Source organism: Oncorhynchus tshawytscha, unplaced genomic scaffold (genome assembly GCF_018296145.1).
Source record: "Oncorhynchus tshawytscha isolate Ot180627B unplaced genomic scaffold, Otsh_v2.0 Un_contig_1314_pilon_pilon, whole genome shotgun sequence".
In the NCBI taxonomy this organism is placed as follows: Eukaryota; Metazoa; Chordata; class Actinopteri; order Salmoniformes; family Salmonidae; genus Oncorhynchus; species Oncorhynchus tshawytscha.
The window spans coordinates 172,501-237,500 of NW_024609613.1; the positions used below are offsets into that span (position 1 = coordinate 172,501).

Genomic DNA, 65,000 nt, shown 5'->3' on the forward strand with positions numbered 1-65,000 from the left:
TACATTTATACAGTATATATACTGTCTAGTGCACTAAGCCTACATTTATACAGTATATATACTGTCTAGTGCACTAAGCCTACATTTATACAGTATATATACTGTCTAGTGCACTAAGCCAGATTACATTATATACAGATATATACTGTCTAGTGCACTAAGCCTACATTTATACAGTATATATACTGTCTAGTGCACTAAGCCTACATTTATACAGTATATATACTGTCTAGTGCACTAAGCCTACATTTATACAGTATATATACTGTCTAGTGCACTAAGCCTACATATTATACAGTGTTGCCTGGGATTTGTATATATACTGTCTAGTGCACTAAGCCTACATTTATACAGTATATATACTGTCAGTGCACTAAGCCTACATTTATACAGTATATATACTGTCTAGTGCACTAAGCCTACATTTATACAGTATATATACTGTCTAGTGCACTAAGCCTACATTTATACAGTATATATACTGTCTAGTGCACTAAGCCTACATTTATACAGTATATATCCTCACTGTAACTTCTAGTGCACTAAGCCTACATTTATACAGTATATATACTGTCTAGTGCACTAAGCCTACATTTATACAGTATATATACTGTCTAGTGCACTAAGCCTACATTTATACAGTATATATACTGTCTAGTGCACTAAGCCTACATTTATACAGTATATATACTGTCTAGTGCACTAAGCCTACATTTATACAGTATATATACTGTCTAGTCCACTAAGCCTAAATTTATACAGTATTGTGTATATATACTGTAGTGCACTAAGCCTACATTTATACAGTATATATACTGTCTAGTGCACTAAGCCTACATTTATACAGTATATATACTGTCTAGTGCACTAAGCCTACATTTATACAGTGTTGTGTGTGTGTATATATACTGTCTAGTCAAATCAAATGTATTTATATAGCCCTTCGTACATCAGCTGATATCTCAAAGTGCTGTACAGAAACCCAGCCTAAAACCCCAAACAGCAAGCAATGCAGGTGTAGAAGCACGGTGGCTAGGAAAAACTCCCTAGAAAGGCCGAAACCTAGAGAGGAACCAGGCTATGTGGGGTGGCCAGTCATCTTCTGGCTGTGCCGGGTGGAGATTATAACAGAACATGGCCAAGATGTTCAAATGTTCATAAATGACCCGCATGGTCGTATAATAAGGCAGAACAGTTGAAACTGGAGCAGCAGCACGGTCAGATGGACTGGGGACAGCAAGGAGTCATGTCAGGTAGTCCTGGGGCATGGTCCTAGGGCTCAGGTCCTCCGAGAGAGAGAAAAAAAGAGAGAATTAGAGAGCATATGTGGGGTGGCCAGTCCTCTTCTGGCTGTGCCGGGTGGAGATTATAACAGAACATGGCCAAGATGTTCAAATGTTCATAAATAATCAGCATGTTCGAATAATAAGAAGGCAGAACAGTTGAAACTGGAGCAGCAGCACGGCCAGGTGGACTGGGGACAGCAAGGAGTCATCATGTCAGGTAATCCTGGGGCATGGTCCTAGGGCTCAGGTCCTCCGAGAGAGAGAAGGAGAGAATTAGAGAACGCACACTTAGATTCACACAGGACACCGAATAGGACAGGAGAAGTACTCCAGATATAACAAACTGACCCTAGCCCCCCGACACATAAACTACTGCAGCATAAATACTGGAGGCTGAGACAGGAGGGGTCAGGAGACACTGTGGACCCATCCGAGGACACCCCCGGACAGGGCCAAATAGGAAGGATATAACCCCACCCACTTTGCCAAAGCAGAGCCCCCACACCACTAGAGGGATATCTCCAACCACCAACTTACCATCCTGAGACAGGGCCGAGTATAGCCCACAAAGATCTCCGCCATGGCACAACCCAAGGGGGGGCGCCAACCCAGACAGGATGACCACATCAGTGAATCAACCCACTCAGGTGACGCACCCCTTCCAGGGACGGCATGAGAGAGCCCCAGTAAGCCAGTGACTCAGCCCCTGTAATAGGGTTAGAGGCAGAGAATCCCAGTGGAAAGAGGGGAACCGGCCAGGCAGAGACAGCAAGGGCGGTTCGTTGCTCCAGAGCCTTTCCGTTCACCTTCCCACCCCTGGGCCAGACTACACTCAATCATATGACCCACTGAAGAGATGAGTCTTCAGTAAAGACTTAAAGGTTGAGACCGAGTTTGCGTCTCTGACATGGGTAGGCAGACCATTCCATAAAACTGGAGCTCTATAGGAGAAATCCCTGCCTCCAGCTGTTTGCTTAGAAATTCTAGGGACAATTAGGAGGCCTGCGTCTTGTGACCGTAGCGTACGTGTAGGTATGTACGACAGGACCAAATCAGAGAGATAGGTAGGAGCAAGCCCATGTAATGCTTTGTAGGTTAGCAGTAAAACCTTGAAATCAGCCCTTGCTTTGACAGGAAGCCAGTGTAGAGAGGCTAGCACTGGAGTAATATGATCAAATTTTTTGGTTCTAGTCAGGATTCTAGCAGCCGTATTTAGCACCAACTGAAGTTTATTTAGTGCTTTATCCGGGTCCCCCGGTCTAACCTAGAAGTGACAAAAGCATGGATTAATTTTTCTGCATCATTTTTGGACAGAAAGTTTCTGATTTTTGCAATGTTACGTAGATGGAAAAAAGCTGTCCTTGAAATGGTCTTGATATGTTCTTCAAAAGAGAGATCAGGGTCCAGAGTAATGCCGAGGTCCTTCACAGTTTTATTTGAGACGACTGTACAACCATTAAGATTAATTGTCAGATTCAACAGAAGATCTCTTTGTTTCTTGGGACCTAGAACAAGCATCTCTGTTTTGTCCGAGTAAAAGTCTAGTGCACTAAGCCTACATTTATACAGTATATATACTGTCTAGTCCACTAAGCCTACATTTATACAGTATTGTATATATACTGTCTAATGCACTAAGCCTACATTTTACCAGAGGCCATAGGGCTGAACACCATGAAGGGAAAAGGGTTCCATGTGGGACACCACCCTGTCTGTTATACAGTATTGGTTTGGTCCATCACAAAACTGTCTGTTATACAGTATTGGTTTGGTCCATCACCACCCTGTCTGTTATACAGTATTGGTTTGGTCCATCATCCCTGTTAGGTTATAAAACTGTCTGTTATACAGTATTGGTTTGGTCCATCACCACCCTGTCTGTTATACAGTATTGGTTTGGTCCATCACCACCCTGTCTGTTATACAGTATTGGTTTGGTCCATCCCCATCCTGTCTGTTATTATACAGTATTGGCTTGGTCCATCACCATCCTGTCTGTTATTATACAGTATTGGCTTGGTCCCTCCCCATCCTGTCTGTTATAATATACAGTATTGGCTTGGTCCCTCCCCATCCTGTCTGTTATAATATACAGTATTGGCTTGGTCCCTCCCCATCCTGTCTGTTATAATATACAGTATTGGCTTGGTCCCTCCCCATCCTGTCTGTTATAATATACAGTATTGGCTTGGTCCCTCCTGTCATCCTGTCTGTTATAATATACATTGGCTTGGTATTGTCTGCAGTATTGGCTTGGTCCCTCCCCATCCTGTCTGTTATAATATACAGTATTGGCTTGGTCCCTCCCCATCCTGTCTGTTATAATATACAGTTTTGGCTTGGTCCCTCCCCACCCAAACTCACATTTTTTTTCATCCAGCTGATAAATGAACTGCTGCAAAGCCTGAATTGATTGACGTCACACACACACACACTGTTACACTCCTACAGTAAGCCTACCTTGAGTTGTGAGAGGATGTGAGGATTCAGATGTTCCACTGCATTGCATTTTCCCAATTTGGCTTTAAACACAATTAGTAAATATTTGCTATAAATGTTTACTTATCATAATGTTTCACAGCGATATACCCCGCAGGTTTACAACATATTAACTGCGAAATATAAACCTTAAAATGATTTTTTTGAGAGTTTAAAGTGACATTGTATCTTCGACCAGTACCTCTACATTGTATCTTTGACCAGTACCTCTACATTGTATCTTCGACCAGTACCTCTACATTGTATCTTCGACCAGTACTTCTACATTGTATCTTTGACCAGTACTTCTACATTGTATCTTTGACCAGTACTTCTACATTGTATCTTCGACCAGTACTTCTACATTGTATCTTCGACCAGTACTTCTACATTGTATCTTTGACCAGTACTTCTACATTGTATCTTTGACCAGTACTTCTACATTGTATCTTCGACCAGTACTCACCACCGCAAGTTGTTTGTGGGCTGATGAGGAAAGCGTGCCGGTGGCATCTCTCCATCATATCCTTAAAAAGGTTTGCACCACACAAAATAGCTCAGTATTTGTCTTTTGTTCCTATTCAACAACTCAAGATATTACAAAAAACCCTCAACATGCTGAGTCAGTTCCAAAATGATTGACACCCTTTAGATGAGCTACAATATAAATACTGAGCTATATAGTAGGCTCAAAAAAATAAAATAATGTACATTTTTCCTGACACCCAAATGTACTCATTACATTTTTAAAGCTTAGCAGGACAGGAAGGCCCAATTCACACACTTATCAAGAGAACATCCCTGGTCATCTCTACTGGCTAGTGTTGGAGTGTGCCCCTGGCTATCAGTCAATGTCAAAATAAAAATGAAGTAAATGGTGCCTGAATTTGAAATGATTTATATTTACTTTTGATACTTAAGTATATTTAAAACCAAATACTTTTAGACTTTTACTCAAGTAGTATTTTACTGGGTGACTTTAACTTTTACTTGAGTCATTTTCTATTAAGGTGTCTATACTTTTACTCAAATATGACAGTTGGGTACTTTTTCCACCACTACTAATACAATTGCCCAGAGAAGAGATTTTTATTGGCACCCTTGTTTTCAATACTTCTGAGCACCCTACCCTTACATTGGGGATAAAGGTACTGAGACTTATTCTAGAATGTTTTCTATTCTAGAATATTTTCTGAATGTTTTCTGAGATTCTAGAACACATTGTGAGGATAAAGGTACTGAGACTTATTCTAGAATGTTTTTTCTGAGATTCTAGAACACCTTGTGAGGATAATGGTACTGAGACTTATTCTAGAATGTTTTCTGAGATTCTAGAACACCTTGTGAGGATAAAGGTACTGAGACTTATTCTAGAATGTTTTCTGAGATTCTAGAACACATTGTGAGGATAATGGTAGGTACTGAGACTTATTCTAGAATGTTTTCTGAGATTCTAGAACACCTTGTGAGGATAAAGGTACTGAGACTTATTCTAGAATGTTTTCTGAGATTCTAGAACACATTGTGAGGATAAAGGTACTGAGACTTATTCTAGAATGTTTTCTGAGATTCTAGAACACATTGTGAGGATAAAGGTACTGAGACTTATTCTAGAATGTTTTCTGAGATTCTAGAACACCTTGTGAGGATAAAGGTACTGAGACTTATTCTATTCTAAATGTTTTCTGAGATTCTAGAACACATTGTGAGGATAAAGGTACTGAGACTTATTCTAGAATGTTTTCTGAGATTCTAGAACACCTTGTGAGGACAAAAGGTACTGAGACTTATTCTAGAATGTTTTCTGAGATTCTAGAACACATTGTGAGGGATCTTAGAACAGTCCTCCATACAGAATCCTTTCAGATCCTTGATATCCTCTGTCTGTGCTTATGGACCGGCTCTCTTCAATTCACACCACAGATTTTCAATATGTTTAAAGTTCGGAGACTTGATTTTGTGGTCAATGAACCATTTCTTCGTGGATGTTGATGGGTGCTTGGGGTTATCGTCTTACTGGAAGATCCACTTGTGGCCAAGTTTCAGTCTCCTGGCAGAGACAACCAGGTTTTTATCTAAAATGTCCAAGTATTTGGTAAAGTTCATGATGCCGTTGACCTTAACAAGGATCCCAGGACCAGTGGAGGCTAAACAGCCCCATAACATCACAGATCCACCACCATGTTTTACAGTAGGTATGAGGTTATTTTCTACATCCTTCTTTCACACGCCAAAACATTGTGTGTTTGTTACCAAAGAGCTCTAGAGAGAGAGATAACTAGAGTCACCCATTACTAACAACCTCCACTACACCGTGATGAATAAACCAGAAACGTATGAAGACCCTCACAGACTCTGTGTTTATAACAATAAACCAGGAGTCAAATAGCTGGTCAGCAGCTTTTCAGGTTAAGAACAGAAAACATCAAGTAGACAGAACATTTCTGCCAGTGAAGCTGTTGAGACTGGTAGGATGTCGGTAGGAAGGAGGTAGGATGTCGGTAGGATATAGTGGAGTGTCATGCTTCATGGCCAAACCCAAGCTAATACTGTTATATACAGTTCATTATCCTGCACCATACTGCTATATACAGTACATTATCCTGTATTATACTGCTATATACAGCACATTATCCTGCTATATACAGTACATTATCCTACTCCATACTGCTACATACAGTACATTATCCTGCACCATACTGCTATATACAGTACATTATCCTGCTATATACACAATGCATTATCCTGCTCCATGCTGCTATATACAGTACATTATCCTGCACCATACTGCTATATACAGTACATTATCCTGCTATATACAGTACATTATCCTGCTATATACAGTACATTATCCTGCTATATACAGTACATTATCCTGCTATATACAGTACATTATCCTGCTATATACAGTACATTATCCTGCTATATACAGTACATTATCCTGCTATATACAGTACATTATCCTGCACCATACTGCTATATACAGTACATTATCCCTATATACAGTACATTATCCTGCTATATACATATTATCCTGCTATATACAGTACATTATCCTGCTGTACATTATATACAGTACATTATCCTGAGGCAATTAAGCAGTGATTGTCGCTGCACTACCGTGGTTTTCTTGTCTGATACCAACGTTTATTTCCTCCATTCGCTGACCGTTAAACACCATGAGGAACACAACATACAGCCGTGTTGCACTGGAACAACAACATACAGCCGTGTTGCACTGGAACAACAACATACAGCCGTGTTGCACTGGAACAACAACATACAGCCGTGTTGCACTGGAACAACAACATACAGCCGTGTTGCACTGGAACAACAACATACAGCCGTGTTGCACTGGAACAACAACATACAGCCGTGTTGCACTGGAACAACAACATACAGCCGTGTTGCACTGGAACAACAACATACAGCCGTGTTGCACTGGAACAACAACATACAGCCGTGTTGCACTGGAACAACAACATACAGCCGTGTTGCACTGGAACAACAACATACAGCCGTGTTGCACTGGAACAACAACATACAGCCGTGTTGCACTGGAACAACAACATACAGCCGTGTTGCACTGGAACAACAACATACAGCCGTGTTGCACTGGAACAACAACATACAGCCGTGTTGCACTGGAACAACAACATACAGCCGTGTTGCACTGGAACAACAACATACAGCCGTGTTGCACTGGAACAACAACATACAGCCGTGTTGCACTGGAACAACAACATACAGCCGTGTTGCACTGGAACAACAACATACAGCCGTGTTGCACTGGAACAACAACATACGATGACAACATGAGAATGAATGAACACAGAGAAAGATTTAACAAACGGGCCAAACAGGAAACACTGAGGTTGAAGGCTTCTTCATACTGCCAGTCACCACAATGTAGATTTTCTTCAAACAACGACCACAGTAAACAAATATTTTAGAAAAATATAACATTTCAAATAAATATCATACAATATAAAGCACTTTTAAGGGGAAAGGATTAACAGGTCTTGAAGAAAAACTATCTGGAAATATCTTGTTAAAAAAAAATAAAAAATCTCTTTATTTCTTGTTTCCTGCAGTCATCAGGTCCTCCAGACAGGTGGCGCTGTCAAACCTGAACCCTTCTATGATCAGAGTGTCTCCGTCCTCCTCGATGCCGGCATCCCACATCCGAATCCTCTGGTCCTGCTGTCACAACACCAATAACACACATAACATGTAGCGAAATACAACACATTGCAGCGTCATTTTATCTCATTGAAAATAGTCAAATCATTGGCTGTATGTGCAGTGTCACACATCCTAATAGCAGTGGATACTGGATACCCAGGAGATTGTTAGTAAAATACAGAAGTTACTAGAACCTAAAATGTCTCTACCTTGCCATGGTTGTCCTGCTGGTTGGAGTATTGTCTGAGCATCCTCTCAATAGCATGCATTAACCTCTGAGCCTGACTCAACACTGGAACACAGTCATAGGGGGGGGATCACATCATGCAACACAGAATCAACGCATTATCATCACAGAACTATTTGGACAACAGCACGGCACCATCTCCATATTTCTGAATGTATTTTATCTGCCTATTTCAAATATGGAACCGATTTCAAATATGGAACCGATTTCAAATATGAAACAGATTTCAAATATGGAACCGATTTCAAATATGGAACCGATTTCAAATATGGAACCGATTTCAAATATGGAACCGATTTCAAATATGGAACCGATTTCAAATATGGAACTGATTTCAAATATGAAACTGATTTCAAATATGGAACCGATTTCAAATATGAAACATTGGAATCCGATTCTGGAAACTTCCTGAATGTCGTTAAAAAACAAATGTACCATATTTTATTTATTTTTACCTTTATTTAACTAGGCAAGTCAGTTAAGAACAAATTCTTATTTTCAATGACGGTCTAGGAACAGTGGGTTAACTGCCTGTTCAGGGGCAGAACGACAGATTTGTACCTTGTCAGCTCGGGGGTTTGAACTTGCAACCTTTCGGTTACTAGTCCAACGCTCTAACCATGTTAAAAAAAGACAGTGGTCAGGTGACAGTATCTCAGAGACTCTTATCAATGCAGTTATTCCGATGTAAGTCTACTCACAATCCTGTGGCTGGAAGTGGCTGATCTGCAGTCTCTCCTCACAGCCCATCTCCCTGACCTTAGCCACCTCCTCCATCGCCACCTCATAAGACTTCCTCATAGCGCCTCGCAGGTTCCTGTATCTGGGCTATGCCGGATTTTTTTTAAAATGTATTTATTTTGTTTCTCAAACACAGATTAAGCCTAGTTTTGGAATTAAAAAAAAATAAAAAAATTTTTTATTAGAGATTCTCCATTGAGAGGTTTTATTCTAGTTTTAGGACCAGGCTAAATCTGTGTCTGGAAAAAAAACAGTGCAAAATGTTTAAAATGTTTTTAACTCCCTCCAAGATAAGAGTATGTGTAACACTCTTCGTCGGGCAAAAGAGAGGAGGACCAAAATGCAGCGTGACGATTATCCATTTTAATAGAATACTTGAACAACGAACAAAAAAAAAACAATAAACCTCCAAAATGAACGAAGACGAAACAGTCCTGTACCGTGACCACCAACACTGGAAACAGGAACAATCACTCACACCCCACAATACAAAAACAGGCCACCTAAATATGGTTCCCAATCAGAGACAACGACTAACACCTGCCTCTGACTGAGAACAATATCAGGCCAAACACATAGAAACAGACAAACTAGACATACAACATAGAATGCCCACTCATATCACACCTTGACCAACCAAAACATAGAAACAGACAAACTAGACATACAACATAGAATGCCCACTCATATCACACCCCGACCAACCAAAACATAGAAACAGACAAACTAGACATACAACATAGAATGCCCACTCATATCACACCCTGACCAACCAAAACATAGAAACAGACAAACTAGACATACAACATAGAATGCCCACTCATATCACACCCTGACCAACCAAAACATAGAAACAGACAAACTAGACATACAACATAGAATGCCCACTCATATCACACCCTGACCAACCAAAACATAGAAACAGACAAACTAGACATACAACATAGAATGCCCACTCATATCACACCTGACCAACCAAAACATAGAAACAGACAAACTAGACATACAACATAGAATGCCCACTCATATCACACCCCGACCAACTAAAACATAGAAACAGACAAACTAGACATACAACATAGAAGGCCCACTCATATCACACCCTGACCAACCAAAACATAGAAACAGACAAACTAGACATACAACATAGAATGCCCACTCATATCACACCCCGACCAACCAAAACATAGAAACAAACAAACTATGGTCAGAGTGTGACAGTATGTCTCGTCATATCACTGAATCTTTCATCTCTATTTCACTAACGAACATTAAACTGGCACAGAAATAAAAAGATACATACTTTAGTGGAGGAGTTGTGGTAGAGTTCTACATGTTTGGCAGCAGCCCAGAATCTGGTATGAGGTTTCCCCAGGAACTCAACATGGTAGTGCTCCACATAACCCTCGCTGTCCAGCCTCACATACTCCTCCACGTTGGGGTCTGGACATAGAATGGCTGGCCACCTGGAGAGAGCAGCAATGATTAGTTAACGCTTTATCTACGGTCTAACACTGGTATGGATGAATTCAATAGAACTAACTGTAGTAGCTAAGGGACGGTTTTCATGGAACTAGATGAAACCTATTTCTGGACTAAAAAGATATTTAGGCCTAGGTTTAGTGCCTGTTTTCATGGAACTATATTAAACCTACTTCTGGACTAAAAAGATATTTAGGCTTAGTGCCTGTTTTCATGGAACTAGATTAAACCTACTTCTGGACTAAAAAGATATTTAGGCCTAGGGTTCGTGCCTGTTTTCATGGAACTATATTAAACCTACTTCTGGACTAAAAAGATATTTAGGCCTAGGGTTAGTGCCTGTTTTCATGGAACTAGATTAAACCTACTTCTGGACTAAACAGATATTTAAGCCTAGGGTTCGTGCCTGTTTTCATGGAACTATATTAAACCTACTTCTGGACTAAACAGATATTTAGGCCTAGGGTTAGTGCCTGTTTTCATGGAACTAGATTAAACCTAGTTCTGGACTAAACAGATATTTAGGCCTAGGGTTCGTGCCTGTTTTCATGGAACTATATTAAACCTACTTCTGGACTAAAAAAGCCCTTTCAGGCCTAGGGTTCATGCCTTGTTTTCATGGAACTATATTAAACCTACTTCTGGACTAAAAAGCCCTTTCAGGCCTAGGGTTAGTGCCTGTTTTCATGGAACTAGATTAAACCTACTTCTGGACTAAACAGATATTTAGGCCTAGGGTTAGTGCCTGTTTTCATGGAACTAGATTAAACCTACTTCTGGACTAAACAGATATTTAGGCCTAGGGTTCGTGCCTGTTTTCATGGAACTAGATTAAACCTACTTCTGGACTAAAAAGCCCTTTCAGGCCTTGATCTGAGTCCTGGAAACGGGCACATAAGCACTGACTGCCAACCATCCCGTACCATGGCCAGTTACATGCTTTCACCAGCACCAGGCTCCCGACAGGCAGCCCGGAGTACACAACCTTCAGGCCATGTTCCTTGAACTGGGAGTTGTTGGGGAAAGGGCCCTGAGGGACGCTGCAGTGGCTGAACAGAGGGTCTGGGTTCATATGACAGTGCCAGGACTTGCCATGGTCCAGCTCAGCCACCGTTTCATCACTCTTTGGTACCAGTCTCCACTTCAGACATCTGGGAGACTTGCACTGGACCCAGGTCTTGTCTGCATAGTAGGATGTTTCATCCTCATTGGCATTCAGGTCTGGAAGAAGACTCATTTTTTGTTTTACAGCTGAACTGAGCGATCTTGGCTGACCTAAACAAGCAAACACAAACATATTGGCTAGCTAGCCCATCTGATATTGTCATAGAGAAAATAAATCAGTGTCAGCGATCTATAATGTATTTGCTAAGACTACTTGCTAGCAAATATTTTTGAATATACTGAGCTACTAGCTAGACAATGAATGAATGGCCTTTGCTAATGATCCACACATTTAGATCGTCATGATTGTAGCTAACGTTAGCCAGCTGGCTAACAACATTCTAGCTTTGGATGGAAAAATAATCATTCTTATTAGCGCCTAGCTAACGTCCCTCTTCGTTCAAGTCGTTTCAAAAATATATTAATAGGTAACTTACTGACTGGCTAGCTATCTCCGAATAAATGTATTTAACCTTACACAGATTGAATCGCTAAATGTGCATCACTACTACTAGCGAATTTAGCTAGCCAGCTCGCCAATTTAGCATTTTGCTAGCTACCCGGCAAAAGGCTAAAATAATCGATTGTCGAACTTTGCAGGGGAGCGGTCAGAAGAAACCCGAGACCAGAAATGCTGTTCATGTCATAAAAAAATAGTATGAATAAACACGATATTGTTTCTATAATCTCTAACCCATAGTTTGGAAGCTTTTCAAATATTATAGTGTTCATCCGAGTCGTATATCTAGCTACACAACCAGATTCATAGGTTTTTTTTTAATTTTTAAGTCGAGGATGACGTCGGGCCTTTTATTTTGAAAGTCACATCAACCCCGGAAGTGACATTTCACCAGACGTTGGACGTTTCCTGGTTCATGTTTAATCACAAATGTATTTGATATCGAAAACATATCAAATAACGATTTACAACAGAGAGATCAATTTTTTTGCCATCACAGTCGTCCCGTTAATTGGTACTAAAACCATGCTCGGTAGATACACAACGTGATATCGTCGAAAACAACATCAACAAAGGTAAAATAAGCTAACGCGGCTAGCTAGTATCAATTGGTCATCAGCTGGCTGCGTATTCTTGTATCGTTTAGCTGCCAGATAACTGCTATAAGACTGTCATAGAAAACTGTCTCACAGTTGTACGGTCTAGATTAGCAATTTAGCACGATAGATAACACATCAGTCTTTAGTTTGGGTTGATCCATATCGAATAATGGCCTGTCCAGAGTTGCTAACGGTAGCTAGGTATGCTAACGTCCTTCGAAATGCTGATGTTTTGATTTTTTTCCTGGTGTGGTGGAAAGGGACGTGTTTATTTTATGACAACCTGATATATTTACGAATTGTTTTTAACCGATAATAATTGATTATGGCTTTAACTAGTCGTTTCAGTAATAGATAGATTAATTTCAACAAGTGTCATGACATACAACGCTGGTTTTGGTTTCTCTTTGACGCAACAGTTCCTTAACTCTCACTTCCGTTATCGTGTAACATCGGGACACAACATCAGGAGTCTGTGTATTGGGAATCCAACCAATACACAGACTCACGATGTTGTGTCCCAGAGCTGGTTATCGTGGTGTCTTGCACACGCAGTCAAGCCCAATGCAGAGCAGGTTATCTTGGTGTCTTGCACACGCAGTCAAGCCCAATGCAGAGCTGGTTATCGTGGTGTCTTGCACACGCAGTCAAGCCCAATGCAGAGCAGGTTATCTTGGTGTCTTGCACACGCAGTCAAGCCCAATGCAGAGCAGGTTATCGTGGTGTCTTGCACACGCAGTCAAGCCCAATGCAGAGCAGGTTATCGTGGTGTCTTGCACACGCAGTCAAGCCCAATGCAGAGCAGGTTATCGTGGTGTCTTGCACACGCAGTCAAGCCCAATGCAGAGCAGGTTATCGTGGTGTCTTGCACACACAGCCAAGCCCAATGCAGAGCAGGTTATCGTGGTGTCTTGCACACACAGCCAAGCCCAATGCAGAGCTGGTTATCGTGGTGTCTTGCACACACAGCCAAGCCCAATGCAGAGCTGGTTATCGTGGTGTCTTGCACACGCAGTCAAGCCCAATGCAGAGCAGGTTATCGTGGTGTCTTGCACACGCAGTCAAGCCCAATGCAGAGCAGGTTATCGTGGTGACTTGCACACGCAGTCAAGCCCAATGCAGAGCAGGTTATCGTGGTGACTTGCACACGCAGTCAAGCCCAATGCAGAGCAGGTTATCGTGGTGACTTGCACACACAGCCAAGCCCAATGCAGAGCAGGTTATCTTGGTGTCTTGCACACACAGCCAAGCCCAATGCAGAGCAGGTTATCTTGGTGTCTTGCACACACAGCCAAGCCCAATGCAGAGCAGGTTATCTTGGTGTCTTGCACACGCAGTCAAGCCCAATGCAGAGCAGGTTATCGTGGTGTCTTGCACACACAGCCAAGCCCAACAGCTTGTTATGGCTCAGATAAGAAAGAGAGAGGTGTTCAACCTGCTCCTCCTATATATTTTTTATATTTTCTCTGCATTTTCAAACAGTGAGGTCAACTCATCGCTAGAATCTCAATCCTGGATTTGTAGCACGGCGCACAACGATTGTCATTCTAAAGTGTGCTGGAAATAAATACATTTGTTCCCAAATATATGCAACTCTATGTCACACTCATGACTATTGTTTTGTCTTAGTTATGTTACTACTGACTCCTCGGGTCTACCTCTGTTCTCTACTAGCTAGGCCTGGCATGGAGCTTGGCATTATTGTCTTAGTTGTGTATAATTGACTCCTCGGGTCTACCTCTGTTCTCTACTAGCTAGGCCTGGCATGGAGCTTGGCATTATTGTCTTAGTTGTGTATAATTGACTCCTCGGGTCTACCTCTGTTCTCTACTAGCTAGGCCTGGCATGGAGCTTGGCATTATTGTCTTAGTTGTGTATAATTGACTCCTCGGGTCTACCTCTGCTCTCTACTAGCTAGGCCTGGCATGGAGCTTGGCATTATTGTCTTAGTTGTGTATAATTGACTCCTCGGGTCTACCTCTGCTCTCTACTAGCTAGGCCTGGCATGGAGCTTGGCATTATTGTCTTAGTTGTGTATAATTGACTCCTCGGGTCTACCTCTGCTCTCTACTAGCTAGGCCTGGCATGGAGCTTGGCATTATTGTCTTAGTTGTGTATAATTGACTCCTCGGGTCTACCTCTGCTCTCTACTAGCTAGGCCTGGCATGGAGCTTGGCATTATTGTCTTAGTTGTGTATAATTGACTCCTCGGGTCTACCTCTGCTCTCTACTAGCTAGGCCTGGCATGGAGCTTGGCATTATTGTCTTAGTTGTGTATAATTGACTCCTCGGGTCTACCTCTGCTCTCTACTAGCTAGGCCTGGCATGGAGCTTGGCATTATTGTCTTAGTTGTGTATAATTGACTCCTCGGGTCTACCTCTGCTCTCTACTAGCTAGGCCTGGCATGGAGCTTGGCATTATTGTCTTAGTTGTGTATAATTGACTCCTCGGGTCTACCTCTGCTCTCTACTAGCTAGGCCTGGCATGGAGCTTGGCATTATTGTCTTAGTTGTGTATAATTGACTCCTCGGGTCTACCTCTGTTCTCTACTAGCTAGGCTTGGCATGGAGCTTGGCATGGAGGCAGTGGAGGATGATATCTGCATTCTGAAGCATGAGACGGCGTACGGTGGAGCAGGGGAGAGCCCCGTGTCCGTGTGTGCCGGGGATGAGTCCGTAGCCTCCCACTTTGCCTTGGTCACAGCATACGAGGACATCAAGAAGAGGCTGAGAGACACGGAGAGAGAGAACACACTGCTGAGGAAGAGAGTCAAACAACTGGAAGATAAGGTACAGGATGAGGGGTGGGGCTTCATTAAGACACAACAGTAACCACTTCATACATGCATATCTTGATACAGTAAGTTCTCAGCAGTAGCAGTAAAATACAACTTTATTATCCTGATAGGGACATTGATTTATTTTTTGGGGAACAGATAAAACCTCAAATGGTCAAAGTACATCTAGCTCAATTGTCATGGGTTGTTCGTACAGTAAAAAAACATTGTCACTTATCAATGTGTTGAGGTAATCCTGTTCATGGAGAGGCTTGCATCATGAGATTCAACAGCTGTGTGTTGTACCCTGTAGCTGTGTGTTGTACCCTGTAGCTGTGTGTTGTACCCTGTAGCTGTGCGTTTGACCCTGTAGCTGTGTGTTGTAGCTGTGCGTTGTACCCTGTAGCTGTGCGTTGTACCCTGTAGCTGTGCGTTGTACCCTGTAGCTGTGCGTTGTCTGTGGCTGTGTGTTGTACCCTGTGGCTGTGTGTTTTACCCTGTGGCTGTGTGTTTTACCCTGTGGCTGTGTGTTTTACCCTGTGGCTGTGTGTTTTACCCTGTGGCTGTGTGTTTTACCCTGTGGCTGTGTGTTTTACCCTGTGGCTGTGTGTTTTACCCTGTGGCTGTGTGTTTTACCCTGTGGCTGTGTGTTTTACCCTGTGGCTGTGTGTTTTACCCTGTGGCTGTGTGTTTTACCCTGTGGCTGTGTGTTTTACCCTGTGGCTGTGTGTTTTACCCTGTGGCTGTGTGTTTTACCCTGTGGCTGTGTGTTTTACCCTGTGGCTGTGTGTTGTACCCTGTGGCTGTGTGTTGTACCCTGTGGCTGTCTGTTGTACCCTGTGGCTGTCTGTTGTACCCTGTAGCTGTGTTTTGTAACCTGTAGCTGTCTGTTTTGTAACCTGTAGCTGTGTGTTGTAACCTGTAGCTGTGTGTTGTAACCTGTAGCTGTGTGTTGTACCCTGTAGCTGTGTGTTGTAACTGAGCTGTGTGTTTTAACCTGTAGCTGTGTGTTTTAACCTGTAGCTGTGTGTTTTAACCTGTAGCTGTGTGTTTTAACCTGTAGCTGTGTGTTTTAACCTGTAGCTGTGTGTTTTACCCTGTAGCTGTTGTAACTGATGTGTGTTTTAACCTGTAGCTGTGTGTTTTAACCTGTAGCTGTGTGTTTTAACCTGTAGCTGTGTGTTGTACCCTGTAGCTGTGTGTTGTAGCTGTGTGTTGTAGCTGTGTGTTGTAACCTGTAGCTGTGTGTTTGACCCTGTAGCTGTGTGTTTGACCCTGTGGCTGTGTGTTTGACCCTGTGGCTGTGCGTTTGACCCTGTGGCTGTGCGTTTGACCCTGTGGCTGTGCGTTTGACCCTGTGGCTGTGCGTTTGACCCTGTGGCTGTGCGTTTGACCCTGTGGCTGTGCGTTTTGACCCTGTGGCTGTGCGTTTTGACCCTGTGGCTGTGCGTTTTGACCCTGTGGCTGTGCGTTTTAACCTGTGGCTGTGCGTTTTAACCTGTGGCTGTGCGTTTTAACCTGTGGCTGTGGTTTTAACCTGTGGCTGTGCGTTTTAACCTGTGGCTGTGCGTTTTAACCTGTGGCTGTGTGTTGTACCCTGTAGCTGTGTGTTGTAACTGATGTGTGGTTGTAACCTGTAGCTGTGTGTTGTACCCTGTAGCTGTGTGTTGTACTCTGTAGCTGTGTGTTGTAACTGATGTGTGGTTGTAACCTGTAGCTGTTCAGGCCTGAAGCTCCTTCCCCTGAAGGACCCCAGTACGTCAACAAGGCCTTCAGTGCCTACCGTGGCATCTACATGGAGAAGGAGGACCTGCAGCTGGAGCTTAATAAACTGGTATGTACAGTCCACTAGGTCCAGCTGGTGTGGACGGTCCAGCTGGTGTGGACGGTCCAGCTGGTGTGGACGGTCCAGCTGGGTCCAGCTGGTGTGGACGGTCCAGCTGGGTCCAGCTGGTGTGGACAGTCCACTGGGTCCAGCTGGTGTGGACAGTCCACTGGGTCCAGCTGGTGTGGACAGTCCACTGTCCAGCTGGTTGGACAGTCCCAGCTGGTGTGGACAGTCCACTGGGTCCAGCTGGTGTGGACAGTCCACTGGGTCCAGCTGGTGTGGACAGTCCACTGGGTCCAGCTGGTGTGGACAGTCCACTGGGTCCAGCTGGTGTGGACAGTCCACTGGGTCCAGCTGGTGTGGACAGTCCACTGGGTCCAGCTGGTCAGTATCTCTTCCTGTCTTTATCCTGTCTCTTTGTAATTGTCTCTCCTTCACTGACTCTTCATCTTTTACTCTTCAACATATCTCTCTTTTCTTTAACTGTGTTTCTCTAGAAGAGGGAGAAGAGTGAGTCTGAGAGGAACTCCTGAACTTGATGCAGCTAACCTCAGCCAAAGAGATGGAGCTGCTGCAGGTTAAAGACTGAGATGGAGACCAGCCAAGGTACTTTAATGACCAGGGACTTAACCTCAGTCAAGGTACTTTAATGACCAGGGACTTAACCTCAGCCAAGGGACTACAATGACCAGGGACTTAACCTCAGCCAAGGGACTTTAATGACTTAACCTCAGCCCTTTAATGACCAGGGACTTAACCTCAGCCAAGGGACTCACAAGGACTTTAATGACCAGGGACTTAACCTCAGCCAAGGGACTTTAATGACCAGGGACTTAACCTCAGCCAAGGTACTTTAATGACCAGGGACTTAACCTCAGCCAAGGTACTTTAATGACCAGGGACTTAACCTCAGCCAAGGTACTTTAATGATCAGGGACTTAACCTCAGCCAAGGTACTTTAATGACCAGGGACTTAACTCAGCCAAGGTACTTTAATGATCAGGGACTTAACCTCAGCCAAGGTACTTTAATGACCAGGGGACTTATGATCAGGGACTTAACCTCAGCCAAGGGACAGTATCATTATCAGGTTTTCCCCTTAGTCTCACCAACAGACTGTCATGTGGTGTCATCCTGACCAGGCAGGGACTTTCCCTTTATGCTCAGCCAAGGTGTAATGACCAGGATTTTACCTAATGTCCAGCTAAGGGACAGTTAATGCCCATGACTTTTCACTGAGTCTAGACGCTCAAATCCCAATGTGCCCACTATCCCACAGACAAGCTAGAGTATTCATTGTTCAACCTTCTCTACCCTGATGTTCAATGTTTCTCCCAGACAAGCTAGAGTATTCATTGTTCAACCCTCTACCCTGGTGTTCAATGTTTCTAGAGTGTAACAGAAGTAGAAGGGGACTGATGTCACATGACCCAGAAGTGACAACGTTGTATTCTAACCGTGTGTGTTCTCTCTCTCTCCATAGTGATGAAGTCTCTAACCAGTACTCAGGACTACTGGCAGGTGGACAGGATCAACAGTGAACTGAAGATGCATACTCTGCAGGAGGAGTTGGAGAGGATGACTCTGGAGAAGAACCGACTGCAGGAACACTGTGGGGTAAGACTATGGGGATATAGAACTAGTGTGAAGGTCTGTTGACCCCAAAAACCCGGGTGAAGGTCTGTTGACCCCAAAAACCCGGGTGAAGGTCTGTTGACCCCAAAAACCCGGGTGAAGGTCTGTTGACCCCAAAAACCCGGGTGAAGGTCTGTTGATCCAGAAACCTTTGTTTGAGGTCCATGAACACACATTGTGGATCAACCAGAATGCCGTTGTAGTTTGCCGGGCTTTCTTTTCCAGACATGGTCTGTGAACTACGCTCTTATTCTAGGGTTTAATTTATAACTCTTTTGATGACCTCCTCTTCCTAGGATTCTTCTGGAACTGACTGTGACCAGAATCACGTGGAGTCCAACCCCAGGTATGTCCTTCATCTCATCAGAAATACTTCTTCAGGTTTGACACCGGGGGGGAGGAAAGATCTCACTAAATAAATTGAAGCAGAATTTAGCCCCATTTGAAACACCTGTCATAGTGTAGATGCCATACGTCAGCCACCAGGTGGAGACAAAGCATTGTTTACCTCAGAGCCGGGAAAATCTATGTCTGTAGTTTACCTAGCAACAGGGTTCACGTTCAACAAGAAACTTGTCTGAGTACTGGGACATGCCACTCAGATAGAAGGATCGTACTAGAATAGACTAGGATGCATGCCACTCAGATAGATGGATCATACTAGAATAGACTAGGATGCATGCCACTCAGATAGACTGATCATACTAGCTGGCTCTATATACACTCACTGGACTCACTGGCTCTATATACACTCACTGGCTCTATATACAATCACTGGCTCTATATACAATCACTGGCTCTATATACACTCACTGGACTCACTGGCTCTATATACACTCACTGGCTCTATATACACTCACTGGCTCTATATACACTCACTGGCTCTATATACACTCACTGGCTCTATATACACTCACTGGCTCTATATACACTCACTGGCTCTATATACACTCACTGGCTCTATATACACTCACTGGCTCTATATACACTCACTGGCTCTATATACACTCACTGGCTCTATATACAATCACTGGCTCTATATACACTCACTGGCTCTATATACACTCACTGGCTCTATATACACTCACTGGCTCTATATACAATCACTGGCTCTATATACTGGACTCACTGGCTCTATATACACTCACTGGCTCTATATACACTCACTGGCTCTATATACACTCACTGGCTCTATATACACTCACTGGACTCACTGGCTCTATATACACTCACTGGCTCTATATACACTCACTGGCTCTATATACACTCACTGGCTCTATATACACTCACTGGCTCTATATACAATCACTGGCTCTATATACACTCACTGGACTCACTGGCTCTATATACACTCACTGGCTCTATATACACTCACTGGCTCTATATACACTCACTGGCTCTATATACACTCACTGGCTCTATATACACTCACTGGCTCTATATACACTCACTGGCTCTATATACAATCACTGGCTCTATATACATTCACTGGCTCTATATACACTCACTGGCTCTATATACATCACTGGCTCTATATACACTCACTGGCTCTATATACAATCACTGGCTCTATATATACTGGACTCACTGGCTCTATATACACTCACTGGCTCTATATACACTCACTGGCTCTATATACACTCACTGGCTCTATATACACTCACTGGCTCTATATACACTCACTGGCTCTATATACACTCACTGGCTCTATATACAATCACTGGCTCTATATACACTCACTGGACTCACTGGCTCTATATACACTCACTGGCTCTATATACACTCACTGGCTCTATATACAATCACTGGCTCTATATACACTCACTGGACTCACTGGCTCTATATACACTCACTGGCTCTATATACACTCACTGGCTCTATATACACTCACTGGCTCTATATACACTCACTGGCTCTATATACACTCACTGGACTCACTGGCTCTATATACACTCACTGGCTCTATATACACTCACTGGACTCACTGGCTCTATATACACTCACTGGCTCTATATACACTCACTGGCTCTATATACACTCACTGGCTCTATATACACTCACTGGCTCTATATACAATCACTGGCTCTATATACACTCACTGGACTCACTGGCTCTATATACACTCACTGGCTCTATATACACTCACTGGCTCTATATACAATCACTGGCTCTATATACACTCACTGGACTCACTGGCTCTATATACACTCACTGGCTCTATATACACTCACTGGCTCTATATACACTCACTGGCTCTATATACACTCACTGGCTCTATATACACTCACTGGACTCACTGGCTCTATATACACTCACTGGCTCTATATACACTCACTGGACTCACTGGCTCTATATACACTCACTGGCTCTATATACACTCACTGGCTCTATATACACTCACTGGCTCTATATACACTCACTGGCTCTATATACAATCACTGGCTCTATATATATACACACACACACCATACGCTCACACACATATTGACGCCACACACAGACACCATACGCTCACACACACATATTGACGCCACACACACACACCATACGCTCACACACATATTGACGCCACACACACATATTGACGCCACACACACACCATACGCTCACACACACATATTGACGCCACACACACACACCATACGCTCACACACACATATTGACGCCACACACACACACCATACGCTCACACACACATATTGACGCCACACACAGACACCATACGCTCACACACACATATTGACGCCACACACACACACCATACGCTCACACACACATATTGACGCCACACACACACACCATACGCTCACACACACATATTGACGCCACACACACACACCATACGCTCACACACATATTGACGCCACACACACACACCATACGCTCACACACACATATTGACGCCACACACACACACCATACGCTCACACACACATATTGACCCTGACACACACACACACCATACGCTCACACACACATATTGACGCCACACACACACACCATACGCTACACACACATTGACGCCACACACACACACCATACGCTCACACACACACCATACGCTCACACACACATATTGACGCCACACACACACACCATACGCTCACACACACACACCATACGCTCACACACACACACACCATACGCTCACACACACATATTGACGCCACACACACACACCATACGCTCCCTACCCCTGACTCTGTACTGGTTCTCACACACACATATTGACGCCACACACACACACCATACGCTCACACACACATATTGACGCCACACACACACACCATACGCTCACACACATATTGACATTACACACACACACACCATACGCTCACACACACACCATACGCTCACACACACACCATACGCTCACACACACACCATACGCTCACACACACCACACCATACACCGCTCACACACACACCATACGCTCACACACACACCATACGCTCACACACACCATACGCTCACACACACACCATACGCTCACACACACACCATACGCTCACACACACACCATACGCTCACACACACACCATACGCTCACACACACACCATACGCTCACACACACCATACGCTCACACACACACCATACGCTCACACACACACCATACGCTCACACACACACCATACGCTCACACACACACCATACGCTCACACACACCATACGCTCACACACACACCATACGCTACACCACACACACACCATACGCTCACACACACACCATACGCTCACACACACACCATACGCTCACACACACACCATACGCTCACACACACACCATACTCCTGTATATAGTCACACACACCATACGCTCACACACACACCATACGTCACACACACCATACGCTCACACACACACCATACGCTCACACACACACCATACGCTCACACACACACACCATACGCTCACACACACATATTGACGCCACACACAGACACTCTTCACGTTGCTGATACTCTGTTTATTATCTATCCTGATTGCCAAGATATGTTCACCTACATGTACATATTACCTCAACTACCTGGTACCCCTGACTCTGTACTGGTACTCCTTGTATATAGTCTCATTACTACCTGCTACCCCTGACTCTGTACTGGTACTCCTTGTATATAGTCTCATTACTACCTGGTACCCCTGACTCTGTACTGGTACTCCTTGTATATAGTCTCATTACTACCTGGTACCCCTGACTCTGTACTGGTACTCCTTGTATATAGTCTCATTACTACCTGGTACCCCTGACTCTGTACTGGTACTCCTTGTATATAGTCTCATTACTACCTGCTACCCCTGACTCTGTACTGGTACTCCTTGTATATAGTCTCATTACTACCTGCTACCCCTGACTCTGTACTGGTACTCCTTGTATATAGTCTCATTACTACCTGCTACCCCTGACTCTGTACTGGTACTCCTTGTATATAGTCTCATTACTACCTGCTACCCCTGACTCTGTACTGGTACTCCTTGTATATAGTCTCATTACTACCTGGTACCCCTGCACAGTGACTCTGTACTCCTTGTATATAGTCTCATTACTACCTGGTACCCCTGCACAGTGACTGGTACTCCTTGTATATAGTCTCATTACTACCTGGTACCCCTGACTCTGTACTGGTACTCCTTGTATATAGTCTCATTACTACCTGGTACCCCTGACTCTGTACTGGTACTCCTTGTATATCGTCTCATTACTACCTGGTACCCCTGCACAGTGACTCTGTACTCCTTGTATATAGTCTCATTTACCTGGTACCCCTGCACAGTGACTGGTACTCCTTGTATATAGTCTCATTACTACCTGGTACCCCTGACTCTGTACTGGTACTCCTTGTATATAGTCTCATTACTACCTGGTACCCCTGACTCTGTACTGGTACTCCTTGTATATAGTCTCATTACTACCTGGTACCCCTGCACAGTGACTCTGTACTGGTACTCCTTTAATATAGTCTCATTATTACCTGGTACCCCTGCACAGTGACTCTGTACTCCTTGTATATAGTCTCATTACTACCTGGTACCCCTGCACAGTGACTCTGTACTCCTTGTATATAGTCTCATTACTACCTGGTACCCCTGCACAGTGACTCTGTACTCCTTGTATATAGTCTCATTACTACCTGGTACCCCTGCACAGTGACTCTGTACTCCTTGTATATAGTCTCATTACTACCTGGTACCCCTGCACAGTGACTCTGTACTCCTTGTATATAGTCTCATTACTACCTGGTACCCCTGCACAGTGACTCTGTACTGGTACTCCTTGTATATAGTCTCATTACTACCTGGTACCCCCCTGCACATTGACTCTGTACTCTGTACTCCTTGTATATAGTCTCATTACTACCTGGTACCCCTGCACATTGACTCTGTACTTGTACTCCTTGTATATAGTCTCATTACTACCTGGTACCCCTGCACAGTGACTCTGTACTCCTTGTATATAGTCTCATTACTACCTGGTACCCCTGCACAGTGACTCTGTACTGGTACTCCTTGTATATAGTCTCATTACTACCTGGTACCCCTGCACAGTGACTCTGTACTGGTACTCCTTGTATATAGTCTCATTACTACCTGGTACCCCTGCACAGTGACTCTGTACTCCTTGTATATAGTCTCATTACTACCTGGTACCCCTGCACAGTGACTCTGTACTCCTTGTATATAGTCTCATTACTACCTGGTACCCCTGACTCTGTACTGGTACTCCTTGTATATAGTCTCATTACTACCTGCTACCCCTGACTCTGTACTCCTTGTATATAGTCTCATTACTACCTGGTACCCCTGACTCTGTACTGGTACTCCTTGTATATAGTCTCATTACTACCTGCTACCCCTGACTCTGTACTCCTTGTATATAGTCTCATTACTACCTGCTACCCCTGACTCTGGTACTCCTTGTATATAGTCTCATTACTACCTGGTACCCCTGACTCTGTACTGGTACTCCTTGTATATAGTCTCATTACTACCTGGTACCCCTGACTCTGTACTGGTACTCCTTGTATATAGTCTCATTACTACCTGCTACCCCTGTACAGTGACTCTGTACTCCTTGTATATAGTCTCATTACTACCTGGTACCCCTGACTCTGTACTGGTTCTCCTTGTATATAGTCTCATTACTACCTGGTACCCCTGACTCTGTACTGGTACTCCTTGTATATAGTCTCATTACTACCTGCTACCCCTGACTCTGTACTGGTACTCCTTGTATATAGTCTCATTACTACCTGGTACCCCTGACTCTGTACTGGTACTCCTTGTATATAGTCTCATTACTACCTGGTACCCCTGCACAGTGACTCTGTACTCCTTGTATATAGTCTCATTACTACCTGGTACCCCTGCACAGTGACTCTGTACTGGTTCTCCTTGTATATAGTCTCATTACTACCTGGTACCCCTGCACAGTGACTCTGTACTCCTTGTATATAGTCTCATTACTACCTGGTACCCCTGCACAGTGACTCTGTACTCCTTGTATATAGTCTCATTACTACCTGGTACCCCTGCACAGTGACTCTGTACTCCTTGTATATAGTCTCATTACTACCTGGTACCCCTGCACAGTGACTCTGTACTCCTTGTATATAGTCTCATTACTACCTGGTACCCCTGCACATTGACTCTGTACTCTGTACTCCTTGTATATAGTCTCATTACTACCTGGTACCCCTGCACAGTGACTCTGTACTCCTTGTATATAGTCTCATTACTACCTGGTACCCCTGCACAGTGACTCTGTACTCCTTGTATATCGTCTCATTACTACCTGGTAGCCCTGCACAGTGACTCTACTCCTTGTATATAGTCTCATTACTACCTGGTACCCCTGCACAGTGACTCTGTACTCCTTGTATATAGTCTCATTACTACCTGGTACCCCTGCACAGTGACTCTACTCCTTGTATATAGTCTCATTATTTTATTGTGTTTCTATTTCCTAGTTTATTTAGCAGATGTTTCATACTTAAACTCTACATGGTTGGGAAATGGCTGGTGAAGAAGCACTTCACTGTAAAGTTCACTACAGCTGTGTGTATCAGGAGCGTTTGACAAATACAAAAGGGATTTGATCTCATTTGGACCTCCAGTACATTATTATGTCCACTAGTTGGCGCTACAGGCCCAGAGTTTTATTCATAGAGAACAAAGTAATGGCCTTTTATCACACTGAACAGGTTCCTTCTCCTTCCTGTGAATCTCACAGAGAAATCTTTAAGCCCGAGTATCTTTTTTTTTTTTTTTTAAGTGTAAGGTTTGAAAAGCACTTGGCAAATAAATATGTTATAATTCAGTAGGAAATCAGTAACGTTGTAGATTTTTTTTTATTTTTTATCCCGTGGTCTCTCTCTCTCTGCTGAGTCCGGTTTAGTCGACGTGTTCATGAGATCTGTGCCCCTCTACAAGGCAGTCTTCCAGTTGGTCTCTCTCTCTGCTGAGTCCGGTTTAGTCCACGTGTTCATGAGATCTGTGCCCCTCTACAAGGCAGTCTTCCAGGTGCTGCCACCAACATCACGTCTCAAACTCCCTTTTTGATGCTCAAAACATCTTGTCTTCTTGCATCTTGACCCGATAATAGAAAATATACATGTAGGTCTTTTGCGTTTTAATGTTAAAGGATTTTTCTTCTATCAATTAAATGTATGTTTATTTATTTATTTTTAATATTCTGGAACTGCAGGGGAAAGTGGCAGCATTACTGTTTCCACAAATATAATAATCTGTGTATTCCTGATTTAAGTATGTATTGTGCAAATGTAAATGGTCCTGTAGATGAATGTAGGAGTGTTGTCCTGTAGTCTTGTCTCATTGTAGTCTTGTGTTGTTATTCTACAGCGATAAGGCAGTGCTACAGTCCTATGAGGCCCTGGCCACTGAGATCTCCTCTCTACACTCAGTGTTGCAACAACAGTCTGACCTGGTGAAGAAGCTAGCAACTTACAGACGAGGTGAGTTACAAACCACAGCTAGCAGCTAACAGACGAGGTGAGTTACAAACCACAGCTAGCAGCTCACAGACGAGGTGAGTTACAAACCACAGCTAGCAGCTAACAGACGAGGTGAGTTACAAACCACAGCTAGCAGCTCACAGACGAGGTGAGTTACAAACCGCAGCTAACAGACGAGGTGAGTTACAAACCACAGCTAGCAGCTCACAGACGAGGTGAGTTACAAACCACAGCTAGCAGCTCACAGACGAGGTGAGTTAAACCACAGCTAGCAACTAACAGACGAGGTGAGTTACAAACCACAGCTAGCAGCTAACAGACGAGGTGAGTTACAAACCACAGCTAGCAACTAACAGACGAGGTGAGTTACAAACCACAGCTAGCAGCTCACAGACGAGGTGAGTTACAAACCACAGCTAGCAGCTAACAGACGAGGTGAGTTACAAACCACAGCTAGCAGCTCACAGACGAGGTGAGTTACAAACCACAGCTAGCAGCTCACAGACGAGGTGAGTTACAAACCGCAGCTAACAGACGAGGTGAGTTACAAACCACAGCTAGCAGCTCACAGACGAGGTGAGTTACAAACCACAGCTAGCAGCTAACAGACGAGGTGAATTACAAACCGCAGCTAACAGACGAGGTGAGTTACAAACCACAGCTAACAGACGAGGTGAGTTACAAACCGCAGCTAACAGCTAACAGACGAGGTGAATTACAAACCGCAGCTAACAGACGAGGTGAGTTACAAACCACAGCTAGCAGCTAACAGACGAGGTGAGTTAAACCACAGCTAGCAGCTAACAGACGAGGTGAGTTACAAACCGCAGCTCACAGACGAGGCGAGTGACAAACCGCAGCTCACAGACGAGGCGAGTGACAAACCGCAGCTCACAGCTAACAGAGAACGTAAGTCCTGGCTGGGGGCACTTTCAGCAGACGTTCTGTAATGATCTGGAAGGCTGCAGACAGAAATGTCTTGATGTGTGTATTTTCTAGGTAATGTATTTCTATCTGAACAATCCAGGATAATGTGCCCTCATTAACATAATCCCTGTGTATGAGGGAGAGGGCCTCGGACTAAAGAGCAGATTGTCTGACATACTGCTACTTATTTAGTGTAGAGAAATGAATGTTTTCTCTTCAAGTTCCCTTCCCCTTCTCTCTGAGTGATAACGAAACCCAACCTGTCTTTTCACACATCTTAAAACAAGATGCCATCAACAAGGAATCTTTCAAAATAAAAGTTGTTGATGAAAGAGAGTCTACTATACTACTGTAGGCTAGGTGGAAGAAAGAGGGATTCTACTGGAGGCTAGGTGGAAGAAAGAGGGATGCTACTGGAGGCTAGGTGGAGAAAGAGGGATGCTACTGGAGGCTAGGTGGAAGAAAGAGGGAGGCTAGGTGGAAGAAAGAGGGATGCTACTGTAGGCTAGGTGGAGAGAGGGATGCTACTGTAGGCTAGGTGGAGAGAGGGATGCTACTGTAGGCTAGGTGGAGAGAGGGATGCTACTGTAGGCTAGGTGGAGAGAGGGATGCTACTGTAGGCTAGGTGGAAGAAAGAGGGATGCTACTGTAGGCTAGGTGGAAGAAAGAGGGATGCTACTGGAGGCTAGGTGGAGAAAGAAGGATGCTACTGGAGGCTAGGTGGAAGAAAGAGGGATTCTACTGGAGGCTAGGTGGAAGAAAGGGGGATTCTACTGGAGGCTAGGTGGAGAAAGAGGGATGCTACTGTAGGCTAGGTGGAAGAAAGAGGGATTCTACTGGAGAAAGAGGGATGCTACTGTAGGCTAGGTGGAAGAAAGAGGGATGCTGCTGGAGGCTAGGTTGAAGAAAGAGGGATTCTACTGGAGGCTAGGTGGAGAAAGAAGGATGCTACTGGAGGCTAGGTGGAAGAAAGAGGGATGCTACTGGAGGCTAGGTGGAAGAAAGAGGGATTCTACTGGAGGCTAGGTGGAGAAAGAGGGATGCTACTGGAGGCTAGGTGGAAGAAAGAGGGAGGCTAGGTGGAAGAAAGAGGGATGCTACTGTAGGCTAGGTGGAGAGAGGGATGCTACTGTAGGCTAGGTGGAGAGAGGGATGCTACTGTAGGCTAGGTGGAAGAAAGAGGGATGCTACTGTAGGCTAGGTGGAAGAAAGAGGGATTCTACTGGAGAAAGAGGGATGCTACTGTAGGCTAGGTGGAAGAAAGAGGGATGCTACTGGAGGCTAGGTTGAAGAAAGAGGGATTCTACTGGAGGCTAGGTGGAGAAAGAAGGATGCTACTGGAGGCTAGGTGGAAGAAAGAGGGATGCTACTGTTAGGCTAGGTGGAAGAAAGAGGGATTCTACTGTAGGCTAGGTGGAAGAAAGATGCTACTGGAGAAAGAGGGATGCTACTGTAGGCTAGGTGGAGAAAGAGGGATGCTACTGGAGGCTAGGTGGAGAAAGAGGAATTCTACTGTAGGCTAGGTGGAGAAAGAGGAATTCTACTGTAGGCTAGGTGGAAGAAAGAGGGATGCTACTGGAGGCTAGGTGGAGAAAGAGGGATGCTACTGGAGGCTAGATGAAGAAAGAGGGATTCTACTGGAGGCTAGGTGGAGAAAGAGGGATGCTACTGGAGGCTAGGTGGAAGAAAGAGGGAGGCTAGGTGGAGAAAGAAGAATTCTACTGTAGGCTAGGTGGAGAAAGAGGGATGCTACTGGATGCTAGGTGGAGAAAGAGGAATTCTACTGTAGGCTAGGTGGAGAAAGAGGGATGCTACTGGAGAAAGAGGGATGCTACTGGAGGCTACGTGGAGAAAGAAGGATGCTACTGGAGGCTAGGTGGAAGAAAGAGGGATGCTACTGGAGGCTAGGTGGAAGAAAGAGGGATTCTACTGGAGGCTAGGTGGAGAAAGAGGGATGCTACTGGAGGCTAGGTGGAGAAAGAGGGATGCTACTGGAGGCTCGGTGGAGAAAGAGGGATGCTACTGTAGGCTAGGTGGAAAAAGACAGCTGGGCTATTATCATAGCACTACAATGGTAGAGGATATATTAGGATATTAAAGCTATCTCTCTTTCCTGTTCTGATGTTTTTCACCCCTGAAGAGATGTAGTTTGTTGCTATTTTCTTTGTGGAACAGGGGACCAAACAAGAGGTGTAAATTAGAATGAAATGTAAAGAGCAAATATATTTATTCTAGTGAATATCCCAGACTAATCCTGTTTCGTAGATGAGAGAGAAAAAGGGGAGAGATGTATTTATTCAAAGACACCGAGCATCTGTATTCGTCAGAGGTTCTTACTACGAAATCACTTTTATTCAAATGGGAAACTCTCATGAGACTGTCTCTCTCTCTCTCTCTCTCTCTCTCTCTCTCTCTCTCTCTCTCTCTCTCTCTCTCTCTCTCTCTCTGCCTCTCTCTCTCTCTGCCTCTCTCTCTCTCTGCCTCTCTCTGCCTCCTGCTCTTCCATCAAAAACAGAGGAACTCTCATTTCAACTTTACTGTCTGCTCAACATGATGATTGGATAGAAAACCAATGATGTGTGTGTCTAATGTTGCATGCGTTTGTGACGTTTGACTGAACTGCTCTGACTCTCTTTACCATAGAAATAAATGTATATTCTCTTTAAATATAGTTGCTAAGCCATGTTATCTCTTGAGGGATGCATCTCTCTAAAAGCCTTAATCAGGCCTGTGTGTGTTGTGTTTCTGAAGCCTGTCTAGTTCTGAAGGGAACGTCAGAGGTGTGATTCTCACTCCCATCTCTCCTCACACTACTCAGCCCAATTAGCTATACAGCCTCTGGAAACTACAGTGTCTGGCTGGCTGTCGCTCTGCCTGTCTGTCTGGCTGTCCCTCTGCCTGTCTGTCTGGCCCTCTGCCTGTCTGTCTGGCCCTCTGCCTGTCTGCATGGCTGTTCTTCTGTCTGTCTGTCCCTCTGCCTGTCTGGCTGGCTGTCGCTCTACCTGTCTGGCTGGCTGTCGCTCTGCCTGTCTGGCTGGCTGGCCTTCTGCCTGTCTGGCTGGCTGTCCTTCTGCCTGTCTGGCTGGCTGTCCACTCTGCCTGTCTGGCTGGCTGTCTGCATGGCTGTTTGTCTGTCTGGCTGTCTGTCGCTCTGGTTGTCTGTCGCTCTGTCTGTCGCTCTTCCTGTCTGTCGCTCTGCCTGTCTGCATGGCTGTTCTTCTGTCTGCCTGTCTGCATGGCTGTTCTTCTGTCTGCCTGTCTGCATGGCTGTTCTTCTGTCTGCCTGTCTGTCGGTCTGTTCATCTGACTGCCTGCCTGTCTGTCTACATGTCTGCCTGTCTGTCTACATGTCTGCCTGTCTGTCTACATGTCTGTCTGTCACTTTGATTTCTAGAGGATAAAACTAAACTAAAATGCTGACTGAATGTAAGATAAATAATTTCTTAATAAATATGTTGTCTATTATATTCACACACTGTTTACTAATTCCTTTTCAGCATCACCCAACCCAACCACATATCCCTCAAGGTACACTCTGTCAGCATCACCCAACCCAACCACATATCCCTAAAGGTACACTCTGTCAGCATCACCCAACCACACATCCCTAAAGGTACACTCTGTCAGCATCACCCAACCCAACCACATATCCCTCAAGGTACACTCTGTCAGCATCACCCAACCCAACCACATATCCCTAAAGGTACACTCTGTCAGCATCACCCAACCCAACCACATATCCCTAAAGGTACACTCTGTCAGCATCACCCAACCCAACCACATATCCCTAAAGGTACACTCTGTCAGCATCACCCAACCCAACCACATATCCCTAAAGGTACACTCTGTCAGCATCACCCAACCACACATCCCTCAAGGTACACTCTGTCAGCATCACCCAACCCAACCACATATCCCTAAAGGTACACTCTGTCAGCATCACCCAACCACACATCCCTAAAGGTACACTCTGTCAGCATCACCCAACCACACATCCCTCAAGGTACACTCTGTCAGCATCACCCAACCACATATCCCTCAAGGTACACTCTGTCAGCATCACCCAACCACACATCCCTAAAGGTACACTCTGTCAGCATCACCCAACCACACATCCCTCAAGGTACACTCTGTCAGCATCACCCAACCACATATCCCTCAAGGTACACTCTGTCAGCATCACCCAACCCAACCACATATCCCTAAAGGTACACTCTGTCAGCATCACCCAACCACACATCCCTAAAGGTACACTCTGTCAGCATCACCCAACCACACATCCCTAAAGGTACACTCTGTCAGCATCACCCAACCACACATCCCTCAAGGTACACTCTGTCAGCATCACCCAACCACACATCCCTAAAGGTACACTCTGTCAGCATCACCCAACCACACATCCCTAAAGGTACACTCTGTCAGCATCACCCAACCACACATCCCTAAAGGTACACTCTGTCAGCATCACCCAACCACACATCCCTAAAGGTACACTCTGTCAGCATCACCCAACCTAAAGGTAACTCCACATCACCCAACCACACCCTAAAGGTACACTCTGTCAGCATCACCCAACCCAACCACATATCCCTAAAGGTACACTCTGTCAGCATCACCCAACCCAACCACATATCCCTAAAGGTACACTCTGTCAGCATCACCCAACCCAACCACATATCCCTAAAGGTACACAGGAACAATCTTTAATTCATTAGCCTAGTTATTGGCAGTCATCCAACTTAAAGGATAATGGATATCAATCAACAGCATTTAGAGTTGATTATTGAGCCCAAATGATTACTAGAGCCAGTCACACTGAAATGATCACTAGAACCAGTCACACTAACTGAAATGATCACTAGAACCAGTCGCACTAACTGAAATGATTACTAGAACCAGTCACACTAACTGAAATGATTACTAGAACCAGTCGCACTAACTGAAATGATCACTAGAACCAGTCGCACTAACTGAAATGATCACTAGAACCAGTCGCACTAACTGAAATGATTACTCAGAACCAGTCGCACTAACTGAAATGATCACTAGAACCAGTCGCACTAACTGAAATGATTACTAGAACCAGTCACACTAACTGAAATGATTACTAGAACCAGTCACACTAACTGAAATGATTACTAGAACCAGTCGCACTAACTGAAATGATCACTAGAACCAGTCGCACTAACTGAAATGATCACTAGAACCAGTCACACTAACTGAAATGATCACTAGAACCAGTCTGAAATGCACTAACTGAAATGATCACTAGAACCAGTCGCACTAACTGAAATGATCACTAGAACCAGTCGCACTAACTGAAATGATCGCACTAACTGAAATGATACTAGAACCAGTCGCACTAACTGAAATGATTACTAGAACCAGTCGCACTAACTGAAATGATTACTAGAACCAGTCGCACTAACTGAAATGATTACTAGAACCAGTCGCACTAACTGAAATGATTACTAGAACCAGTCACACTAACTGAAATGATCACTAGAACCAGTCGCACTAACTGAAATGATCACTAGAACCAGTCACACTAACTGAAATGATCACTAGAACCAGTCGCACTAACTGAAATGATTACTAGAACCAGTCACACTAACTGAAATGATTACTAGAACCAGTCGCACTAACTGAAATGATCACTAGAACCAGTCGCACTAACTGAAATGATCACTAGAACCAGTCGCACTAACTGAAATGATTACTAGAACCAGTCGCACTAACTGAAATGATTACTAGAACCAGTCACACTAACTGAAATGATTACTAGAACCAGTCACACTAACTGAAATGATTACTAGAACCAGTCACACTAACTGAAATGATTACTAGAACCAGTCACACTAACTGAAATGATTACTAGAACCAGTCACACTAACTGAAATGATTACTAGAACCAGTCACACTAACTGAAATGATCACTAGAGCCAGTCACACTGAAATGATCACTAGAGCCAGTCATAATAGACAGTGGACTAAATGGTGTTGCGATACTAAGAGAGTTCCATGGACAAAGGATTGCAACATAATCCAAATGAATATTCTCTGGTCTTCATGAACAGTCCGGTGTGATGAGTTGCTTTGTTTGAAATTGGTTGAAATGGATTTATTTTCTTTGCTCTTTGGGGGGTAGGTTGAGTCTGTCCCTCTGCTTTGGGGTAGGTGGCAAGGGTGATGGTGCCTGTCTGGCTGTCTGTCCCTCTGCTTTGGGGTAGGTGGCAAGGGTGATGGTGCCTGTCTGGCTGTCTGTCCCTCTGCTTTGGGGTAGGTGGCAAGGGTGATGGTGCCTGTCTGGCTGTCTGTCCCTCTGCTTTTTGGGGGTAGGTGGCAATGGTGCCTGTCTGGCTGTCTGTCCCTCTGCTTTGGGGTAGGTGATGGTGCCTGTCTGGCTGTCTGTCCCTGCTTTTGGGGTAGGTGGCAAGGGTGATGGTGCCTGTCTGGCTGTCTGTCCCTCTGCTTTGGGGTAGGTGGCAAGGGTGATGGTGCTAAATACTGGGTCTTGTTCAGTAGGGCATAACGTGGTAGAACATAATGCAACTGAAAACCAACAATTGGTGTCATTGTACCAGTTCAGTTTAGTACCGAAACAACCGTGTCAAAATGTTTCCTCCTGTTTTGACGTCTACTGAACACAACCAGGTAGAATGTTTTTAATTATCTGACAACCTGATTTTGAAGCAAGTTAAAGAAACTGTTTGTGCCCTTCTCTCTCTAGCTGCACCAACTGTCCCTGTTCAGTGCCTGGACGATGTGGAGAAGAACCTGAACCATCGAACAGTCCGTATGACCGAGCCCCGAGCCCCCTGTCCCCTCCAGCTCTGGCCGGCCCTGCCTTCCCCCGTGGGCCCTCCGGCTCTGGAGGGTCTCAGGGAGGACTACTGGCCAAACGGTCCCTGGTCCAGCCACTACCCTGGAGCCTTGGGCCTGGACAGTACGAGCCCTGTCCTCCTGCCTCCTCCTCCTCTCAACCAGGCCTCTCTAGATGACTCCTCCTGGTCCTTCCCCTCCCCGCCCAAACCCAGCGACGCCCTCTTCTGGGAGGGCCAGAGGCAGGGTCTGAGCCAGGGCAGCCCCATCCACTCCTCCAGGGGTAGTACCCCCATGAGCCCTAATGGAGACTGGGCCAAGCCCCCACCCTACTGAGGTGGAGAACCCCCTGGCTCTAAGGCTGCCCTGCCGTGCAACACCAAACCTGCCTTAAGATGAGGAGACAACTCCTATGGACTCTCCAGCCTGGGGAACTTGCTCCAGGATGATTCAACTAGCCACAGAGCAAACCACGGGAGAAGCTTCTGATGGGCTACCCTCTGACCCGGCCCAGACACACGGATGACTCCCCTCTGACCCAGCCCAGACACACGGATGACTCCCCTCTGACCCGGCCCAGACACACGGATGACTCCCCTCTGACCCGGCCCAGACACACGGATGACTCCCCTCCGACCTGGCCCAGACACACGGATGACTCCCCTCCGACCTGGCCCAGACACACGGATGACTCCCCTCTGACCCGGCCCAGACACACGGATGACTCCCCACTGACCCGGCCCAGACACACGGATGACTCCCCACTGACCTGGCCCAGACACACGGATGACTCCCCTCTGACCCGGCCCAGACACACGGATGACTCCCCTCTGACCCGGCCCAGACACACGGATGACCGGCCCCCGGATGACTCCCCCTGACCCGGCCCAGACACACGGATGACTCCCCTCTGACCCGGCCCAGACACACGGATGACTCCCCTCTGACCCGGCCCAGACACACGGATGACTCCCCTCTGACCCGGCCCAGACACACGGATGACTCCCTCTGACCCGGCCCAGACACACGGATGACTCCCCTCTGACCCGGCCCAGACACACGGATGACTCCCCTCCGACCTGGCCCAGACACACGGATGACTCCCCTCTGACCTGGCCCAGACACACAGATGACTCCCCTCCGACCTGGCCCAGACACACGGATGACTCCCCTCTGACCCGGCCCAGACACACGGATGACTCCCCTCTGACCCGGCCCAGACACACGGATGACTCCCCTCTGACCCGGCCCAGACACACGGATGACTCCCCTCTGACCCGGCCCAGACACACGGATGACTCCCTCCCTGGGAATCAGGAAGAGTTTCATCCACCCAAGAGAGAAAGATGATGGGATGAGTCCTGGACAGCCAGATTATGACTGTGTTTATGTGTGTGTATCCCATACTGGTATTTACTAGAGCTCAAAGCTGTAGTGAACTAATTTACAGTCTGACTGCTTTTCAATTTTAGCCCCTCCCTCCTAATGTGACTTATTTACATGTTATCTATTATAAAGGTGTATATAGTCAATCCTTCTGTTATCTGTCCTTAATAATATAGAGGTCATAGTGTGTCTGCGCTGTAACAGATACTGGTGTGTATATATATATATACATACACACCCCAGTAGCACCTAAAGCTGTTTTTAATCACACAACACAGCGTAGCCTACTGGTTAGAGGGGGGGGCAGGTAGCCTACTGGTTGGTTAGGGTTAGAGGGGGCAGGTAGCCTAGGGGTTAGAGGGGGGGGGCAGGTAGCCTAGTGGTTAGGGGGGCAGGTAGCCTAGTGGGAGGGGGTGGGGGACAGGTAGCCTAGTGGTTTAGAGGGGGGGGGGACTAGTAGCCTAGTGGTTTAGAGGGGTGGGGGACAGGTAGCCTAGTGGTTAGAGGGGTGGGGGGTAGCCTAGTGGTTAGGGGGGGGACTGGTAGCCTAGGGGTTTAGAGGGGTGGGGGGGGCAGGTAGCCTAGTGGTTAGAGGGGGGGGGGTCAGGTAGCCTACTGGTTAGAGGGGGGGCAGGTAGCCTAGGGGTTAGGGGGGGGGCAGGTAGCCTAGGGGTTAGAGGGGGAGGCAGGTAGCCTACTGGTTAGAGGGGGGCAGGTAGCCTAGGGGTTAGAGGGGGGGGCAGGTAGCCTAGGGGTTAGAGGGGGGGCAGGTAGCCTAGTGGTTTAGAGGGGTGGGGGAGTAGCCTAGTGGTTTAGAGGTGTGGGGGGTAGCCTAGTGGTTAGAGGGGTGGGGGACTGGTAGCCTAGTGGTTAGAGGGGTGGGGGACTGGTAGCCTAGTGGTTAGAGGGGGGGACTGGTAGCCTAGGGGTTTAGAGGGGTGGGGGGCAGGTAGCCTAGTGGTTAGAGGGGGGGGGGGCAGGTAGCCTAGGGGTTTAGAGGGGTGGGGTGGGCAGGTAGCCTAGTGGTTAGAGGGGGCAGGTAGCCTAGGGGTTAGAGGGGGGGGGGCAGGTAGCCTAGTGGTTAGAGGGGGAGGCAGGTAGCCTAGTGGTTAGAGGGGGAGGCAGGTAGCCTAGTGGTTAGAGGGGGAGGCAGGTAGCCTAGTGGTTAGAGGGGGAGGCAGGTAGCCTAGTGGTTAGGGGGGGGAGGCAGGTAGCTGGATCGAATCCCTGGGTTGACGAGGTTAAAAATCTGTTTGGGCCAATAGCACCAAAAGCCAAAAGTTTTTAACCACACAACACAAGGTTTTAAATCTCCACGCAGCTTGCCTTGTCCTAAATCCCATAACAAGGCAAATCTGTCAGTTGTTTCAGATACTGATGGCTAATTTGTATTGTATTTGTTTACAACTTACATTACACTACCAACAGTATGTGGACACCTGCTCCTCGAACATCTCATTCCAAAATCATGGGCATTAATATGGAGTTCATCCCCCCCTTTGCTGCTATAACAGCCTCCACTCGTCTGGGAAGGCTTTCCACTAGATGTTGGAACATTGCTGCTATAACAGCCTCCACTCTTCTGGGAAGGCTTTCCACTAGATGTTGGAACATTGCTGCTATAACAGCCTCCACTCTTCTGGGAAGGCTTTCCACTAGATGTTGGAACATTGCTGCTATAACAGCCTCTACTCTTCTGGGAAGGCTTTCCACTAGATGTTGGAACATTGCTGCTATAACAGCCTCTACTCTTCTGGGAAGGCTTTCCACTAGATGTTGGAACATTGCTGCTATAACAGCCTCCACTCTTCTGGGAAGGCTTTCCACTAGATGTTGGAACATTGCTGCTATAACAGCCTCCACTCTTCTGGGAAGGCTTTCCACTAGATGTTGGAACATTGCTGCTATAACAGCCTCCACTCTTCTGGGAAGGCTTTCCACTAGATGTTGGAACATTTCTGCTATAACAGCCTCCACTCTTCTGGGAAGGCTTTCCACTAGATGTTGGAACATTGCTGCTATAACAGCCTCCACTCTTCTGGGAAGGCTTTCCACTAGATGTTGGAACATTGCTGCTATAACAGCCTCCACTCTTCTGGGAAGGCTTTCCACTAGATGTTGGAACATTGCTGCAGGGACTTGCTTCCATTCAGCCACAAGAGCATTAGTGAGGTCAGGCACTGATGTTGGGCGATTAGGCCTCCTGGCTCGCAGTCGGCGCTCCAATTCATCCCAAAGGTGATCGATGGGGTCGAGGTCAGGGCTCTGTGTAGGTCAGTCAAGTTCTTCCACACCAATCTTCGACAAACCATTTCTGTATGGACCTCGCTTTGTGCACGGGGGCATTGTCATGCTGAAACAGGAAAGGGCCTTCCCCAAACTGTTGCCACAAAGTTGGAGGCACTGAATCGTGAAGAATGTCATTGTATGCTGTAGCGTTAAGATTTCCCTTCACTGGAACTAAGGGGCCCGGACCATGAAAAACAGCCCCAGATCGTTATTCCTCCTCCACCAAACTTTACAGTTGGCACTATGCATTGGGGCACGTAGTGCATCCGCCAAACCCAGATTCGTCCGTCGGACTGCCAGATGGTGAAGTGTGATTCATCACTCCAGAGAATGTGTTTCCACTGCTCCAAGAGTCCAATGGCCGTGAGCTTTACACCACTCCAGCTGAGGCTTGGCATTGCGCATGGTGATTTTTCGGCTTATGTGAGGCTGCTCTGCCATGGAAACACATTTCATAAAGCTCCCGACAAAAAGTTGTTGTGTTGACGTTGCTTCCAGAGGCAGTTTGGAACTCGGTAGTGAGTGTTGCTACCGAGGAAAGAAGATTTTTATGCGGTTCAGCACTCGGTGGTCATGTTCTGTGAACTTGTGTGGCCTACCACTTTGCGGCTGAGCCGTTGTTGCTCCTAGACGTTTCCACTTCACAATAACAGCATTTACAGTTGACCTGGGGCAGCTCTAGCAGGGCAGAAATTACGAACTGACTTGTTGGAAAGGTGGCACCCTATGACGGTGCCACGTTGAAAGTCACCGAGTTCTTCATGAAGGCCATTCCACTGCCAATGTTTGTCTATGGAGATTGCATGGCTCTGTGCTTGATTTTATACACCTGTCAACAACGGGTGTGGCTGAAATCCACTAATTTAAAGGGGTGTCAACATACGTGTGTGTGTGTGTGTGTGTGTATATATAGTGTATCATGGCAAATAAGCATAGCAGAAATCCCCTGAAATATCAAGGCCTTTAACCCAGTACTGCTACCGACAAGTTCTGGTGGGCTGACAGGCCAAATCCACACCTAACCTGGTACCAAGTTCTGGTGGGCTGACAGGCCAAATCCACACCATACCTGGTACCAAGTTCTGGTGGGCTGACAGGCCAAATCCACACCAAACCTGGTACCAAGTTCTGGTGGGCTGACAGGCCAAATCCACACCATACCTGGTACCAAGTTCTGGTGGGCTGACAGGCCAAATCCACACCTAACCTGGTACCAAGTTCTGGTGGGCTGACAGGCCAAATCCACACCAAACCTGGTACCAAGTTCTGGTGGGCTGACAGGCCAAATCCACACCTAAACTGGTATCTTCACGTCAAAATGAATCTTTATCTCATGACTCACAAAATGAATTTTTTTCCCCAATGATTATGGTTCAGCTATTCTGCTTTGAAGTCAATGGAAGTAGGGCTTGTCTTTTACACCAAAACCGTGTCAATACAATAATATATATATGAAAGAGGTGTTATGGGAAACACATTTAATCATATGAGAGTTGGTGTGCAGTAGATGTACAGTCTTGTTTCTTGTGAGATGGTAATCCACTAGGTCAGTGGGGCACGCAAGATTTGGCCCCCTATTCTCTATATTAGTGCACTTACCCGGGTTTAAAAGTAGTTCACTATGTAGGGGATAGTGTGCCGTTTGGGAGGTGCTGAGATCCATGTAGAGTCGTGTACAGGATGTTTTGAAGTGTTTCAGCCGGGCTGAGTTGAGTTCACTCCAGTGTTTTCTTAAAGAGGCGTCTTAATATAGAGGAAGCGTCTCCATGGATATAAAGGGGAAATGTCATGTGACTTCCTGTCTTGTCTGGGGGGGGTCCACGATGTTAAAAGGGAGTTTCTCTGACCTCCATTTTCTCCTTCAGTCCCTTACAATTGTGATCATTGATTTATTTATATTTTAAATTTGTTTTAAACCAACGTTCTTTTACAGCAGTTGTTTCATTACTCCTGTAAAAGATTTGCAGACCACAATGCAATGTACAGTAGATAACAATTATATTTTAGAACCTACCACTGTATGTAAATATGATTTAAATTAAATAAATGATTGAATGTGAATGTTTTTTCACTATTTCATATCCTGTGATTCTACATCATAAAAAAAAACCCATAAATAATGTGGACTGCCAGTGAGGAATATTTATTGACTGGTTTGAAACGGGTTGGAGAAAGATCACGCTATTTATACTAATGTGTGAATAAAGGCGTTCTCTTTCACCATCTATTTTTGTGCAACGGATAACTGACCAACCTGAAGAGCAGCACACGCAAGAGTTGCCTGTTTTCTTAAACCCACTCAGATAATATCCTTTGTAGTTCGAGAGAGAGAGAGAGAGAGAGGGGAGAGGGAGAGAGGTTCTGTCTCGTAGACTAAAATAGTTCCGTCAGAGAAGAGCAGGGAAAAGGTCGAGCCAGTGTCTCTATTTGATAAAATACAGGAAGTGACCCCATCACACATACCGTAGTTATTCAGGTTATTCCAGTCCAACCCTGAGACCTATTTCAGTTATACCAAGTACTGTAATATAACGAGTGATGGCAGAGTAGTGCATATATAAGTGCCAACAATGCGGTACTTATTCACCAGTCAAACAGTCATGCAATCTAAAGACTGATTAATTCATATCAAGTTGTAGCTGTATCAGGCCCATTGTCCCATGACATTGGTCATTTCTCATTCGGGCAAATCATTTTATTTGATTTTTAGCTATCAATTGTTTTACAAGAGCGACATGAGTTCAGATTGTGTCTCGGCATCAGACGCCCCACCATCCACATCTCCAGTTATAGACTGACTGGCTCAGATACAGTACAGTTTTCCACATAGTTGTGGGTACAGTGGGTATCAGAGGTATTCAACCCCCCCTCCTTGTTCTTCTATCATGGATACTGATGATTGGCTAGCTGGGATTTCCAGTTTTCCACATAGTTGTAGGTACAGTGGGTATCAGAGGTATTCACCCCCTCCTTGTTCTTCTATCATGGATACTGATGATTGGCTAGCTGGGATTTCCAGTTTTCCACATAGTTGTGGGTATCAGAAGTATTCACCACCCTCCTTGTTCTTCTATCATGGATACTGATGATTGGCTAGCTGGGATTTCCAGTTTTCCACATAGTTGTAGGTACAGTGGGTATCAGAGGTATTCACCCCCCCCTCCTTGTTCTTCTATCATGGATACTGATGATTGGCTAGCTGGGATTTCCAGTTTTCCACATAGTTGTAGGTACAGTGGGTATCAGAGGTATTCACCCCCCTCCTTGTTCTTCTATCATGGATACTGATGATTGGCTAGCTGGGATTTCCAGTTTTCCACATAGTTGTAGGTACAGTGGGTATCAGAGGTATTCACCCCCCTCCTTGTTCTTCTATCATGGATACTGATGATTGGCTAGCTGGGATTTCCAGTTTTCCACATAGTTGTGGGTATCAGAGGTATTCACCCCCCTCCTTGTTCTTCTATCATGGATACTGATGATTGGCTAGCTGGGATTTCCAGTTTTCCACATAGTTGTGGGTATCAGAGGTATTCACCCCCCTCCTTGTTCTTCTATCATGGATACTGATGATTGGCTAGCTGGGATTTCCAGTTTTCCACATAGTAGGTACAGTGGGTATCAGAAGTATTCACCCCCCTCCTTGTTCTTCTATCATGGATACTGATGATTGGCTAGCTGGGATTTCCAGTTTTCCACATAGTTGTAGGTACAGTGGGTATCAGAGGTATTCACCCCCCCTCCTTGTTCTTCTATCATGGATACTGATGATTGGCTAGCTGGGATTTCCAGTTTTCCACATAGTTGTGGGTACAGTGGGTATCAGAGGTATTCACCCCCCTCCTTGTTCTTCTATCATGGATACTGATGATTGGCTAGCTGGGATTTCCAGTTTTCCACATAGTTGTAGGTACAGTGGGTATCAGAGGTATTCACCCCCCTCCTTGTTCTTCTATCATGGATACTGATGATTGGCTAGCTGGGATTTCCAGTTTTCCACATAGTTGTGGGTACAGTGGGTATCAGAGGTATTCACCCCCCTCCTTGTTCTTCTATCATGGATACTGATGATTGGCTAGCTGGGATTTCCAGTTTTCCACATAGTTGTGGGTATCAGAAGTATTCACCCCCCTTGGATTTCTTCCCATTGTGCTGTGTTGCCATGAGGGATTAATAACAGATTTAATTGTGATTTTTATTTTTTTATCATTGATCTACACAAAATTCTCCATAAAGTCAAAGTGAAAATAATTCTACAAATATATTTACAAATGAATACACATTTTATAGCTAACCAATATTAGTTGCTTATGTATACACCCCCTTTTGTTTAGGCCTCAATTTAGTACAGGAATAAAATGTGTCTTTACAAATCACATAAATGACATGGACTCTGTCTGGAATAATACAACATACAACACCTGGAAGGTCCCTCCAGTCAAGTGTTGAATTTCAAGCACAGATTCAACTCCAAAGACCAAAGGGAGCTTTTCAAAAGCCTCATAGAGAAAAGAGCCGTGATTGGTGGATGGGTAACAAGAACAAATCACAGCGTGGTCAAGTGAATCATTATTCTGTGGATGATGTATTACATCACCCAGACACCAAGATAGTGATCCTCCTGAGCTGCAGGACGCGAAGGAAACTGCTCGGGGGATGTCGTCATGACGATTTTTAAAACACTTGGTTCTGTGACCCATATGATTAAAAAAAAAAAAAACAGCTATAGAGTTCAATGGCTGTGATGGGAGAAGACTGAGGATGGGATCGACAACATTGTAGTGACTCCACCAAGGAATATAGTTGTCTGTCTTATGTTTGGGGAAAATCCACATCATCACTGAGTAGCTGCCTCCTTATTTTCAAGCATGGTGATGGCTGCATCATGTTATGGGTATGCTTGACATCGGCTAAGACAGGAGTTTTTCAGGATAAAAATAAATGGGATGAGCTAAGCACAGACAAAATTCCAGAGGAAAACCTGTTTCAGTCTGCTGTCCACCAGACACTGGGAGATGAATTCACCTTTCAGCAGGACAATAACCTTAAACATATGGCCAAATCTACACTGGCGTTCCTTACCAAGAAAATGTGAATTTGGCCAAGTTACAGTTTTGACTTAAATCTGCTTGAAAATATATGGCAAGACTTATAAAATGCTGTCTAACCATGATACCCAACATCTTGACAAGAGCTTGAAGAATTTTGAAAAGAATAACGGACAAATATTGCACAATCCAGGTGTGGAAAACTCAATAATAAATCCCGATTTTGTTCTGACTCGAGTTAAGCTCTTAAATGGAATGCAATTCCCTTTTATGCCTTCATAAATTTATAAACAATTTATACATTGATAAGAACTATTGATAAAACCTAGGTAAATGAGTAATCCATTTGGATAAGGCGATTGTAAATATACATAGCACTTGTTTTAGATTAGTTTTCCTTATGATCCCTGGAGACGAATGTGAAGCCAGCCATATATATGGAAGCCAAACTGAAAATCATATCACGTGTATTGCCGTCCCTTTTAATACTGTGAAATAGGATATAAATACTTTCGCCATTACTCAGAATTTTTATGATGTGCCCTCATCATTTGCATGGATGAAATGTGGACATCCAAGCTACATGTTTCTGTAGGGCTCAACCTGCCGAGTTGTGTTTGCGCTTTCGAATGTCTTGATTATGTCCGGGCTTTTCTCCGTTTTATTTTACAATTTGTATCATGTTAAATATTAGCGAATATCGAGAGCCACGTCAGTAATAAATACCCACATACATTTTTTTTTTTTTTTTATCATTCCATTCCGTTTACACTGTATTTCCTCTGTCACGTCCTTGTAAGTTGTTCCTGGGCGTCGCTAGAGTTAGTGGATGACATTAGACTAACGTTGTGTAATGATTTGGGACGTGTAGCCTATTGAATCATTACGCAACTCACGTAGCGTAACAGGTTAAACCTGGAGCCTGGCAGCTCGGTTCACCGCGGCGGTGGTCATACAGTGCCATTAGTGAGGATCAGGGTAGATTTATACGACTATTGTCAACCTCTATTGTACACTTTTCACCACCTTCCGATATTTTATGGATTAAACTTGAATATGACATCTTTCAGGATGAATTCAATCACTATTTTTTTATTTATCAAAATTTTTCGTGCGTAAAGGCTCTCCAAAACGTGTTTTTTTATATATATACACGCATACTTTCCTAAACCTAAAATGTGCCTAAATAATCTTGAAGATCAAGAGTATTTTTAAATCTACTAGTTGGTCCTGAAACGGAAGCGAATATACATAGATGGGTTTTTTCTCCCCTTGATTCCTGTATTCTGACCCCGTTCTCTCCATGTATTCTAGTGTCTGTCAACTAAATTCTAATTAAAATTGCACACCGTATTTAAAAGGATGGCTAAGATAAATGTACTGAAAACTCTTATTGAATGAAAACTCCACGAAAAAATAAATAAATCTATTGGACACCAAGTGGGATGGGTTTTCAACGGTTGAATGAAATGTATTCAAGAGTGCGCACGTTATTCTACTGTGTGTAAAGGCATGAATTCCTATATCGAGATCGGCCCTTTAGAGACTTTCCCAGAAAGACTCACAGCTGTAATCGCTGCTAAAGGTGTTTCTGACGTGTATTGACTCAGGGGAGTGAATAGTTATCTAATCAAAATAGATGAGGGTTTTCTTAATTAATATTTAAAGAAAATAAAAAATCACTTTCACAGAATATTTTCTGTAGATCATTGACAAAAAACAACAATTCAATCCATTTTAATCCAAGGAGGTGAATTCTGATAGGCAGACATCGCTGAACAATCGTCTCACTTGGGTGAGACTACTTGCTTTGACAGCCGAACACTGAAAATGGGCCCTGCCACGGCTCGTTGTGTTGCTATTCCTGTCTGGTAGCACAACAGCGTCAGGCTCGTATGAATAAAATGAATAGAGATTAACACATGTAATATAAACATGGCAGATGAGATCTGGGTGAGAGTCAGCGAACCACAAACTGTATAAATCAAGGCTGTGTGGATGTACTACAGTCACAAGCCTAAGTGACTCCGTAATAAGACTTCAAATAGGTATTTCAAGGGACATCGAGAAAAAACAAAAGTGTGATTGTGAACCTGGAAGTCATTCGTTGTGACACCTGTATGGTTTAAAAAGCAGAAGTCACAACACACACACACACAGAGGCTAGAACATCTGTCTTTACTATTTATATGTACCTTAACACAATGTCAAGTCAAATGTTATATTAAAAATCAGACCTTTTTATAACAACTCTACCCATAATGCTTCACCGGTCATCACACCAGTAGTTACAGCAACTCACCGGTGAATCCTAACTACAGGATAGAGCCTCTATGCAGTATCAATCTTGTGTATAATTATGAACCTTCCGGAACATTCTCATAGTGGAGGATGTTGGGATGTCAACACCTTGAATACTATTCATGTACTTTGGACAGGTCTTATATCATTGGAATCAATCTCACTTTGGACTGGAGGATGTTGGGATGTCAACACCTTGAATACTATTCATGTACTTTGGACAGGTCTTATATCATTGGAATCAATCTCACTTTGGACTGGAGGATGTTGGGATGTCAGCACCTTGAATATTATTCATGTACTTTGGACAGTATTGGTTGCTAACAAACTCAACATGAAAACGTTTCCAAAGCATTGACAAAGAATTCTTCATAAATATACAAACTGCAGAGCAGACAGACAGCATCAACAACAAAACATTATTGGATCATTCTGAAATTAGGAGAAACAGTGTGATTTTCCATCATGGCTGTTTGATCAGATCAACCAGAGAGACTCTGTTGAGGACAGTGTGATTTTCCATCATGGCTGTTTGATCAGATCAACCAGAGAGACTCTGTTGAGGACAGTGTGATTTTCCATCCTGACTGTTTGATCAGATCAACCAGAGGGACTCTGTTGAGGACAGTGTGATTTTCCATCATGGCTGTTTGATCAGATCAACCAGAGAGACTCTGTTGAGGACAGTGTGATTTTCCATCATGGCTGTTTGATCAGATCAACCAGAGAGACTCTGTTGAGGACAGTGTGATTTTCCATCATGGCTGTTTGATCAGATCAACCAGAGAGACTCTGTTGAGGACATGTATCTGTAAGAGATTCCTTTTCCCTACATACAGGTGAACGGAGGCCTTTAGACACACCTTGCCAACCTGCCGCGTAGTCGTTACACAGGTCACTTAGGGCCTAGGATGACCTCCTGTCTCCTGCCACTTCGTTGATCTAGTTCCTCCCGTTGGGGCAATGAGCATCCCAACCAGATGTACAATACACACACTGTAATGCCCCGTGAGTAGCCCTCACTCCCCCTGCCACCCTCCATGACCCCTAGCCCCTGCTACCGAACCAATCCCGTAGATCTGAGAGGATTGGACAGGTGGAAGCAACACGTTCAGGGGTCAGGGGTCAATTTGGAACCTACATGCTGGTTGGTAGTTTTTGTGAGCGGTTCTTAGCCGCCACCCCTGTCCTCTGGTACTCCAGCTTCTCCTTGATGTACTCCTGCTTGCACTCCTCGAAGAACGCCGAGTCTCTGTAGCTGAGAGAGTGGTATACAGAAGACTGTTATCATGAGAACACAGTCAGAACTAGTATGAACAACAGTTATCATTAGAACTAGTACGAACAACAGTTATCATTAGAACACTGAGTCAGTATGAACAACAGTTATTAGAACACTGAGTCAGTATGAACAACAGTTATCATTAGAACACTGAGTCAGTACGAACAACAGTTATCATTAGAACACTGAGTCAGTACGAACAACAGTTATCATTAGAACTAGTACGAACAACAGTTATCATTAGAACTAGTACGAACAACAGTTATCATTAGAACTAGTACGAACAACAGTTATCATTAGAACTAGTACGAACAACAGTTATCATTGGAACTAGTATGAAGAACATACCAGAAAAAAAAAAATGTATTGTACTGTATATAATTTGTTTGGTCTTAAAACGGTTATAAAACATGAAATTTATTTGTTTTAAACTGTAAATAAAATACATGTTTTAGGAAGTCTTCTTGATGACATGAGGTGTGAGTTAGTTGACTCACTGTACGGTCAGACACTCCTTCAGGGCAGCGTTCTGATCCCGACACTTGAACACCATCAGGAAACCAGTCTCTTTACAACAGTGGTTGAACGCTGAAACCAGATAGATGGAAGGAGACAGATTTAGCCAGTAAATTACCACCATCAGGAAACCAGTCTCTTTACAACAGTGGTTGAACCCTGAAACCAGATCAGTGGAAGGAGACAGATTTAGCCAGTGGATCAGAGTAGTCTTGAAATCCAAACTTAATCACGAAAACCAGACTGAATTAGTGAAAGTAAAACAATGGCAAAACGCAGCGCGATTCAGTTTGGATTCCCAAGCTATGATACCGTTAAGACAAGAGCCTTTTAAAAAGCAACCAGGGTAAGAGCCCCCAGTCTAAACAGGTCATGTCTCTTTCAAATCTGTCCCCCTCTGCCAATCTGAGTGTAGCCACAGGCTGAGAGGAGAGAGAGGGGACAGCCAACCATACTGTCTCTGCTAGGCATCTCTGCCACACGGTGACAAGCCTGGTCAGAGTAGATACTACCGTAGTGGGTACTGACAGGCCTCTTATCTTACCACAGCCCCAGTGTCTCCTCTTCCACCAGGCTGAGGTAAAAAAAAAGGAGACTCCATATCTATTCATACTTGTGGTTGGCGTTTCTGTCCACATTGGCACCAGTGTAACTATCTGTCTGGTATGGTCCATTATAACTGTCCTTCACACAGACCAGGCCTATCTGGCTGGCATGGTCCATTATAACTGTCCCTCACACAGACCAGGCCTATCTGGCTGGCATGGTCCATTATAACGGTCCCTCACACAGACCAGGCCTATCTGTCTGGCATGGTCCATTATAACGGTCCCTCACACAGACCAGGCCTATCTGTCTGGCATGGTCCATTATAACTGTCCCTCACACAGACCAGGCCTATCTGGCTGGCATGGTCCATTATAACGGTCCCTCACACAGACCAGGCCTATCTGTCTGGCATGGTCCATTATAACGGTCCTTCACACAGACCAGGCCTATCTGTCTGGCATGGTCCATTATAACGGTCCCTCGCACAGACCAGGCCTATCTGGCTATTAATATGAATGGAAAAGAGCAGATGTGGAGCCAATAGGGCTTTCAGTGCTGAGCCAATAGGGCTTTCTATTCACACAGAGGCCCGACATATAGAATAGTGCTGAGCCAAACTATTCACACAGAGGAGAGGCCCTACATATATAGAATAGTGCTGAGCCAATAGGGCTTTCTATTCACACAGAGGCCCGACATATAGAATAGTGCTGAGCCAATAGGGCTTTCTATTCACACAGAGGCCCGACATATAGAATAGTGCTGAGCCAATAGGGCTTTCTATTCACACAGAGGCTTTCTATTCACACAGAGGCCCGACATATAGAATAGTGCTGAGCCAATAGGGCTTTTTGAAGGTTAGTTCAGTTTCACACAGAGGGTTGCATTTTATTTTTAAAAATCATCACGGTTTTCGATTTCGGTTTTGATAACGTATTATAAAATGTTACAATGATTTAGTTAAAATAGTGAACATTCAATTTCCAAAACTTGGAAAATATGATATTGTCTGTCTCTGTCAGGCCCACATTGGGTAGACATCAATAGAACAGGAAATTACAATGAAAAATTAAAATATTTCAGTTGCGTATTTTACTTAGTTTTCATTTGATAACTGTTCTTTTCATTATTTAAAGTAAATCATCTGATCTCTGCTCAGGCATTAGCAGCCAGCCAGGCCATCTAGCGCTATGTGCTCCCCATACTGTACGGTCTTTAGTCTGATTTCTTTCATGAATTATTTGGGCTCCCAAAAAAAACTAACGAAATGGAATTCAAGTAATTGAACCGACATCGGTCAAGTAGTTGTTTAATAACCGGAAGAAAGAGGAAATGGCTGTTAAATCGCTCCACACTAATGATCTATAGTTAGTCTGAATGACGTACAGAACTCTGTAAACCAACCAGGTCTATAGTTAGTCTGAATGATGTACAGAACTCTGTAAACCAACCAGGTCTATAATTAGGTCTGAATAACGAATACAGAACTCTGTAAACCAACCAGGTCTATAATTACTCTGAATAACGTACAGAACTCTGTAAACCAACCAGGTCTATAATTAGTCTGAATAACGTACAGAACTCTGTAAACCAACCAGGTCTATAATTACTCTGAATAACGTACAGAACTCTGTAAACCAACCAGGTCTATAATTACTCTGAATAACGTACAGAACTCTGTAAACCAACCAGGTCTATAATTACTCTGAATAACGTACAGAACTCTGTAAACCAACCAGGTCTATATTTACTCTGAATAACGTACAGAACTCTGTAAACCAACCAGGTCTATAGTTACTCTGAATAACGTACAGAACTCTGTAAACCAACCAGGTCTATAGTTACGCTGAATGACGTACAGAACTCTGTAAACCAACCAGGTCTATAGTTACTCTGAATGACGTACAGAACTCTGTAAACCAACCAGGTCTATAGTTACTCTGAATGACGTACAGAACTCAGTGTGTCTCTTTTAGTTTGACCGTAGAAGACACATTTAGGGCTGAGATGTTCAACTTAACAAAGACTCCTTTTCTAACCATTTTATAAAAATACACAATGTTTGCCAAAAAGCAGTTGAGACCCTGACAAACAGCTGAGTGCAAAGTGAATCATACAGAGATGGAGTTGGCCATTAGGCCTAACTGAGTTAGACTACAGAGATATTCCCTGTCAATCCTTTCTAACGGATATCAAGGTGTTGTGGATGAAAAGGTGCCATTGTGTTGGTGGTGTTAAAGAGGTGCTGAAGGGTCCTCGTCTCTTCATGCTGTTAGCCAGACTTTAATTAGCCTCGTCCCCCCACCCCCACCGTCTCCAGCGTCTCATAAACAACAATGGAACGCATCCCAAAATGACAATGTATCCTAACCCCTACGAAGTGCACAACCTTTTAGACCAGAGCCCTGCTCAACAGCAGTACACTGTATAGAGAATAGGGTAGCATTTGGGATGCAAACCCATCATAATAATCTCCCTGTTCTGATCAGCGTGATTATCACCACGACTTGCTTTCATCCCAACGCAGGAAAACCTGCAGAAGCAATTTGACGAGGCAGAACAGTGTGACTAATGTAAATCAGCAGAACAGAAACACAGAGGACTGTACTGGGGGGTATCCCATCACACATCAGCAGTCACCCAACACAGTGACTGTGATCTCAGAGGACTGTATTGGGGGGTACCCCATCACACATCAGCAGTCACGCAACACAGTGACTGTGATCTCAGAGGACTGTACTGGGGGGTACCCCATCACACATCAGCAGTCACGCAACACAGTGACAGAAAGGACCATATTGACAGTGATCTCAGAGGTAGCCTCCCAACTGACACCCTATTCCCTATATAGTGCACTTTTTTTTTTTTGACCAGGGCCCATTAGGGAATAGGGTACCACGTGGGACGTACACATTATCCAGTGATCTCCACTAGAGACTCCATGGTAGTGAGAGGAAGGGGACTTCGGGAGGAGGAGGTATGAAGTAGTGAGGGATTATCACAACCCCCCTCCACTAAAATTATAATCTCCTAATCCAAGTCCCCAGACAAAACTGACATCAATCACCTCTACATAATCATCTACAGTGGGGTGAACAAGTATTTGATAACCTGCAAAATCGGCAGTGTTTCCTACTTACAAAGCATGTAGAGGTCTGCAATTTTTATCATAGGTACACTTCAACTGTGAGACACGGAATCGAAAACAAATATCCAGAGAAATCACACGATTTTTAAGTAATTAATTAGCATTTTATTGCATGACATAAGTATTTGATATATCAGAAAAGCAGAACTTAATATTTGGTACAGAAACCTTTGTTTGCAATTACAGAGATCATACGTTTCCTGTAGTTCTTGACCAGGTTTGCACACACTGCAGCAGGGATTTTGGCCCCCTCCTCCATACAGACCTTCTCCAGATCCTTCAGGTTTCGGGGCTGTCACTGGTCAATACGGACTTTCAGCTCCCTCCAAAGATTTTCTATTGGGTTCAGTTCTGGAGACTGGCTATAGGCCACTCCAGGACCTTGAGATGCTTCTTACGGAGCCACTCCTTAGTTGCCCTGGCTGTGTGTTTCGGGTCGTTGTCATGCTGGAAGACCCAGCCACGACCCATCTTCAATGCTCTTACTGAGGGAAGGAGGTTGTTGGCCAAGATCTCGCGATACATGGCCCCATCCATCCTCCCCTCAATACGGTGCAGTCGTCCTGTCCCCTTTGCAGAAAAGCATCCCCAAAGAATGATGTTTCCACCTCCATGCTTCAAGGTTGGGATGGTGTTCTTGGGGTTGTACTCATCCTTCTTCTTCCTCCAAACACGGCGAGTGGAGTTTAGACCAAAAAGCTCTATTTTTGTCTCATCAGACCACCTGACCTTCTCCCATTCCTACTCTGTTTTAGATTCCGTGTCTCACAGTTGAAGTGTACCTACGATAAAAATGACAGACCTCTACATGCTTTGTAAGTAGGAAAACCTGCAAAAATCGGCAGTGTATCAAATACTTGTTCACCCCACTGTATGTGATGAGATACGGAGAGCTGACTGTTCTGAAGTAGCTGATCTAATCAGTGCAGTACGGAGGACACGTGTGACTGTTCTGAAGTAGCTGATCTAATCAGTGCAGTACGGAGGACACGTGTGACTGTTCTGAAGTAGCTGATCTAATCAGTGCAGTACGGAGGACACGTGTGACTGTTCTGAAGTAGCTGATCTAATGTTGACTGTTCTGAAGTAGCTGATCTAATCAGTGCAGTACGGAGGGAGTTCTGAAGTAGCTGATCTAATCAGTGCAGTACGGAGGACACGTGTGACTGTTCTGAAGTAGCTGATCTAATCAGTGCAGTACGGAGGACACGTGTGACTGTTCTGAAGTAGCTGATCTAATCAGTGCAGTACGGAGGACACGTGTGACTGTTCTGAAGTAGCTGATCTAATCAGTGCAGTACTGAGGACACGTTTGACTGTTCTGAAGTAGCTGATCTAATCAGTGCAGTACTGAGGACACGTGTGACTGTTCTGAAGTAGCTGATCTAATCAGTGCAGTACTGAGGAGTAAGGACACATGTGACTGTTCTGCAGTACGGAGGAGTAGCTGACTGTTCTAATGACCTAATCAGTGCAGTACTGAGGACACGTTTGACTGTTCAGTAGCTGATCTAATCAGTGCAGTCAGAACCAGGGCAGAACCAGTCAGCAGAACCAGAGCAAACAGCCACTGCAGGCATCAGTAATACAAATAGAGTAGGCAGGCAATACAGCAGCTGGGGCGGAGGTGTGAAAAGGAGGGGGCAGAGAGGAGACCAGAAGGGGATTTCCACAGCCCTGTCACCTCGAGGGCTGTGTCTCTCTGGGCGAGCAGCAGCAGGCGTGCCGCCTCAGAGGATGAAGAGGACAGACTTTAGGCCTAACCACAATCGAAGCACCTATGCAGCACCAAGAGTTGCTGTTGGGCAATCCCACAGTAACAGAATGATGCAGAGACGTTTTCACTTTTAAAATGGACGCCAAACAAAAAAACAATGATTGCTAACTTTTAAAAAAACAAAACAATACAACTCTACGCACAATTACTTTTAACGATTTTCAAAATAATAGTTTTACAACAACAAAAAAAACACTTAATTGATTAATTAATTTACTTGAACAGTGCAGATGTACATTTTGGTAACAGACTGACGGTTTGTGCTGCTGGTGCCATGTACTGTTCCTCAAGAAAAATGTGTTTTTGTGAAAAAAAAAAAAAAAATGGTGGAAATTGTTAAAAGTAGTTTTATGCATCGAGTTGTAATGGTTTGTTTAACTTTGCAATCATTGTTTTTTTTGTTTGGCATACATTTTTTTAAAGAAAAAAAAAAAAAATCGGAGTCTCCAGCATCTCTCCGTTGCCGTGGAAATGCCCTGCAGCAACATAACAGCAGTGACCCCGAGACTCCGTAAGGTTAAAAATAAATAACCGTGTTGATGCCAGCAGCATAAAGTGAATTTAGAGATGTTAACAAAAAACATTTAATTTAACTATCTTCCTGTAAAAAAGGAGAACACGTTTCTGTTAGGCCGACGTGTCGAGCTATAACACAATCAGATCAGCAGCCTCTACTCCTTATAATAAAAGGTACCATTAACACTGCTATTTTAAAAAGGCGTTGGGGACAGAAAAGAGGAAGTGTATCAAGAGGAATATTCATATTTAAACCACCATATCAGGTTTGGTCGAGATAGAAAATGACTTGACTGTCTTTTTTCCCCTTTATCAGGTCATCTACTTCTGACTGGTTTTCAGACCGGGCATGACAGCCAGATGAACGCAACAGGGGAGGTATCCATTAATACTCTGTCATGGCTCAGGGCATTAATAGGGCCTTTACTTGAGCTTGTAGCTGGGAAGGTAGAGACCTCAGCAACCCGACAATGTGTGTAAACAGCGGGAGGTGAACTTTGGATATACAGTTGAAGTCAGAAGTTTACAGACACTTAGGTTGGAGTCATTAAACCTCGTTTTCAACCACTCCACAAGTTTCTTGTTAACACACTATAGTTTTGGCAAGTCGGTTAGGACATCTACTTTGTGCATGACACAAGTAATCTTTCCAACTATTGTTTACAGACAAATTATTTCACTGTATCACAATTCCAGTGGGTCAGCAGTTTACATACACTAAGTTGACTGTGCCTTTAAACAGCTTGGAAAACTTCAGAAAATGATGTCATGGCTTCAGAAGCTTCTGATAGGCTAATTGACAACATTTGAGTCAATTGGAGGTGTACCTGTGGATGTATTTCAAGGCCTACCTTCAAACTCAGTGCCTCTGCTTAACATCATGGGAAAATCTGAAGAAATCAGCCAAGACCCCAGAAAAAATGTTTAGACCTCCACAAGTCTGGTTCATCCTTGGGAGCAATTTCCAGACGCCTGAAGGTACCACGTTCATCTGTACAAACAATAGTACGCAAGTATAAACACCATGGGACCACACAGCCGTCATACCGCTCAGGAAGGAGACGTGTTCTGTCTCCTAGAGATGAACGTACTTTGTGTGAAAAGTGCAAATCAATCCCAGAACAACAGCAAAGGACCTTGTGAAGATGCTGGAGGAAACAGGTACAAAAGTATCTATATCCACAGTAAAACGAGTCCTATATCGACATAACCTGAAAGGCCGCTCAGCAAGGAAGATGGCACTGCTCCAAAACAGCCATAAAATAGCCAGACTACGGTTTGCAACTGCACATGGGGACAAAGATTGTACTTTTTGGAGAAATGTCCTCTGGTCTGATGAAACAAAAATAGAACTGTTTGGCCTTAATGACCATCGTTATGATTGGAGGAAAAAGGGGGTGGCTTGCAAGCCAAGGAACACCATCTCAACCGTGAAGCACGGGGGTGGCAGCATCATGTTGTGGGGGTTCTGTGCTGCAGGAGGGACTGGTGCACTTCACAAAATACATGGCATCATGAGGGAGGAAAATTATGTGGATATATTGAAGCAACATCTCAAGACATCAGTCAGGAAGTTAAAGCTTGGTCGCAAATGGGTCTTCCAGATGGACATTGACCCCAAGCATACTTCCAAAGTTGTGGCAAAATGGCTTAAGGACAACAAAGTCAAGGTATTGGAGTGGCCATCACAAAGCCCTGACCTCAATCCTATAGAAAATGTGTGGGCAGAACTGAAAAAGCGTGTGCAAGCAAGGAGGCCTACAAACCTGACTCAGTTACATCAGCTCTGTCACGAGGAATGGGCAAAAATTCACCCAATTTATTGTGTGAAGCTTGTGGAAGGCTTCCCGAAACATTTGACCCAAGTTAAACAATGTAAAGGCAATGCTACCAAATACTAATTGAGTGTATGTAAACTTCTGACCCACTGGGAATGTGATGAAAGAAATAAAAGCTGAAATAAATCATTCTCTCGAATATTATTCTGACTTTTCACATTCTTAAAATAAAGTGGTGATCCTAACTGACCTTAAACAGGACATGTTTACTTGGATTAAAATGTCAGGGATTATGAAAAACTGAGTTTAAATGCATTTGTCTAAGGTGTATGCAAACTTCTGACTTCAACTGTATCTCTGTGACCATCTTGGGTTCCAGCCCATATAGCCTGGGTTCCAGCCCATATAGCCTGGGTTCCAGCCCATATAGCCTGGGTTCCAGCCCATGGGTGCCACAAGACTGTAAGCCCGCTGACCTAAAGCCTAAGCATTTGTTCAGGTTAGCGAACACAAGATTTTATTAAATCTCAGATATTCACCTGTAACCTTTTCAGCACAGAGCTCCTTGGCTTTCTCCCTCATCATCTTGGGGATGAGTACATCAGTCTCCACATGCCTCAGGAAAGGCTCCTCTGAAACACAACCCAATAACACACACACACACACACACACACACACACACACACACACAAGTCATAGCTACCCTGCTGTGCCAGGGCTAGCATATCCATCAAACTAACTAGCTAAACAGCTAGTTAACAACATCTAGCTCACCCAGTCGTTTCTGAGGACGTAAACAATGAACGTCGAAGATTAGAAGTATAATAGCTAAAACAAAATGAGCTACGTGACTTGTAGATGAAATAAAACTCAGTTATAAGTTCAAGTTGAATCGGCTACGACACTTGCTTACCATGATAACAACAAGAAGGCCCCGCCGCACACCGTTAAAACTCCCAATCCACCGCTTTACTGACGAAGATCCGGGTCGGGATGGAAACGTTGTCGGTGAATTGGGAGCTTTGACAGTTGTGCGGCGGGGCCTTCTTGTTGTTCACTAGACGTTGTTAGCCCAGAACCTAACGTTGTGTTTTTAAAGATGTGCGTATGACCACACACTTTTCTACAGATGCTTTATAACTATACCGATGCCGTAAAAGCGACATAGGAAAATGATACGCAACATATTGTCTATACAATACCTGCTTTGGTTGCTTCCATAATTATCAGCAGTGTTGCTGAATCAAAACATTATACAAACAGAAGCAAAGTGACCTCTCTTCTTTACCACGTTACTTCCGGGTGCGTCACTCAACTGTGGAACGAACTACAATCCCCACAATACTTCCACAACTCTAAACTACAAAGGGCTTGTTTGGAAGCGTGTACAATTTAAAACGTGTATTACATTGTCCGTCACGTATAACTATCAAGTTAAATAATGGTTCAATTATCATTTTTAAATGAGGCTGGATCTACCAAGTGAATAAGTCGATGTATTGTCTTCAACAACAAATGAAGAGTTGACAGTGGCAGCTCACCTGATATCCAACAGGCTTTCATCCTCCAGTACTTGGTGTTAACGACTTGGTATAAGATAGAAATAACAACATTCACCTCGAAGTACCTCAGCTTTGACCACAGCTGCATTCAAGGTGGTGCTGGAGTGTCTTCTTCACAGCCGCTGTGCCACATGCTGGATGCTGACCACAGTCACACCTGTGAAGTGTATATGCCCATTGTAGACTCTAGACTGGCAGTCTGGAAGTCATGTGAGGCCCACAGGTGTTTGTGTATGGGTGTCTGGTGTATCTACGACAGGTCTGACATGTAATGGACGTCACACCTGGACCACCACAACAACAACAGAAGCAGAGGGCCCGTCTGTCTGTCAGGCAGTCCGTCTGTCTGTCTGTGTTTTTCCGTCAGTTCTCACACAGTCCTCTCAACATTAAACACCACGTCTCCTTTCAGCCCACTACAAGAGGAAAGGTGGGGTGGCAGAGAGTTTGTTTGTTTCTTCCCCCCCCCCTTCTTCCATCAAAAGAAAATACCAGAGAGAGAAAACACGTGCAGCTGCTTTTTCTTTCTCCAGACGACCAATGAGACAAGGAGCTGGGTGCAAAATGGGACCACAGCAAGTCTGTCACCTCCACTGGTAGATGGGTGTGTGTGTGTGTGTGTGTGTGTGTGTGTGTGTGTGTGTGTGTGTGTGTGTGTGTGTGTGTGTGTGTGTGTGTGTGTGTGTGTGTGTGTGTGTGTGTTTGTCTGCAGCATGGTTGTGGAGCAGTACTTTGATGAGATCATGTGTGTGTGCAGGGGCTGTAGGTTCAGACATAAACATCTATCAGACAGAGGTTCAGACATAAACATCTATCAGACAGAGGCTGTAGGATTCAGACATAAACATCCATCAGACAGAGGTTCAGACATAAACATCTATCAGGCAGAGGCTGTAGGTTCAGATATAAACATCTATCAGACAGAGGCTGTAGGATCAGACATAAACATCTATCAGACAGAGGTTCAGACATAAACATTTATCAGGCAGAGGCTGTAGGTTCAGATATAAACATCTATCAGAGGCTGTAGGTTCAGATATAAACATCTATCAGACAGAGGTTCAGATATAAACATCTATCAGAGGCTGTAGGTTCAGATATAAACATCTATCAGAGGCTGTAGGTTCAGATATAAACATCTATCAGAGGCTGTAGGTTCAGACATAAACATCTATCAGAGGCTGTAGGTTCAGATATAAACATCTATCAGAGGCTGTAGGTTCAGATATAAACATCTATCAGAGGCTGTAGGTTCAGACATAAACATCTATCAGACAGAGGCTGTAGGTTCAGATATAAACATCTATCAGGGGCTGTAGGTTCAGATATAAACATCTATCAGACAGAGGCTGTAGGTTCAGACATAAACATCTATCAGACAGAGGCTGTAGGTTCAGATATAAACATCTATCAGGTAACATAAAATATGCAGTGTTGCTGTGACTAGGTTGCACGTCCTTTGATTTTTGCTGTTGTACCTGTCATTGGACAAAAGTCTCACCACTCAATGCGTGATTGGGTAAAAAGGAAAGCTCCTCCTCTCATGGAGACTTCTCCACGTTCCCAGAAACATCCTCCCAGATGTGATTCCTCTCCCTCCGTTCTGTATAGTTGAGACCATAGTCTAGATGAGGCAATATTAGAGCCAACGCACCGTACTGGGACGACCTGGCTTTGACACCTCAGTGGCCTCAACCTGTTGGTGGATCACTCAACGGTGTGCGTGTGTGTGTGTGTGTGTGTGTGTGTGTGTGTGTGTGTGTGTACGTGTGTGCATGTGTGTGTGTGTGTGTGTGTGTGTGTGTGTGTGTGTGTGTGTGTGTGTGTGTGTGCGTGCGTGCGTGCGTGCGTGCGTGCGTGTGTGTGTGTGTGCGTGCGGCTGCGAATTGTGGACCTCACAATACGATATTATCACCGTACTTAGCTGCTGATACGATATTTATTGCGATTCTATATGTACAGTGGCAAGGAAAAGTACGTGAACCCTTTGGAATTGATCTTCATCTCGGTCAATAGACAACCACAGTCTGCTTTAACTAATAACACACAAACAATTATACATTTTCATGTCTTTATTGAACAAACCGTGTAAACGTTCAAGGTGCAGGGTGGGAAAAAGTATGTGAACTCTTGGATTTAATAACTGGTTGACCCTCCTTTGACAGCAATAACCTCATCCAAAAGTGTTCTGTAGTTGCGGATCAGACCTGCAAAACGGTCAGGAGGAATTTTGGACCATTCCTCTTTACAAAACTGTTTCAGTTAAAGCAATATTTTTGGGATGTCTGGTGTGAACTGCTCTCTTGAGGTCATGCCACAGCATCTCAATCGGGTTGAGGTCAGGACTCTGAGTGGGCCACTCCAGAAGGTCAGGACACTGACTGGGCCACTCCAGAAGGTCAGGACTCTGAGTGGCCCACTCCAGAAGGTCAGGACTCTGACTGGGCCACTCCAGAAGGTCAGGACTCTGAGTGGCCCACTCCAGAAGGTCAGGACTCTGAGTGGGCCACTCCAGAAGGCGTATTTTCTTCTGTTGATTTGGGTCATTGACCTGTTGCATCATCCAACTTCTGTTGGGTTTCAATTGGCGGACAGATAGCCTTACATTTTCCTGCAAAATGTCTTGATAAACTTGGGAATTCATTTTTCCGTCAATGATACCAAGCAGTCCAGGCCCTGAGGCAGCAGCCCCAAACCACGATGCTCCTTCCAGCATACTGTATAGCTGGGATGAGGTTTCTCTCCACACATAGTGTTGTGTTCCTTCCTTCCAAACAACTCAACTTTAGTTTCATCTGTCCACAGAACATTTTGCCAGTAGCGCTGTGGAACATCCAGGTGCTCTTTTGCGAACTACAGACGTGCAAGCAATGTTTTTTTTTTGGACAGCAGTGGCTTCTTCCGTGGTGTCCTCCCATGAACACCATTCTTGTTTAGTGTTTTACGTATCGATGACTCGTCAGCAGAGATGTTAGCATGTTCCAGAGATTTCTGTAAGTCTTTAGCTGACACTCTAGGATTCTTTTTAACCTCATTGAGCATTCTGCGCTGTGCTCTTGCAGTCATCTTTGCAGGACGGCCACTCCTAGGGAGAGTAGCAACAGTGCTGAACTTTCTCCATTTATAGACGATTTGTCTTTACCGTGGACTGATGAACATCAAGGCTTTAAGAGATACTTTTGTAACCCTTTTCAGCTTTATGCAAGTCAACCATTCTTATTAATCTTAGGTCTTCTGACATCTCTTTTGTTTAAGACACGATTCACATCAGGCAATGCTTCTTATAGCAAACTCACATTGTGTGAGTATTTTTATTAGGGCAGGGCAGCTCTAACCAACATCTCCAATCTCGTCTCATTGATTGGACTCCGGGATTGGACTCCGGGTTTGGACTCCGGGATTGGACTCCGGGATTGGACTCCGGGTTTGGACTCCGGGATTGGACTCCGGGATTGGACTCCGGGTTTGGACTCCGGGGACTCCGGGTTTTGGATTGGACTCCGGGTTTGGACTCCGGGATTGGACTCCGGGATTGGACTCCGGGTTTGGACTCCGGGATTGGACTCCGGGATTGGACTCCGGGTTTGGACTCCGGGTTTACTGATTCCTGACTCCAATTAGCGTTTGGAGAAGTCATTAGCCTAGAGGGTTCACATACTTTTTTTACCACCTACACTCTCAAATCAAATCAAATGTATTTATATAGCCCTTCGTACATCAGCTGATATCTCAAAGTGCTGTACAGTGAATGTTTAAATGACGTATTCAATATAGACACTAAACATACAATAATTTGTGTTTTATTAGTTTAATTAATAAGCAGACTGTAATTGTCTGTTGTTGTGATTTAGAGGAAGATCAGATCAAATGTTTTGTCCGATTGATGCAGAATTCCAGGTGATTCCAAAGGGTTCACATACTGTTTCTTGCCACTGCATCATGATTCATGCATGATTCTATATGTATTGACATTTGATATCGCAGTTCAATGTTCCAAACATATTGCTCACCATATGTCTGCTGCAGAGAGACTAGAGAGCAAAGAGAAAATTAGTTTTGATCAGTCACATGGAAATAAAAGTGCTGAAAACATGGCTCACCAGACCCTCCCCCCCTCCCCTCCCCATCCCATCCCATCCCATGGCCAGACCTGAGCCTCCCGCCCCTCCCCTCTCCTCCCCCTCCCATCCCCTCCCCTCCCCTCTTCTCCCATGGCCAGACCTGAGCCTCCCCCCCCCCTCTCCTCCACCTCCCCTCCCATCCCCTCCCCTCTCCTCCCATGGCCAGACCTGAGCCTCTCCATCCCATCCCATGGCCAGACCTGAGCCTCCCCTCCCCATCCCATGGCCAGACCTGAGCCTCCCCTCCCCATCCCATGACCAGAACTGAGCCTCCCCATCCCATCCCATCCCATCCCATGGCCAGACCTGAGCCTCCCCTCCCCATCCCATGGCCAGACCTGAGCCTCCCCTCCCCATCCCATGGCCAGACCTGAGCCTCCCCTCCCCATCCCATGGCCAGTCCTGAGCCTCCCCTCCCCATCCCATGGCCAGACCTGAGCCTCCCCATCCCATGGCCAGACCTGAGCCTCCCCTCCCCATCCCATGGCCAGTCCTGAGCCTCCCCTCCCCATCCCATGGCCAGACCTGAGCCTCCCCATCCCATGGCCAGACCTGAGCCTCCCCTCCCCATCCCATGGCCAGACTCTCCTCTCCCCTCCCCATCCCATGGGCAGTCCTGACCTGGCATTAGCCTGCCCTTGTCTTTAGCAGGCTGACAACAGACTCATCCGTCACAGGTTTGTAATCAAGAAGTGTACCCCCCCACCCCTCCCTCCCTCCCTCCCTCCCTCCCTGGCTAACTCTTCCGGCTGATTACGCGTAATGTAATTTTAATTAAAAACTGCGGTGTCAAAGGGTTTAGTGGGCTTGAGAAATGGGCCCAGATTGCAGCGCTGTGGTAAACCCCCCTCACTTGGTTTCGAGAGGAAATGCATCCTGACACCAACCCGTGTGACCTGGACGACCTACGACAACATGAACAAAAGGCAGTCTACTGTACAGGGCCGAGGGCACGGTCTGGCCACGGGGCACGGTCAGAATGATAGGATAGTCACCATGGGTAGAGAAGGTGCTTTCCTATTTTTACTGTCACTTGCAATTATAATGAATTAATACGATATTATTAATATTGCAGTAGAATAGGAGGAACACAGAAGGTGTGGAGTGTCAGGGGAGGGGTGAAGGGGTGAAACCTAAAAGGGTAGTGCGCTTTCCTAACTGACTTTTTAAAGCCACATTCCTGAATTTATGTTCCAGCCTAAACAGAATCCCCGCTGCTTGGTTTAGCAGTAAGCTATTTATCAAAGGTCAAAGGTATATCGAACTTGCATTTAAACTTTGGAGAAAAACCTTTAAATTGTCTCTTTGGAAAGAAGAAATTAAAAAATCTAAATAAATGAAAAAAGCCAAATCCCTGGTATAGAATCAACAGTTGAGGTCCTCTGGTAGTCGGTAATCCCTTCACCTGGAAACCGTTGGATTCTCTTCTCTCCGTCGACCCTGAAACCGATCCCCCGCTGCCCTCCGCGCCCAGACTAAACCTCCTCTCTAAAAGCCCATCTGCCGAGACATTACTGAGATCCTCCTCACTCACAGCCTGGAAGAATGGCCAAGGGGGGGGGGGATGGGTACATGGTGGGGGGGGGCTTTTGGAGAGGCTCTGGCTGACTGGCGTAAAATGGACAGGACACCTTATGAGCATCCTGTCCTTCTGGACATGTCACTATTTTTTAAATATATTTTTTTTACCTTTATTTAACTAAGCAAGTCAGTTAAGAACAAATTCTTATTTTCAATGACGGCCTAGGAACAGTGGGTTAACTGCCTCTTCAGGGGCAGAACGACAGATTTGTCAGCTCGGGGCTTTGAACTTGCAACCTTCCGGTTACTAGTCCAACACTCTAACCACTAGGCTACCCTGCCGCCCCAATCTGTAGGACTATATCCGTCCAATGAAAATGTTGGTCTTCGGTGAAGGTAGGTGGGTAGATACTAGATCGGCTAATACTTGGCTTTGTAAGGTTATAGGGGCGCAAGGACGCAGTGACCTTTTAACACTCTCTGACAGGGGCCTTGTGATCCTGCCCAGCCGTCATTGGACAGTTGGCCTGGGCAGTGATGTGTGGACAGACAGTAGGACCACAGTTGGCCTGGGCAGTGATGTGTGGTCTAATAGGGTTTAACTTTTCTAACCTCCCCTTCTGCCAGAGCAAGGGAGACCTGCTGCTCCTTATATTGACCTGGTGTGTGTGTGTGTGTGTGTGTGTGTGTGTGTGTGTGTGTGTGTGTGTGTGTGTGTGTGTGTGTGTGTGTGTGTGTGTGTGTGTGTGTGTATATGTGTGTGTGTGTGTGTGTATGTGTGTGTGTGTGTGTGTGTGTGTGTGTGTGTGTGTGTGTGTGTGTGTGTGTGTGTGTGTTTGGGGAGGCCTGGTGGAGACTGCTCCTTATACTGGCCTCGTGTGTGTGTGTGTGTGTGTGTGTGTGTGTGTGTGTGTGTGTGTGTGTGTGTGTGTGTGTGTGTGTGTGTGTGTGTGTGTGTGTGTGTGTGTGTTTGGGGGGGGTGGCCTGGTGGAGACATGCTGCCTGGTGGGTCATATCAGATGCTCAGAGCTCCAGCCTCCTGCTCTCTCCTCCTGCTATCTCCTATAGTCGCCTGCTATCTCCTACAGCCTCCTGCTATCTCTTCCAAAATCCTGCGAATTCCTCCTGCTATATCCTCCTGGTATCTCCTTGTGCCATTTCCTCCGGCCTCCTGCTATCTCCTGCCTCTTGCTATCTCCTCCTGCTATATCCTCCTGGTATCTCCTTGTGCCATTTCCTCTGGGCCTCCTGCTATCTCCTGCCTCTTGCTATCTCCTCCTGCTATATCCTCCTGCCTCCTGCTATTTCCTCCAGCCTCCTGCTATTTCCTCCAGCCTCCTGCTATTTACTCCAGCCTCCTGCTATCACCTCCAGCCTCTGGCTATCTCATCGCGCTGTCATCCTGCTACTCCTCCTGCCTCCTGCTGACTCCTTCTGCTATCAACTCAACCTTCTACAATATCCTCCTGCAAGTCTTCCTGCCCCTGCTATCTCCTCTAGCATCCTACTGTCTCCTCTAGCCTCCTGCAATCTTTTCCTGCCTCCTGCTATCTCCTCATGCCTACTCCTCCAGCCTCCTGCTATTTCCTCCTGCCTCCTTCTATATCCTCTTGCTATTTCATCCCTCTATCTCCTCCAGCCTCTTGCTATCTTCTCCTGCCTCCTGCTTTGTCCTCTAGCCTCCTGCTACATCCTCCTGCCTCCTAAGTACTCCTGCAAACTTCTCCAGCCTTCTGAAATATCCTCCAGCTTCTTGCGAATTCCTCCACCCTCCTGCTAACTTTTCCTGCCTCTTGCTATCTCCTCCAAACTTCTGCTATCTCCTCAAGCCTCCTGCTATCTTTTCTTGCCTCCTGCTTTTTCCACCTGCTATCTCCTCATCTGTCCACAGAACATTTTGCCGGTAGCGCTGTGGAACATCCAGATGCTATTTTGCGAACTTCAGACATGCAGCAATGAGTTTTTTTGGACATCAGTGTCTTCTTCCATGGTGTCCTCCCATGAACACCATTCTTGTTTCGTGTTTTACGTATCGTAGACTCGTCAGAGATGTTAGCATGTTCCAGAGATTTCTGCAAGTCTCAAGCCTCCTGCTATCTCCTCCAGCCATCTCCTCCTACTATCTCCTTCTGCTATCTCCTCCTGCTCTGGCATAAAAGGAGCTGCCTCCTAAAAGAGCCAGTATAATGTTTGGACGTTCGTCACAAATGGCACCCTCTTCCCTTTATTTATTAATTTAACCTTTATGTAACCTTTATGAAACCTTTATGTAACCTTTATTTAACCTTTATTTGTTTATTTAACCCATTTTTCTCCTTTATTTAACCTTTATTTAACCATTATTTATTTTTTAAAACCCTTTTTAACCTTTATTTAACCTTTATTTATTTAACCTTTATTTATTTAACCTTTATTTATTTAACCTTTATTTATTTATTTAACCATTATTTATTTATGTAACCTTTTTAAACCTTTATTTAACCTTTATTTATTTAACCTTTATTTATTTAACCTTTATGTATTTATTTAACCTTTAGTTATTTATTTAACCTTTAGTTAACCTTTATTTAACCATTCTTGATTTATTTAACCTTTATTTAA

General features: G+C 44.8%; 4 protein-coding genes and 1 long non-coding RNA gene across 7 annotated transcripts; 3 read left to right on the forward strand and 2 right to left on the reverse strand.

Moving 5' to 3' along the window:
• Positions 1–6,840: 6,840 nt before the first annotated feature.
• On the reverse strand, positions 6,841–12,323 carry LOC121845270 (zinc finger CW-type PWWP domain protein 2-like). Its single transcript, XM_042316274.1, has 6 exons — positions 12,021–12,323; positions 11,343–11,694; positions 10,241–10,403; positions 8,898–9,024; positions 8,159–8,241; positions 6,841–7,967 (listed from the first exon to the last, which is right to left on the reverse strand). The coding sequence occupies exons 2-6, from the start codon at positions 11,654–11,656 to the stop codon at positions 7,839–7,841; spliced, it is 816 nt and encodes a 271-aa protein (XP_042172208.1). The 5' UTR covers positions 11,657–11,694; positions 12,021–12,323; the 3' UTR covers positions 6,841–7,838.
• Positions 12,324–12,393: 70 nt separating this feature from the next.
• LOC112239811 (5-azacytidine-induced protein 2) lies at positions 12,394–17,780 on the forward strand. Its single transcript, XM_042316271.1, has 4 exons — positions 12,394–12,618; positions 15,197–15,432; positions 17,137–17,253; positions 17,745–17,780. Exons 2-4 carry the CDS (start codon positions 15,208–15,210, stop codon positions 17,778–17,780), a joined length of 378 nt encoding a protein of 125 aa, XP_042172205.1. The 5' UTR covers positions 12,394–12,618; positions 15,197–15,207.
• A 50-nt stretch (positions 17,781–17,830) lies between these two features.
• On the forward strand, positions 17,831–35,192 carry LOC121845271 (5-azacytidine-induced protein 2-like). The gene is made up of 5 exons (XM_042316275.1): positions 17,831–17,853; positions 18,731–18,864; positions 19,179–19,228; positions 26,744–26,856; positions 34,514–35,192. The coding sequence occupies exons 1-5, from the start codon at positions 17,838–17,840 to the stop codon at positions 34,939–34,941; spliced, it is 741 nt and encodes a 246-aa protein (XP_042172209.1). The 5' UTR covers positions 17,831–17,837; the 3' UTR covers positions 34,942–35,192.
• LOC121845272 lies at positions 31,493–32,787 on the forward strand. The gene is made up of 4 exons (XR_006082484.1): positions 31,493–31,531; positions 31,662–31,826; positions 32,335–32,424; positions 32,470–32,787. It is a non-coding gene; the product is annotated as an uncharacterized LOC121845272 (long non-coding RNA).
• Positions 35,193–45,492: 10,300 nt separating the features above from the next.
• Positions 45,493–56,537, reverse strand: LOC121845269 (COX assembly mitochondrial protein homolog). Of its 3 annotated transcripts, none has more exons than XR_006082483.1 (5): positions 56,398–56,537; positions 55,735–55,827; positions 47,409–47,499; positions 45,912–46,887; positions 45,493–45,737 (listed from the first exon to the last, which is right to left on the reverse strand). XR_006082483.1 is itself a non-coding variant. In XM_042316272.1 (4 exons), exons 1-4 carry the CDS (start codon positions 56,414–56,416, stop codon positions 46,767–46,769), a joined length of 324 nt encoding a protein of 107 aa, XP_042172206.1. In that variant the 5' UTR covers positions 56,417–56,537; the 3' UTR covers positions 45,493–46,766. The 3 variants fall into 3 exon arrangements, 1 of the variants encoding a protein (XP_042172206.1); XR_006082482.1 differs by having other exon boundaries at positions 45,825–46,887; XM_042316272.1 differs by having other exon boundaries at positions 45,493–46,887.
• Positions 56,538–65,000: the final 8,463 nt, after the last annotated feature.

Excerpts from the sequence above, each read along its gene's own strand:
- LOC121845271 (XM_042316275.1), top strand. Across the intron at positions 18,865-19,178 it reads GACTGCAGGAACACTGTGGG|GATTCTTCTGGAACTGACTG; the intron begins GTAAGACTATGG and ends TCCTCTTCCTAG. Across the intron at positions 26,857-34,513 it reads GCTAGCAACTTACAGACGAG|CTGCACCAACTGTCCCTGTT; the intron begins GTGAGTTACAAA and ends TTCTCTCTCTAG.
- LOC121845270 (XM_042316274.1), bottom strand. The coding sequence starts at position 11,656 with ATGAGTCTTCTTCCAGACCTGAATGCCAATGAGGATGAAACATCCTAC. Across the intron at positions 9,025-10,240 it reads ACCACAACTCCTCCACTAAA|CCCAGATACAGGAACCTGCG; the intron begins GTATGTATCTTT and ends AATCCGGCATAG. Across the intron at positions 8,242-8,897 it reads CCACTTCCAGCCACAGGATT|TGTTGAGTCAGGCTCAGAGG; the intron begins GTGAGTAGACTT and ends ACTGTGTTCCAG.
- LOC121845269 (XM_042316272.1), bottom strand. Across the intron at positions 47,500-55,734 it reads CTGTGCTGAAAAGGTTACAG|CGTTCAACCACTGTTGTAAA; the intron begins GTGAATATCTGA and ends ATCTGGTTTCAG. Across the intron at positions 46,888-47,408 it reads AAGGAGTGTCTGACCGTACA|CTACAGAGACTCGGCGTTCT; the intron begins GTGAGTCAACTA and ends CCACTCTCTCAG.
- LOC112239811 (XM_042316271.1), top strand. The coding sequence starts at position 15,208 with ATGGAGCTTGGCATGGAGGCAGTGGAGGATGATATCTGCATTCTGAAG. Across the intron at positions 15,433-17,136 it reads TCAAACAACTGGAAGATAAG|CTGTTCAGGCCTGAAGCTCC; the intron begins GTACAGGATGAG and ends TGTAACCTGTAG. Across the intron at positions 17,254-17,744 it reads AGCTGGAGCTTAATAAACTG|AAGAGGGAGAAGAGTGAGTC; the intron begins GTATGTACAGTC and ends GTGTTTCTCTAG.